The sequence below is a fragment of the Symphodus melops genome (assembly GCF_947650265.1).
Source record: "Symphodus melops genome assembly, chromosome: 22".
Taxonomy (NCBI): domain Eukaryota; kingdom Metazoa; phylum Chordata; class Actinopteri; order Labriformes; family Labridae; genus Symphodus; species Symphodus melops.
Window position 1 is genome coordinate 17,742,174 of NC_136712.1, and position 57,734 is coordinate 17,799,907.

At 42.8% G+C, this 57,734-nt stretch overlaps 3 protein-coding genes and 2 long non-coding RNA genes across 11 annotated transcripts; all 5 read right to left on the reverse strand.

Moving 5' to 3' along the window:
* Positions 1-421: 421 nt before the first annotated feature.
* Positions 422-11,937, reverse strand: csrp2 (cysteine and glycine-rich protein 2). Its single transcript, XM_079334664.1, has 6 exons — positions 11,811-11,937; positions 9,214-9,333; positions 6,775-6,943; positions 4,458-4,587; positions 2,164-2,257; positions 422-632 (listed from the first exon to the last, which is right to left on the reverse strand). Exons 2-6 carry the CDS (start codon positions 9,323-9,325, stop codon positions 556-558), a joined length of 582 nt encoding a protein of 193 aa, XP_079190790.1. The 5' UTR covers positions 9,326-9,333; positions 11,811-11,937; the 3' UTR covers positions 422-555.
* An 8,430-nt stretch (positions 11,938-20,367) lies between these two features.
* e2f7 (E2F transcription factor 7) lies at positions 20,368-28,762 on the reverse strand. The gene is made up of 13 exons (XM_079334653.1): positions 28,330-28,762; positions 27,650-27,749; positions 26,880-27,188; positions 26,304-26,463; positions 25,885-26,124; positions 25,021-25,176; positions 24,795-24,935; positions 24,541-24,696; positions 24,351-24,435; positions 23,115-23,433; positions 22,528-22,651; positions 22,038-22,369; positions 20,368-21,158 (listed from the first exon to the last, which is right to left on the reverse strand). The coding sequence occupies exons 2-13, from the start codon at positions 27,746-27,748 to the stop codon at positions 21,000-21,002; spliced, it is 2,280 nt and encodes a 759-aa protein (XP_079190779.1). The 5' UTR covers position 27,749; positions 28,330-28,762; the 3' UTR covers positions 20,368-20,999.
* A 6,449-nt stretch (positions 28,763-35,211) lies between these two features.
* LOC306817621 lies at positions 35,212-36,241 on the reverse strand. Its single transcript, XR_013778047.1, has 3 exons — positions 36,073-36,241; positions 35,766-36,003; positions 35,212-35,492 (listed from the first exon to the last, which is right to left on the reverse strand). It is a non-coding gene; the product is annotated as an uncharacterized lncRNA (long non-coding RNA).
* Positions 36,242-36,251: 10 nt separating this feature from the next.
* LOC306817617 (uncharacterized protein) lies at positions 36,252-46,297 on the reverse strand. Of its 7 annotated transcripts, XM_079334656.1 has the most exons (6): positions 45,652-46,295; positions 43,931-44,325; positions 43,048-43,825; positions 37,287-37,450; positions 36,983-37,169; positions 36,252-36,745 (listed from the first exon to the last, which is right to left on the reverse strand). In XM_079334656.1, exons 2-6 carry the CDS (start codon positions 44,282-44,284, stop codon positions 36,417-36,419), a joined length of 1,812 nt encoding a protein of 603 aa, XP_079190782.1. In that variant the 5' UTR covers positions 44,285-44,325; positions 45,652-46,295; the 3' UTR covers positions 36,252-36,416. The 7 variants fall into 7 exon arrangements, with proteins under 7 accessions (XP_079190782.1, XP_079190783.1, XP_079190781.1 ...); XM_079334657.1 differs by having other exon boundaries at positions 36,983-37,450; positions 43,165-43,825; positions 45,652-46,297; XM_079334655.1 differs by having other exon boundaries at positions 36,983-37,450; positions 43,111-43,825; positions 45,652-46,297.
* LOC306817620 lies at positions 41,535-42,722 on the reverse strand. The gene is made up of 3 exons (XR_013778046.1): positions 42,555-42,722; positions 42,245-42,482; positions 41,535-41,971 (listed from the first exon to the last, which is right to left on the reverse strand). It is a non-coding gene; the product is annotated as an uncharacterized lncRNA (long non-coding RNA).
* Positions 46,298-57,734: the final 11,437 nt, after the last annotated feature.

The window sequence follows — 57,734 nt, forward strand, 5'->3', positions numbered from 1 at the left end:
AAACACAAACACGGCGGCGCCTTTTTTTTTTGTTTTGGGAGGTCAACGGTTTTTACCTGGTTGTAGATACCATATCAGTACCCGTGACTAACTCCTTGTGTTGTAATAATGCCTTCAAGGTGATTGGACTAGGGTTTTTTTTTTGTGTTTTTACAGCAGATTTCAGCACTCAAAAGCTCAACCAGGACATGAACTCGAAGCTTTTTTCAGTCCTCACTAGTTCTTCCAGCAGCCCTTAAAAAGTCTCTGTTCTGTCTCCCCTCTCATAATAAAATCAAATAAAAAGGATAAAAAGCACATAATCATTTCCAGTGCCTCTCTGCCCACCTCCAGACATCACTGTTACTCCGCTTCAGATGTAAACATATGGGCATGGTTCAGTTTTAATGGCTTTAATAATAAAATACAGTCAAATGTGAACTTGTGTTTTCATCCTTTTATTTGTATCACAAACACCTATTAAAACATAAAGAAGGCAGAGAGAAAAGACAACACATGGAGAGGGTGAAGTTCACGGAGTAAAGAGAAAACGTCTGAAGGTGTGACGCTCGTCCATCACTGAGCGTGAACCAGAGCGCCGGCTCCTTGGCCGTAGCCGAATCCTTTGGGCCCGAAGTTCTTGGCGTAGCACGCTGCAAAGAAGAGAGAGAGAGAGGAAGAGTCCTTAACAAGCTGCACATCGAGTTGTAAAACTTGCACCCATACGTAACTGCTCTGGGTTTTTTTTTTCTTTAAGGTACTTAAGTGAACCGGACCGGACCGCTCGGACGACACAGACATCGAGTGAAAATGATTTAAAAAGCTGAAAAACATTTTACACGATGTTCCAGCACAGTTCTAAACACCTTCAAGTTGACTAATGAACCGTGATAGTAAACAGCTGTGTGTGTGTTTGCACGGTGTCCCAGCTCTCATGAGTGTTTATCTCACAGCAGCATGTTCAGCTGAACCAGCTCAGGTTGTGGTCAAACAACCAGGTGAAGAGTTTCTGAGCATTTGGCTCCTGGATGGTGTTCAAACCGAGAGGGGGGCCTGCGTGTGTGACACGTGATGCGTGAGATAAATCCACAGATTGATGACATCAGAGAGGACTCTGGGATGTTTGGATTTAGAGCTGCAGTGTAAAATTCCTCCTCATCAAACTCACAGTAAACAAGCAAAGCCTCCCGTCTTATCGTGCTCGACTCTTTCTACAGTGAGAGGGACAGTAAGCAGCTCTGTTAGCTTGACCAGGCCACTGACACCACACACCAATTATCTGCGACCTCGATGAGTACAACTGTGTGTGTGTGTTGAGTTTGAATAGGCTGTTACATAAGAGCAGCTCAGCTTGTGCTGATACGATCACACCAGCTGACCTCACTGCTCGAGACTCACAATACATGAATACGTTTGTGAGGAGCTGCTTACTCATTTTTAAGAGCAGGCGCCATCGCTGATGTCACAATTACTAACAGTGCAGACAGTCTCCGTGTGGACCTGACTGAATCATCACATAGTAAATCATGTGAATACATGTGAGTGTTTTAGATGGATGAGTCTGTGGTTAGCTTCACAGTAAAAGGATTCAAACACGGCTACTTGGTGTGTAGTTTGCATGTTTTTCCCCGTGAACCCCGGCTTCCTCCCTCAGTCCAAAGTCATGCTCGTTAAATTAGTTGGTGGCTCTAAATTGTCCGCAGGTGTGACTGTGGGTGTGGCTCTAACACGTCAGCCCTGTGATTGATCGATCCAGGGTGTGACCACGCCTCTCGCCCACTGACGTTACAAATTGAAGACCTGCTGATGCGTCACTCCAGCGTGGGCGTGGAGGTTGTTGCATGGCGTAATTTTAATTTTAATTACGGTGAAGAGTGAAGAGCATACTCTGATGAAGACTGGTCTGAATATTATGACATACGCAGGCTTATCGGGCGCACATGTACTTAAAGAAAAGCATGATCTTTGAGTCAGATTTAAAGGACTACAAGATAGCACAAACTTTATTTACATTCCCTGTCGACCACTTTTTGTGCTGATGTGTTTCACTGAGAGTGATGCAGCGTGATCTGATGACTGAAGCAGCTTTTATTCGACTTTGTATTATTCCCGTGTGTCTTTGAAATCTTGAAAGTTCTTTCAAGCTGTTGTCACCAAACACCGTTCATCTGTTCCTTCACTCACCTTTGCAGTAGATTTCTCCGTCTTTCTCGGTCTGAGTGGTCGACTCCAGGCTCTTGCCACATTTTGCACAGCGGAAGCAGTTCTTGTGCCACGGCTGGGAGAAGGAAGACAAATCCAAAGCAGTGAGTAGACGATGTTATTCCTCTATTTCTCTAAGACTGAAACAACTTTATACACGAGGCCGTCCGGTCCATGTTAACAGGACTCTGACAACAACACAGCCTGTGGGACTCGAGCTTCTTCTTTATGGAAGAGTAGACGGTCAGGTCTGAGTGAGATGTTTACATGTCGCACATTCATCCTTTGAACTGGTCCAAAGGGAAGAGAATATGTGATCTTTATGTTGTACAGCACGAAAACAAAACTCCTGTCAGGCACAAAAAAAAAAACAGATTTTGTGTTTATGTTTTATTTAAAGCTGATAATTACAGCTGGTTCATAAAACGTGCGGTGCATGTAAATCCTTTTAAGCAGCTCAGAATACCTCTTCATTAAAGGTTAATTACAGGTTGTGCTTCAGATTTCCTCCATTTAGGAAACACGTTAACAGCTCGTGACGTCACCGCTCATGCATGAATCCTCTGAAAGTCACTTCTCTGTCCAGGAAACAGAAACGTCTTTGCTCCTCTGCGGACCGGTCTTCACGCTGCGTTTTTATCCCCGCTGAACTAAACAGCCTGACCCTTTCTTTTTCATTGCGGAGTGAAAGCTTCATGACTTCATCTGCCGTAAATCTGCATGTCAACAACATCTGCCAGAGAGCGCAGTGTCCAGACGGCCTCACACGATTCGAGGCAGCTGTTGGGAAGCCAGCTTCACAACTGGATGGACCGGCTTCAGTCACATTGGGTTCTGTCATTAGGAGCGACCACACAGAAAAGAAAAAAAAACCCTCCTGCATGTGGTTCAGGACTGTTACGGACATGTGTGTTCAATCTGCTCCCACATGTTTCGCTCCTGTGGTTTGTGATGCACGCTGTGGTTCCGGGCAGTTTAAGGGACAAAATGAGTTTCATTTTTCTCAGGCATGTTCGAGCTGAAGCGGTTCACAAGGATGTTTTGGTAAAGCTGAAAACATACCCTGACTTTTTCAAATTTGGAGCCCGTCAGACTATTAAGACCCAACTACCACACCACCACCAGGACTCTGGGTTTGCACCAGCCGCCCCCGTTTCAAAAAGACCCTGATCCCCAAAATGCTCCTGAAGGCATCGCTGTTAGGTTAGACCTCGATCGTCAGCTTGACCCTTTATGAAGCAGTCCGTGACCATCACTTTGTGCACTACAGCCCACAACTCAACCATGGAAACACATTCCTTTGAATAAGAGTAATTCATTGGGTCTCTGCTCACATCCCGTGACCACGCTTCAGGATTGGGATAGAGATCAACTGCTACAGCTTCAGCTTTACTTTCCTTCTCAGCCACCTCCTCACCTCAAGTTTGGTATAAAAACCTGCATTGTTTTATCCTCATTTAAAAACACAACTTTGAGATGTTTGAACTTTCCTTCTGTTGAGGCTAAAACTCCATTGCTTACAAAAGGAGCATAAATTTGAGTCAAAGCAATCACAAAATACCTCGGACACTCTGAGCATCGTTTCTCTTCCAGCAAAATGACCCTGAATGCATTTGGCAGAAGCATGGAGCTGAACAGATTTGCACACTGCAGGCTCATTCATCAGATTATGTGATCACAAACTCATATCAGTCTCAGTTTTTGGTGCGTTCCTTTTAAAAAGGTCGGTAATAACTCTGTGCAGCCAACGCTACCCCTCTCAAACATGAAGTCTATCTGCAGAAGCACATTCTTTTAAGACCAGATTCCCAAACGCAGCCTATTTGTACACACTCTGTTAGTGTTGTCATGACAACAGATTGATTCTCACTCAAGCCCAACAGTCATCATTTTTGCAACTTGGCTCGACCGGTGAAAGCTAAATGGTCCACTTGGCTGCCGTCTGGTCAGATTGATGAGCTGTGTGTGTCTCCATTCTGCACGCAAAGCTTTTTGTCTCCTCCACAGACACCGCCTGACGCCCAGCCGCCGACATTGATCCACACGGATCTCCTAGTAAGACGCTGACGGGAGCCATCCTGCTCTAATACTTTATGTTGATCTTGTGGTAAGAAAAAAATGTGTCGTTTTGCATTTTAAGTGCAGAACTTGTTTTTTGTGCTGTGGTACAAAAAACAACCCTTGAATGCTTCCTTCATTGCTGGTGAACACCGGTCGTATCTTTTAGGAGTTAAACTGGAGGAAGCACAAACAATGGGAGGGCAGTCGACGCTCACCTTGCCCGCCCCCATGATCTTCTCCGCAGCGTAGACGGAGTCTCCACATCGGGCACACTTCTCCGAACCTCCAAACTTCTGGGCGTATTTGGACGGGTTGGGGTTGGTGGTCGGTTTGTGAGCGTGTGCCCTTCAGGAGGGGGGGAAATATATTTACATGTAAGTATAAGTCATAAAGAACAATCGTATCACCTCACTCCAATATGAATGTTGTATTAAACATGTTGGATGTTCACTTTTAAATGAAACAACAGCTGCTCTTTTGGATGTTTTTTCTGTACCTGACCCTCCTCTGCTCTTGTGCAAACATTCAATCAGTGAACCAGGAATGACCCGAAAAAACTGAGCTAATAAATAGCTCAGTGATGTTTCAGTCAAACATTAATTATAGACCATCCGGTGTTACAGCTTCATCAGTGATTACAACTTGTTTTCAAAAAGTCCAGAAATAAACCTCCATGTCCATGTCTCTGGCCTCTGTCCCCAGCCGGTGGTGGGAAAGTGAAGCGGGCACCCTGGGGCCCCTGGAGCCCTGCTTATCAGAGGGTGACTGGCAGCCCCAGTGGCCCCTGAATGAAGGTCTTTGTGGCGGACACAGAGAGGAGGGTAAGAGGGCTCCTGCTGCTTACATAATGATCTCTTTCATAACAGTCATCAGCTGATGTCTGGAGCACGAGTCAACATGCAGGGTGTGTGGCTCTTTGTCTTCATGTTTGTATTTGGAGCTTTTACATCCTGTATAAGACAGGTAGATATATATATATATATATATATATATATATATATATATATATATATATATATATATATATATATTATAAGGTCTATGCCAGGTAGAAGGCTCCACATGTTGGTATAATAAGCACAAATTGACTGTATCTTTTTGTCCCTGAGCCTTTATGAGTCTGTTGAGTGTTTTTGTAAACATTAGATATATGTTTATATATTTATTAGAGGTTTTTTTTAAGCATTGAATCAAATCACCTTAATTAATAACCATAAAGTCAAAAAGATGAATTTAGCTGAAATGGAGCTAAAGTTCAATTCAGCAGCAGCTTGGCTGACGGCAGAGGGGGAGTCAGTCACTCAGTCTGTGGGGACCTGGGTCGGGAACTGGAGTCTCAAGTCTTCAGATTGGTCTGGTAGCTGAAGGTGCCAGTTCACGTACTGAGCACTGCCGAGGTGCCCTTGAGCAAGGCACTGAACCCCCACCAGCCCCTCACTCTGACATCCCTCCATCAGTGCACGCGTGCGTGTCTCTTTAATCACTAAGTATGTTACTCATCAGTCTGTTTTGGTCTGGAGATGATTTATCTGTTTAAGAACCTCCTGACTAATTCATAAATATGTCTTAACCTAAAAACTTTCGGAGGACTCTCAGCTCTCAGCCCGACGCCCCGTGACGTCCTGCGTCAGCTGAATTAGGTTGATGCTCTCGGCGTGACTCGGCTCCTGTTAAAAACCTCGTAAACGAGGAACACTGGTTTGAGACTGGATGTGTTACATTTAAAGGCTGCTGTGCTGGTTTCTAGTGACACAGCAAAAAGAGCAAAGTGCAGAGAGTTTTTGAACAAGGATTGGAGGTCAAGGGTCAGGCTTTGTAATAATTGCATATGATCGTAAAGAACGCCGGCCCGAGTCCTGCTGGAGATCAACGATCCTTCGTTTGTTTGTCTTTGAAAAGAAGGAAGCAAAACGAAGTTCAGAGCGAAACGCAGCGAGGGGGGGGGGGATTAGTTTCCGAGTGTGCATGTGAGGTTGTCTGGGAGAGAAATGGTCCTGATCCGTTACACTCTCAGATCAGTACGCTCACCAAAACCCGCCCAGCTGGATTCGATCAAGCGGAGGACTGTTTACCAATATTCCCGTCAAGGTTGATTTCCGGTTGCCTCGTCTTAAAATTCAACAGCGTGCAGTTCTGGGAAAAGAAACCCAGGGAAGTGAGCCCATCTGCACATGCGATAAGCTATCATGAGACTACATGAAGTGTCTTTGTTCATGTGTTTTTGGAGCTTTTTCACTTGAACACAATGGCTGCATGCTGTTTGGGGACAAAGGCACAGTCAGCAGCCACGACGTATAAACATCCTCGCACAAACAGTGGACCTCTGAACCAACTGACCTCTTCAACCTCATGGAAACCACCCACAGAACAATCTTTCATTCAGACTATTCAACGCATTGTTTCATAGAGTCAATGTGTCGTCCTTTTCGCAGTCAGACGGAGAGCATGGTCTCTTTAAAACTTCAACACTGAACGCATTCTTCAGCAGCTAGCTTTGCATGTTGCCTGAAATAACCTCCAAGATAAGCTTACTGTTCATGTTTGATTCCCAGCCGCTCTCCTCGGTCCATGTTGAGCGTCCCCGCGCCCTGACCGTAGCCGTAGCCTTTGGGGCCGTACTTCTTCCCGTAGCATGACTTGCAGTAGATCTCCTCGTCGTGAATGGCCAGCGTGGTGCTGTCTAAGCCCTTCCTGCAAACCACTGAGGACACAAAAAGGAAGAGCTGATTATTAACGGTGCACCGTACCAAGACATCCCACAGAAGTCTTTGTGCTGAAGATGATGTGGGAGTATCTTCCTCTTGTTTCAGAAGAAATAAGACGATGGTGCAGCGTTTGCACGTGAACAAGAGAAGGCTTAGCTGTCATATCATTGGTGCAGATAATCCTCCACAACATGTTTTCGATGATACCTGCTCAGTCAATCCAAGGTTGAGTATCTGAAACCAGAAAAGTAACAGCTTCCTGTTTACCTGGGCAGTATACACACATTAGTGTCGGTCCCTGGCTGCAGGTTATTTCTCGTCTTGCAGGCTTCACATCATGATGACGTTTTTAAAAACAAACTTTTTCACTCCAGAAAGTCTTTTACATTTTAAAACCTCTTAGTAAATATTTATGAAAAAACCCATTGTTGACCTTGTTTTGTCTTGCTGGTTTCTTGTTTTGAACAGCACCATGTGGACGAGCGTCACCTGCTAATAAGTCTTTTTCTCTCAGGATGCAGCAGACGGATGTCTCGGCCAACGCAAAGGTACTGACACAGTCTGGCTTTGATTACACTCTGCTGCTTGTGTGTTTGGGTTGTCTGGAGCGTTATACTGTAAATGAAATGTCCCGTCGTTACACATCTTTAAAAACAAAGAGCAGCTCTTTCACTTCTGCTAAGACTCAACTCGGTTCTTCTTTTCGAGCTTTTGACACCAGAACTGGAGCTCGTTTCCAACAAGAATTCAACTTCAACAGAGTTCATGATTTAAACTCCGTCACTGTCCAGAAAGGTCGTCAATATATTTGATACTGGGATTATCGATTGATTCCCCTTTCATTAACAACAGTTCAATCTCTGTTCGTTGAATGATCGATAGTATTGACAGCTGAGATGTTTTGTTGATGCTGACCGCCTCGGCTCCTTGCAAACGAAGTCCTTTATCTCAATGGGACAAAGCGGGTTGAACAAGGGTTCGGTCATAAATGACCCGAAGCTGCCATCAGCTGAAGAGAGACTTCTATTGTTGTTGCCATGGTATCCAAACAGGAACTGATTTGATGTTGATTCAAAGTTTATAAATGTGGCATCAGGACAAGCTTGGTGTCCAGTTTCTACTTCTAAAAGAAAGAAGGCATTATCTGAGACAACAAAAGCATGACAGTGGATTAGGGCTGCACGCTGTCTGCGGGGATTAGTGGAATTCTTCACACTCTGGCCGACACGGCGTCACTGTTTGATACGGGTTTAAGATTTCACACAACTGGACTGTCTCCACTCGCGTTCCACCCCCTCTTCTAAAGTTAACAAAAAAAACCTTGCATGCTTGTTAAAAGATGAAGTTTCCCCGCCCGACGTGTTTAATCACCTTTTGTTGCAACCGTTTGCTTTCTCACTAAATGACTTCCACAACAGCTGGATCATTAATCCCCGTGCAAACACAGTTAATGTGGAAAGAGTCTTTTTGTGTCCGTGTGGCTTGTTGCTGCTTTTCATGCACATAAAAAGTCTTGAATGTCAAACGGAGAAAGTGGAGGAAAGGGCAGAGAAGAGTCAAGAACATGAAGGTCTTTGGCTCAACATCTCCTCAGTAGGAGTTTGAGACAAAGCTGCCTTTGAGTCGCTCAACTCGTCTGTTGTGTCTCTGATGGCTTCACTCTTCTCTTGATGAAACAGCTGAATGGAGAGCGCTGGTTTGATCCCCGTCTCTCTGCTTTGACATTTCAAGCATGGTTCAAGAGCAGGACGGGGCCGCCCAGCCCGTTCAAGAAACAAACAGAGAAATGTCAGCACACGCTCTCTTTGATTCATCTGAGCCCGTCAGTCTCCCTGCCGGTGCCAAAGACATGACGGCAAAAACAGACTTTTATCACATTATAAATACATAAACCATGTGCTGTTTGAAGTCATATCTGCTGTTGGCAGAGCGTTAACATAGAAAACATTTCAGACTCTTGAGAGGTAAAGACGGCCTTTCATTTGAGTCTTTTTATAACAAGCAGAAGAACTCTGTCCCTCGTGATTCAAATGTGCTCTATTTAAAAAGTTTGCATTTCACTTCACACAATCTTTTTCATTGTTTTTTTTCCAGTTCAGGCTAATAAAACGGCCCTTCTCATTTCCACAGGCTGAGTATAACTCCCTGTGATGTCGTAGAAGAGGCGAGATGCACGAAAGGGCTGGAAATACACACAAATAAACACACCAGCGTGCTCTTAAATGTGAGCTTTCTGCAGGCTTTTATGTGTTGCAGCTGTACTTACTGCAGAGGAAACAGCATTTGTGGAAAAACTTCCCGTCACACTGCACCTCCTCGGCGTGGTAAACCGTCCCCCGGCACGCCGTGCACTTGTTGCCTCCTCCCCAGTTTGGCATCGTGTCAGCTGAGAGGAGATGAAAAAAGGTGAGAGGATGTGAGTCACGGTTACTCGCTCTGTCCGTGTTTCTCATCACGACTGTGGAGACTTCACGCTCTCTCTTTTCTTTACCTTCTGGACTTGAGCTTGTTTCGTTCTTTTCTCGTCTTTTGACCACTCGAGGAGCATTTACAGGTCACACCTACACGTTTACACACGGATGGTAGAGGTCACTAATCACCTTCTTACACCCTTCATACGAAGAACAACTCGGGGTGAAGTGTCTTGCCCAAGGACACGTCGGACGTGTTGCTGCAGGAGCTGGGGATCGAACCCTCAACCTTCTGGTTGAGAGAGACGACAAATCTACCAACTCAGCCACAGCTGCAACATGTATAGAAAATATGTAAACATTAAAGAGTCAACTTCAGAAGTGCTAACGAGCAAGCGTTTGCCAACCTTTCCCTCCTGTCAGGCTCCACCCACTTTTCCAAACTCGATGACGCCTGCTAAGATTTATAATACAACCACAAAATGATGATGTCACCATGGTAATATCCACATCTTATTTATCTTTGGCAGCCATAGCACCTGATTACACCCTGCAATGATTAGAAAACATTATTGATCCTCGGCGGGGAAACTCCAGCTATGGAATAAATGCAGCGTTGACAGGTGTAATAACGGTGTTTTATGTATTCTTGTTTTCATACCTCTTCTGTAAACATTCAGAGAGTTCTTAATCTGCCTTTGGATTTCAGTTTATAATACTGCAGGTCGATTTGAAAACCACCGCTGCAGGCAACAACTGCAATCAAAAATACAAAGAAATGTACGACGCAAACTAGGTCTTCATGAACAACAGGGCACACTAATACCCGGAGGAATGTTTCAGGGCGCCATGCCTTCAAGGCTTTTGTTGTGCTGACGGGCTGTGGCTGCAGGATACACAAAAACAAACAGCAAAGTAGACGAGCGAGTGTGTCGTAAACACTGCTGTTAACACCAGAGCTCACGGGACGCTCAATTCCCTCCATGACTCACATGTGCATCTGCCTGTTATTACAGACGCTCAACAAGGAGGCGACAATGAGTTTCCAAAGGGGACAGAATTTAGAGACGTGCATTAGAAGGCCCTGTTATTGTGAAGGAATTGGAAGGTACACACAAAGAAAAAGAAACTATTAATCTTGTCAGTCAGTACGATCTCCTCCCAGCTGGATTACAGACTGGGAGAACAGGCCCGAGCAGGAGAGCGGATCAAAAGACCACAAACATTACCCTCCAATTTTCCCTCAGGGGGTTGGGTGTGATCAGAGGGCTGCTTGGTGTTGAAGTGTGCAGACTGCAGACCAACACGTCTGCTGTTGATAGAAATGTCTTGGGTTTGGCCTCTGTAGACCACCGCAGATCTATTTCAAGTTTAACTGACTTCAGTCAAGAGTTTTTTGGAGTTTTTTTTGTGCTGAAACTTAATATGTTTAATCCTGCAGAATCAAGTGAATCTGGAACAGCGTTGAGATCATTGTTGGACATTAAAATGTTCCACTGAACTGAACCAGGACTAATGCAGATTTTACTGATCTCTTCACAGATGGTGACTCATTGAACTTTTCTTAATGTGGAAACTCTGCAGTGGATTATATCAGATGAAATTAACTGATATGGTTCACCTTCTTTTTTTTTTTAACCTAAAGTCCATATTTTTCTTAATGTTTCTTCTAACTTTTCATCAAACCTTCTCAGAGCTGACAGTAAGTACTAACGATTACATTATTTCAGTATTTCAGGAAATAGATTGATTCCTTTTGCTGTATTTACATTGTTTGCTCTCACAATATTCAACATCAGCTCATGTCCTATCTGTCCTCTCTTTAAGAAGAAACAGTTAAATGTTCAAGTTGTTTTTTAGCATTAGGTGAACTTTGTTTGCTGTTTTCTTTTTTTAAATTTATCTAAATATCAAGTAAACATGTTTTCTTTAACTATCTTCCTAATTTGCATGTTTTTTTTCTAGTTGGAGTCTTTAAAGACATGTTACTTTGTGACCTGTCAGAAAGTATCATTGACGTTATTAATAAAACACAAAGCCTGCTGTTCCCTTTCTGAACACCTTTAGAAGGTTATATGTTCACTTCCTGTTTGACTTCACAAGCTTTCACTCAACCGACTTAATAAAACACTTTAATTAAACGTAATAAACCGTTTATACACAAATACGGAAACGTCTCATTAGCATGTTTGTGCGGTTAGTTATTTTTACTGAACTTAATGTATTATTTTTTTAACCTCATTTACTTTTACTAAACTGAATTTACTTTTTCTTTTTTTTTTTTTTTACTTATTTTACATTCCGTCACTTTTATTGAACCTAATGTTCTTCTCGGAGGACTTATCACAGACACTAACCTTATAAAAGTCATATTTTTCAGTGATGAAATCGATGTCTTGACAGTAAACCTTTTCGAACTAAAGTCGTGTGATATAATTAAAAAAAAAAGTACCTTCTTGTAGAGTTTTAAAAAGCAGGTAAAATATGTGGAAAAGTATCCAGACAAGTTTCCTTCAGCAGCTGCAGACTTCACTACACTGACTGAAATACCACAGACTGCACATATTTACTCTCAGTGAGAGGAGGAGGAGGAGGAGGAGGAGGAGTTTTTTGAGGGGCATGTAGTCAACACGTTGCTTTCAAGTGCACTCAGGAGAAAATGAACTGTTGCATTCACGTACACCGGCGTAAACGACAATGAATGAAAGAGTTAAATAATTTAAAGAAGATCATATAAAACAAAGAAAAAAAACGAACAGTATCCAAAAAGCTTAGTTATTAGGTCATATTATTCTTCCAACAAATGTTTAGATTTTTTTTTATTTGCCACCTGATGTAAATAACATCCCAGTGTATACCCATCCTATTATTCCACTAGTGTTACAAAATAAACCCGCCAAAAATGTATTTTTTAAAGTGATTTATATTCCTGTTACTTAAGCTTCTCATCCAAAGTACGTCAGAGAGGTCACATTATAAGGTGCCGTCTAACTCCAGAGAAATGACTATTATTATTATTACTATTATCATTACATTCACAGTTTGTGATCTTAAAAAAGTACACAAAACTTTTCTGTGACAGACTTTGACATTGTTTCCTGTTCAGTTGTCAAAGTTTGAGGAGTATTGAAGAATATTCAAATTTGTTCCCAAAGTGAAGATCAGATCAACTTCGAAAGTTGAAAAAAAAACCGGAATTATTTAAAGTAGTATAATGTTTCTGATTATTCCCAAATATATAGGCTACAAAAAAGTAGTAAAACCATATGAAGTGAGACGTTTGCTTGCATGAAAATGTGTAAAAAGTCCTCAAAATGTAAGTTTGCATGTGACGGCACCAACAGTGTCTGCTGCTCTTTACAAAGATGCACACACCTGTGTTATTCTGTTATAAAAGTCCACTCAGTGCTCAAGTCTGCACATAAAAACACCTTTTATTCTGCCTCTTTCATCTCTGACCCCCCTGTGCTAACATGAACCTTTTCTGAAGATACTGTTTAATCTATTTCTTCTGTTCATTGAAGGTCATGCCCTCCTTCTTGAATGATTAGGGCCAGTGGCTCTGACCCAAATATAATGGAAGTCTGTAAGTGGATTTGTCTGAGCACTCTGGTGAGCGAGTTTTTGGCAGACCACCTTAAATGACTCTGCTCCAAACTCAAGGTCACTTAAGGACACACTTTCTGGTGGATTCTGAGCTTCAATATATATCGCTGCAGGACCTGATGTGGAACAAACTTGCTGTGAAGTGTTGCAGCGAGCCTGGCATGTATACTTTAATGTGTTTTTTCAAATTTACTTGTATGTGGATTTTTGCTGGAAAAATGAAGCTCTCCTTCCTGTTGTTGTGATAACAGGAAGTGAGGTGGACACAGCGCACCAACTCCACTTATCCAACTTGGTTTATGATTTTCTTTCCTGGGGGCAACTCTGTTTGTACATGTGAATGTTACATATTGATAATATTATACTCTGGAAATATTGCTGAAACATGTAGCTCGTCTGCCCCCTGCTGGACAGAGTTTGTTATGACTGAAGGTTTGCGTTTGAAGCATTGGGGTCACCAATGTTTACAGCAGCAACAAAAACACAAAAATTGAGATTTTTTTAATGGAATTAGGACTCAACATCTGAAAAAACAATCACAGACCACATCCTGATAAGAACTCTGAACACATAGGCATGTCGGACATCTGGTTTTTTTTGCATCAAAATGAAAGACAACTTTATGTTGAAGTGCAATTACAGCTTTCTGTCGACTATAACTCACCAAAAGTATGGTAATGTGAGAATTCATATACAGCAATAATTTAGGATTACATTTGTCATATTTCTTTCCTGCTTTTATGCAAAATGTCGACTCCTTAATCCCCCAAATAGCAGCTTAAAATCCATGGTATGATAGAATGTATCGATGCTTTGACTCTAAATTTTAGCCTGTTTGAGGAGGCTCATGTTCAATTCAAGATTTCAATACAGTGCTGACCGAGCAGCTGATCTTTCCAACGACCCAGAGTCCATCTCTGGACCAGGGACCACGGCATCGAGGAGTGGAGAAGTATTTCTCCATGGACATGAAGATTCTCAGGAAGCTTCCCAACGTCCCACCACATCAAACCTGACAGAGCCAACGTCCTCGACACCGAGGAGAATTTGTGTTTGAATTTTAGTTGAATGTTTACTTCATCCAATGATCCTTCTGTTTGCCAGCCATCAAACTTGAGCTTTATAAATATCAGTTAAGTTTACTTTGATCCATGTAACAGAGAGCTCTGTAAGAACGTTTAATCCCCTTCATAGCTTCAAACTGCTGATCATTACAAAGCCTTCTATAGTGAAAATATGTCAGACCAGGATCCAAGTGGCTTAAAACATAAAGACTACTAGGAACACTTCTTCGGAGCCGTAAGTGTCGAGATGTTTTTCTTTACTTAATGATCTAATTTTGTGCAGACAGTGCTGTTCTGTGAAAGCATTTTTCATCCGTTTATTTTCCTCACAATGAATGGCTTCACATTTCGGGAGAGCACATTTATTAGAGAAAAGGAATCATTTGTTTAACGTAGCTGAAGACAAACGCATCGCTCATGTGAAAATGGGTTTGTTCCTTCCTCCATCAGACAATTAAGTGAACTGATTGTTAATCAGAAACAGCTGATTGTAGACAGCCACAGCCTGATTGCATGCAGCTGTGCAGCATCTAAACCCTCACTCATTTTGAACCTTTCCCCTGTCGTATCGCTCACCAAAAAGATCCAACACACCATGTTATACCTCTGCTGGGGGATAAAAAAAAGGGACAATAATGTGTTTGATATTAAACCGGTCGAGTTACAAAGACCCTTAATAACAGCACAATATCATGGCTGTAGGAGCGGTAATCTTTGGAAATGTCAGAGCTGTGGAGATCAGGCCCGGGTGCAGCGACAACTCGATGAGATCCAGACTGCTCGAACTTCAGCTGAGGTCAGTGTGGAGTAAATAAAAAAAAAAAGGGGGGGGGGCGACAATGGGAGACAAGGGAAATGAGGACTATCATTAAAAGTCACTTCCTGTAATTTGTAGTCTATTTGCTAAATCTCCACCAAAAGTTCTGAAATACAAATTGTAGTCGATGAGACAAATCTGAGTGTTTTGGGCCTTTTTTTTTTTGCACCTTTTATTGGATAGGAAAGCTGAAGAGAGACAGGAAATGTTATAAAGAGAGAGAGAGTGGAGGGATGACATGCAACAAAGGGCAGAGGTCGGATTCAAACCCAAGACTACAGCCTCCGTACCTCTAAGTCATCTGATGCCCGGAATAGCCACCTTCCAGTAGATGGCTGAGCCACAGGCACATCATATGAGGTTTCCTGAACAGTTAGTAAACACATAGGAAGTCTAGTTTTATTTTATTTAAGGTGATTACCTTTTATATAGTACGTGAGTTTTGCTATCCTGAAGGTTTAGACTTCTGTGATCTGTACATATTTATTGCTTTTGGACATTTAAAATTCAAATTACTTTCTTAGAAAGTTTTATAATTTGGGTGTCTTGGTCTTGTTGAATGTCTCACTCAGGTAATAAACACTGTAAGCCTCAACAGGGCTGTCAAAGTTGCAAAGCAGATGAAGAAAAAAGTGAAAACTTAAACCTGTCAGAGATGAGGACGAGGCATTTCTGCATTGAGGACAGTTGAGTGAGAGATGCAGCAGACTAATATAAAATAAAAAGAAGCATTAGAAGAAAAAAAAACCCCAATAGATATACGAGCTCTGTATTTTAACAGCAACGTTTGATAAACCTGGAAACACACCTGTGTTCAATCAGAATAAACCGAATCATCCAGAAAGAATTTCTTGGAGCAGAAACGGAGCTGTAATAAAGACAACAAAAACAAAACAACAACAAACAAACACGATTTAAGCAGGTAGCGCTGCATTTCCTGTTGACCTTATATGGACACAAAGGCTTGAGGTAAGGAAATTGTAAAAGCCAAATGGAATGAACGGAAATGAAAAGAGTGTTGCATTGAAATTAAATATTTGGCCATTTGAGGGCAAACAGAGTTGCTTTCTCTTATGAAACAAGCAGCGGTGATTCTGGAGTCTGTTGGGGCCAGTTCAACCATGCTAGAAATAATCTGACAAATTCAAGGTTTCTCAGGAATATTATGAGATTTAGCAGATCAACTACGTGAACACTGTCAGATTATGTCCTTTTAGGGACGTTTCCTACCGCATTTGGAAAATGTGCACATTTAGAGACACTGTTATGGTTGTACGTTTGTTAGCTCTTGAGGGCCCCCTACTGGCCTGTTGACAAACAGCACCTCCGGCAACAATACTGGGATTTACTGTAATTCCTCTGGAGAATGTGGACATCTAATAAATAACTTTTCAGTTATGAGTCTCTGAAATTTAAAGGGCTTTTAATAAGAACTTCCGATGTTTGTTTTTAACTGTTAAGGGAAAAAACATTTTCTTTGTGAACGCCAAAAAGGAGCATGTCCTTTTTTCATGGTCTTTAGAGACTTTGACCTTTAATTTGATCCTTTTGAACGACAGTTTCATGAATCTGAAACTAAAAAATGTTGTATTCGTCGATTTTAAATGTTCACATTTTGACAGGAATTGAGTATCCTCTTGGCCTTGGAGAAACATCACTAGACTTTAAAAATATGTATCGTTTAAATGACCCTTTCTCAGGTTGTTGTGCAAATAAACTACAGTAAGTCTTGGCTGAAGTTTGAGGCACAGTGTTACACTAGCAAAGTAAAGAAAAGTGGAGGCTGCAGGCTGAGTGAGAAGGGGGAGGAGCTCAGTGGTGCAGCAGGTCAGAGGTTAATGAGAGGGTGTCAGGTAGTGCCTTAAAGAAAACAAACGGGAGGATAGGCCATGCGCCCCATGTACAGTGGAGAGTCCTCGTCACAGCAGCAGTGGGTTCAAATCTGACCTTTTTCTGAATGTCATCCCCCACCTCAGTGATTCTCAAATCTTCGGGACTCACTCAGGACACACCTCCAACGCTGTGGAAAAACACAACCCCAATCTCTGATCGTCCTTCGCCCAATTCAGATTTACAGTATTTGCTGAAAACTTTTGCAGTTTGGCTCTCGGCCGTGACAGAACATGTCAGTGAAGCCAGAAACTGAACAAAACAAAGACGTTTAAAAAAGTGCCTCTCGCATAGCTGTCCTATCTCATGAAGGCAAAAAAGAAATGAAAACAATGTCAGGCAGCACAAACCACACGTTGCAGTAGAAAAAGCAGAGGCTAAAGGGTACATTTTAGTAGCAGTACTAGAAATAATCTGGGTGTTAGAAATACAAGTGAAGTTTTGTGTATTTGTTGTTCTGAACAGTGTCTGTTTTTTTTTTTTGCTGCAGCGTACACTTGGCTAAGCTATCTGTTTATAAAGCTAATTGTCCCATCTGCTGAGGTTTATTGTGCTAAATGCCTCGCAGGGACCAAACGCGTCTATTGGCAGCTCTCTCACTCAGTTTAGTGCGGATATAAAATATTTGATGTGCTTGGACAGATGGTGGTTGTGTGTTTTTAAAGTGTGTTTCAATCAGCCTATGTGACCCTGAGATCACAATTGATGAGTTCAATGTGTTTTTCCCTGATGGAGCTTCATTGGTTGTAATTATCAGTCCGACCTCTGTGTTAACTGTGTGTGTAATTTGAATTTTTAGCCACCTTCACCATTTGAGCTGCTACTACTTGGTAGCATCTCGTTTGAGTGATCATTTTGTTTTGTGTCCCTCAGTGTGCAGCGTATTGTGATACAGATGAAGAGTGTTATCTGATGCTTGGCTTACTTACAGCTGTTGGTCTATTTTGAATTGGGCTCTGAATTATTGGAGGTATCTGTGAATTTATAAACGAAAGACATCTGTGAATCTGTCGAGATTTGGTTTGCCATTTCAACTCATTCATTGTAGAATTCAAATATAAAGTATAAAGGACTTTCCCTCCCTAAAAATGAGAATTTCTGAAAATGTGGGTTAAAAAAGAACCAATAAAACATTTAGAAATTCCCTTTAGGTAACATATTCTGTAAAATCCTGTTCTCCATGTTCCTCTCACTCCAGTCTGTCTCCAAACCCCCCAATGATGAGAAAAGTCCATCCTCTCCGTCTTCTGCCTGCTCCACTTTTCAGAAAATATGTGCTCAAACAGGCCGTTTGGAGATATTCCCTTCATGACATCACAAAGGGCAGTAGCCCCTCCCCCAGGTGGGTGACACTCCCACGGTGAGGTGTTTGTTCTGCCCTCTGAGTCTGCCTTCTCACCGTAAACAATAGACTGGTGTAAGTGAGTTAGCATTTTAGCGCCGTGGTTCTAACCTCTAAAAGTCAATGGGGATTTTGAAAGTGTTTGTGTTTAGACGCGTGAAATAAGGTCTGTGGCTAACACAAGCTGAAGAGATGTTGACGTTTTGTTAGACGAGATAAACTACGTTAGCTAAGACCCCACTTATGACTTTTAAAGTTTTTACGCAAACTTTAAACGGTGGTTGCTAACGAGTAGCTAACTGAAACTACAGTGGTTGTCATGGAGACATTAAACGTCATCACGCCGGGAACTCTCTCCCTAATCCTCCTTACAGCCTCTAGTCATGTTTTTCAGTGCTCTTGCAAATATTAGGTTAATAAACAACTTATTAAGCTAACGTTTAGCTATCTTGTGCATAACGGTCGTGACGTCATTACAAACCGACCGCGGTGTAGTTCGCTATAGCATAACGTTAGCTTTTTACTTCTCTCGGCTGCATTAACTCTTCAGACTTCATATAAATGATGTTCATCTGTAAAGATTATCCGACTGAACAAAACAGCTACACATCAGAAACGCGTGTTTGACACAGAGAATATGTTCTGCAATGATCCAAAATCCAATGCAAAAATCCCAGAGACAAATTTTCGTAGGAACCACTGGCGCCATTTTGTCGGGTTGGCCTACACCCGAGCCCTTCCAGAGAGGGGGTGTGGTCAGACACAGCTCATTTACATATTTAAAGCTACAGACACAGAAACAGCCTGTTCTGAGACTTATTAAAGGATGTGACTTTGAAATAAAAGCTCACGCAAGACACAGCCGACAAGCATGAAGCATTTTTAATGAAAGTTTGTGACAGTCGTACAAAAGAGAATCAGTTTGTGGCTTTAACTACAGAGTGGACAGAGGTACAGTGAAAGAACGGCTCAGAGTGTTTGTGAAAAGTTCGACACGCCTACTAAAACTAGCAGCGCAAGAATCATTATTTAAAAAAACCCAGTAACATTGTGCAAGTGAAAAATATAAATGACTGTATGAATACAATGTACAAAATAATTACAGACATCAAACTGTACATGACGTGTCCACTGATCACAGTGGATTATCTGTGCACCCTTTGGTGTGACGTAGCTCCTGAATGATTCCCGTAAAAAAAAAAAAAAAAAAGCACCGTTTTTAGTCAAGAGGAAAGTTACAGGGGTCATGAGCAGGACTCTTCAACAAACCTCCAGACGTCGAACACTCTCCTCTCTCGGCAGGGTGCCTTTAAGCAAGGCACGTTGGCCTAACTGGACCAGCCATAACCTCGGTCTACATGCCCAATCCATGACTAATTAAAAGGGGAGTTCAGGATGTTTAATCACAGGGTATTACTTTGGGGGATGGAAAGAAAGTCCACGAGGAAACGGGCCGCCCCTCCAAGCAAATTCACCTGATCAGTGTGTCCTTCTGTAAGCCGCTGACAGGCTCAGACTGTTTCTTACAAGGTCGAGGAAACCTTACAGATACCTTACACTCCATGTTATAATAAGCAAACAAAAACAGACTTCTCGTCGACCTCTTCAAAGCCACCACACTCCACTGACACATGCACACATTTAACCTCACAGAACACAAAGGCGTGCTTATCGATCCTGTAATCTGATATTTATTTCAAGTTCTTTTGACTTTGTTCGAGTTCGTCCAGATCCAAACTAAATTTATCGTACGACACAATAAACGCACAAACGTTTAGACTGATTAATCACGACGGCGGTGGACTCTGGTGGCTTTAAGGAGAGAGGCGTCTCACTGCACTGCACTTTCCTGCGATTCAGTCAGAAAAGTTACAACAATAAAAACCAGCATGTTTACTCGACATGCGATCATCTGGTGCACTAGCTCCTGAGGATTACGTCGTAGCTAATGCAGCCCCTTTTTCTTCCTCACAAGCGAAGTGGAGCAACTCGTTCAGACTTTACGACCCCAAAATATGAAAAGAAAATCCGTTCATTTAGGGGTTAAAATAAAGATTCTCTCTTTAGGGATGAAAAAAAAAAAGATCCTTACAGTACAATGATACTTCAACAAAACGCACGTGCAGTCACAAATATTGAAGAACCTGAGAGCATCATCCCGTCACATCACCTCTGAATCGTTCACTCAGCTGCACAGGTGACGTCTGAGCCAATGAATGCGTCAAGAAAGTCCAGGAACTGTTTGTCCGTTGAGATACCACGATGGCTGTAAACATTAAGGCTTTAGTGATTATTATTTTTTTCCCCCCACTCCTCTCCGACTTCTAAAAGTTGAGAGGAAGCTGTGATCAGCAGCCAATAGATGTTCTATTATCCCTCAACAGTAACAAAAAGGGGGCAAAGTTAACACGATCACTTCAATATAAGACGCACGCTCGTCAAATACTTAGTGCTAAAAAACGGTTTAATTACAGTACCTGTAATCCACATATATTATCTAAATATAAATAGTGATGGGGGGGGGGGGTTAGGTAGCCTCTTCATGTTCGGGGAGGGGGGGTTAATTAAGGCTGATGTACAAAATAAAAAAGCAGAGCAGTGGCCGACTCCCACCACAGGAGGGCACTGTCACATTGGCAATACTGCTCCAGTCGTCGTCTCTGAAAATCGAGTGTCCCATAATTGAACCATGAGGCACTTTGAACTGTTAGCACGAAGAGCAAGAACACGGAGGACGCTTTCATCGACGAGTTCAGACGCTTGAAATGTGGTTTTAAAAACAGAGAGGTCTGAGTAAATCCTCCTCCTCCACTAAAAAAAAAAAAAGGAAAAAACATCCTGAAGTCATGACTCAGCAAACTCTCAGAGCACCGGTGGTTTTCGAAACCCTCTTCGTCACTTTGGGGATGAACACAGCTCGTCTTAACAGGTGGGAGGAGGGTGACCCACGTCCAGTCTCCTCTGAGCCGAGCCTCTTTTTCGAGCAGCTGGCACCGCGCTGACTACACTTCCCAGAGTTCCCGGGGTCTGGAAGAAAGCCTTGGAAGCAGACGGTGTGTTTTCCTTTGGAGTGTGAGGGGTCTGTGGAGGTTAGAAAGGAGAATATGTGTTAATGGAACAGATGCTTGACTTTTATTGGCGTCACACACCAAACACGATGTTACAATACAAACATCTCCTGAGAGAGATTTCCCTGCATCACGCTGCTTTGAAGCAACATTTTAAATTCAGGCCGTAAGGGCGTTTGGTTTTAACCGCGTGGAAAAGAAAGAGCTACTTAGTTACCATGGCAACATTAATGCTGCGTTAATTCAGCAGGTCGTCTAGAGACGACTCTGTCTGAGGAGCGACGCTGGCAGACGTCTGTTTGGCTTCACAGAAAAGAACCAGAATCCCTTTTCAACGACTGGGAGATGAATCAGCGTGAACCGCTGTGACGAAGGAAAGTGCCTGAATGAGTGAGGAGGAACCTCCAGCGGATCTGTCCTGTCTTAGCATCGATTCAGCATCCATTTAAAGGCCTCCTTCGACTGTACGCTTCATCAGCTGCTGCTGGTTTGAATTGTTCTTTATAAATAAATGGGACTTGACTTGGACTGGGTGGCACGTGACGAGTGCCTGACAGCATGATTTTAAATCGTCAGGACAAATTTGGTCGAGGTTAAAAACCTTAACAGATGCTAAAATAATTATGCAATCTGTTATTTTGATTATTTTATGAAACAAAAAAAGTCCTAAAACTTTATAGTAACGACGGATCTTCAGTCATATTTTGGACAAAAGCTGCTGCGAGGAAACGCAGACAAAGAGTTACACAAACTTGCTGTGCAATTTCTACAGTTTGTAGGAGTTTGTCCATCAAAAAGAAGACATGACCAAATATGGAGTTCCTAAGATTTCTAATCTTGGTGAACGTCTGGTATCTGTGCACGTGAGCTCCAGTATACAGATGATTCTCACCAGTGGTTCAGGTGTGTTGATGCTGATGGTCCCTGCAGCGGAGCCGTACACCCGGCTCTGCTCCGGAGTGGACGGTGTTGGAACCGACGACCTGCCAACGTCTGAAGCAGCCGCGAGGCCGAACGGCGCCGACCCAACCATGAAGTGCGCGGGCGACATGACGGCAGGGAGGCCCTGCTGCTGGAGACTGCCGGCAACCAGGGGGTAGTGGGGGAGGGCTGTGGAGGGCACCAGGATGTACGGGATAGGCAGGGTGGGAACCCCGCTGGGAGGGAGTGCCAGACCGGCTGATGATTGGCCAGCAGAGAGGAGGAAGTTGAAGCCGTTCAGACCTGGAGGAGACGGATCGAGAGAACATGAGTGAAAAATGTGTGAAGTTAAAATCTTCCATGGTCCACACCTCCAATCTGGACTTTGAACAGCAGAACTTTTCGGGTCCCTGTTCAGGACTTTTAGAAACTCGGCGGGTGTGAAAGCGAGGCGTATCTACCTGCATTGTTGGGCACGTAGAGGTAGTGTGCCGGCTGGGCCGCCTCGTTGACTGGCTGCTCTCTGCAGAGTCCTGCAGGGCCATCGGGAGAAGTCCTGGAGCTGGACTCGGCTCGTTCCCTCGACTGGGAAAATGAAACAAACGCAAAGAATAAAAAAACTTGAGTCCATCAAATGACACAAACTAATCAGTTAATATTTATCTATGTGATTAAGATGCTCAGCTCTCATTGCAGACTGTTTATAGCTTGTTGGCTGACGTGTCTGCACTGGACTCAATGTCTGCCATTTAAAGTTCTCGTGCTTACGCTGTTTTTAATCCACCTTTCTTAAAGACCATGAAATACGAGACTTGTTCAATTACAAAGATCATGTGGCCTGACTAATTGCCGAGGTTTTTCACTTCCTCTAATGTGCAAAAAATAAGTAAATTAAGTGTTTAATTAGAGGAGGACTGAGTGATCCTAAGCAGGCGGCGTGTTTTAATTTAAACGACTAACAGGATCTTTAGCAGCACATCAGCCGCACTGAAGCAGAAAACAAATGAATCATGATGATGTTGAATTCACAACGCGAGTCAAAGCTTACCTTGTCACATTCCTCTAACCCAGACGTTCCCTTCTTTCTTGACACCGCCTCCTCCTCTCCTTCCCCTCCCTCCCTCCTTCTCTTCCTCCTCTCCTCAGACTCCGAGCCAGGCGACCTCTGAACTTCGGGCCGCTCCGGCGTTCTGTACAGCATGACCACGGAGGGCTGGGACAGGCTGGGCAGGTAGGCCAAGCAGTGCGGGGGGGCGGAGTTTGTGAACAGGTGTTCTGGGTGGAGGGAGGGAGCCAGCAGAGTGTGGTGGCTGGAGGACGGAGGGAGAACGGAGGCGGGGGTCTGCTGAGCGGCACTCGGACGAATCCTGCAGAGACGCGTGAAACGAAAAGAGAAACTTGAGTTTGAACACACACACACACACACGTGTTGCTTTAGTGTGCCACTGATCAAACACGCTATGCTCCTACTGATATGCCGAGTTCTAAATCTGCCACTTCCTAACCATGAGACTCCATCTTTGATCCTGTGGGCCACCACTTCCTGTGATGCGTCATTACCCAGACAGCTTCACTTGTGTCTTTTCAACACACACACACACACACACACACACACACACACACACACACACACACACACACACACACACACACACACACACACCTGTGTCTTCCTTCTGAAAGCACTCAGACAGAGTTTGAGGTTTGTCTCTGTGGAGCCAAAGCACCGTCTGATACAGAACAGAAACTCAGCTCATGCTGCACGTAGCATGAAGCTAAACAACGCTGGAAAAGAGTCAAATATTATATGTGAGGAAAATCTTCTACCTGACGTCTTAAGCTAACGTGCTAACGAAACATGCGGATACAAAGTGTGTGTGTGGCTTCAGGCCTCGGCCACACGTAGGATGAATCTCTTCATTCATCCTACGTTGGACTGGATTTATACATGTATCTAGTTTTTGTATTTTTCACAGTTTTTGTGCCTTTTGACTTTATATTTCAGATTCTATTGTTTAGTGACTAACATCGAGCGTTTGATGTCCTGCTGCTGTAACGCCACAGCTCGCTGTGTTTTGGCCTTTTTACAAACATGCTGAAGATTTTCACAACCTCTGTTAAAGGAGTTTAAAAGTTACGTCACCAAACTGCTGCTGCTAACGCTGCACGTTATACAAGCTAACACAGTTCCTGTCGCACTGCGCTGACGAAATGAACCCAAATGAACCTTTTAACCGTGCGTTTCATCACGCCTCGGCGTGCGTGTGTGTGTGTGTGAACTCACTCTGTGCTGTTTTCAAAGTTCAGTCTGTGCACTGCGTTGCTGCTTGCAGTCTTTATGGAATAATCCACAGGCTGGTTTGACAGACCTGCAGAGAGAGAGAGAGAGAGAGCGAGAGCGAGCAAGGTTAAAAATGTCCCGTCCTGTGATAAGTTCATCTGGTGACATGGAGGAGGCTTTTGGTCGCTCTTACCCGTGTGTTCTCGACGTGGAGTGCTGGGCGCCGAGCTGACCTGCCGCTGGACGGCCACAGGGGTCGGTGTGATGTTGAATGAAGCGTGGCGGGACATCTTTAGGTTTATGATGTCCTCCCTCGTGATTGGCTGTGTGAGTCCAGGCAGACCGACAGCTGCCAGGTTCACAGAAGAGGATTAGGAGATGATTAGCATGAGATCAATAATTCCAACACGTTACGCGTTACGTCGTCATCACCTCACTGATTCTTACCGTTCCCAGAGTTTTGAAAGTCCACAGGGCCGAGCCACTTGAAGGCCGGCTTCCTGCCCCTCTCCTCTCGGACATGGACCTTCTTTATGAGGTTCAGGCTGGTCAGCACGTTGGCGATGTCGTACAGTCGCCGCACTTTAGCTGCAGACACAGAGAAGAGGTTGAGATGTGATAAAATCCTATTTTCAGAGCGGCACGTTGCCTTTATTCTGTGCTTTGTTCTTACTTTTATACTTGCTGTGACTCGACGAGTCCTGACTCTCCTCGATGAGGATCTTCGCCGCCGTGTCCAGAGTGACGGTCTGCGTTTTGGACACGAGGAACAGCATGACGAACTTCTGGCTCATGATGCGCAGAGATTTGTCTTTCCTGTTGGCTCCGGCTGCAGGGGAAGAGAAACGGTCACACCTTCACTTTATGTTGCATCAAATCGTGGCCGTCTTTTCAGTCAAATCAAATGAATCTAATTACTTCCTCGATCACGTCTTTCTTCAGTTAACATGTTTCCATAAGTTGCATCCTTTATGATGCATCTGTTGTCTCTTTTATAACCACAGAGTTTCATGTTACAGCCTTATTAAATAGCATTTAATACCTCTGAGTCGGACGTGTTTGTTGTTCTGTAGCTATTATTTAACGTGAAATCGCCCGAGGACTGAACCCTCATCCATCCACAACAATACCAGCAGACATTAACCAATTACTTCACAACAAAGGTGGTCTCTTTGTCCTGAGCGCCGTTATTATCCTGTCACACACACACACACACTCTGCTAATGAAACGGTGTGTGAGGTCGCCTCACCATAGAGACCACGCTTGTTTTCACTCCCGTGAGCTCGAGTCTGAAAGGAGACTTTGTTCGGCTGTCATTTTCATTTTGTGGCACCTTCAATAAATGTTTTCACATGTGCAGAATTCAAATGAAGGTCTTATCCTGCAGTAAACCTCGGCTGCTTTATCACAGCGATTTAAAACATGGAAAAACATGAACATGGAAAGCTGCTCGTAACACCAACGTTAGAATTTAAGAACTTGGATGTTTTTTTCTAGCAGCATCGCCAAAGTAGCATTTTTTTTTTTTTTGGTTACCATTTCCGGCGTCTCCTTCTGCTCCGTCATCCTCACATCCCTGTCCCGCCTCCCTGGCCGCCGTCGACAGCTCCATCTGGAGGTGGTATCCCTGCTGCCGGCCCCTCCGCTGCAGGTCCTCCAGCGTCGCCTCGAGCCGCTGTCGACCGTACCAGGTGTAGCTGTTCTTGGCTATCCGTCCCACGATCATGAGCGACTCCAGGACGTTGACGATGTCATAGATCCGCCGCCGCTCCACTCCTGCCCGCCGGGAGTGTGACGCATGACAAAATTAGCAATCTGAACTTGTAAAATATGCACTTACAAGTCTCAGTTACAGTCTGGACTCGTCAAACGCATCGCCATGAGGCCGCCTCTGTCGTTCGCTCCCTTCCTTGAGGGGTTATCGATAGCAGCACGGATAGAAAGCCGGCTCTTACCGAGACTGGTGGCCACCTCGTCCAGTGAGATCCAGATGGGGGTGTGTTGTGGAGGGTAATCAGGGTACAGGGCCAGAAACTTCTGGCACAGCAGACCCAGACTCTTCTGCTTCCTGCTCGGCTTTTTGTCTGCATCGTCCTCTTCCTCCGCGGCCTCAAACTGGATGTGCAAAAGAAGAGGACGCACGATCAGTTTGTGTGTATTTTACCTCTAATTCAGGGAATTGATCAGCAGCTGAAGGCCGTGTGGTGCTGCATGGCATCAGCACCCTGCACAGATACACTTCAAATTCTTCTCTAACATGCCTTCAAGGATGAGAAAATCTCAAAGTGTTGGACGCACCAAATAATCATATGTCCAAAGTGCACGCTCTTCCAGCTGCCATTTTTCATACCACAAGCCTTTACTCTTAGACGTAACTGTATTTTAATATTTCAGCTTTTAAAAACTAGAAGCGATCATCTAATTTGAAAATGAGACGCGTTTAATTTTCAAACTTTGGACAAAAAGAATGCCTTACTGGTGTTCCTGTTTAGTCCTTAGCCTCTCAGGAAAGTGCTAAAAATCTCACAAACCTGACAAGAGTCTTCAACCTCTGCATCCTCCACCACCGCCTCTGGACTCGCAGGCTGCTCCTTCTCGTTCTCTATGGGCCTGAACAGCACCTTCTTCATCTCCCTGTCCCGGATGTCCGGGCTCGCGGCGCTGATCAGCATCTTGAGGTTGGCCGTGGGCGTCCACGGCTCGGCCAGCGTGCCATGTTTGATGGGGGTGACGTGGGCCAGGTCGGGGGTGGCACCTTTTCGGATGACCAGGAAAGAAGAGGCCGGGGACTCTGCAGATTTCAGGGGCGTGGATCTCCTCCTGTCGCTGCAAATGTTTTCCTGCAACACAAACAGTAATTCAGTTGACTGAGGTCCCACCCACACTAGGCCCAGTTCACTCGCATGTCGGCCCTAGTGGACTAATATTGCCCCACCGTTATGGACAAATACAGCTCCAGGATTTCATCGGGGCCCTCACATAAACGATTCGATGTCAAGTGAGAAATCAAAACCTTTCAAACACATCCATGGATTTTGAACATGTCGAGGCATTTACTCGAGCGTTTCCCTTCACCGCAGATTCACCACCTTTCCAACTTTGTGAAATAAAATCGTGCTTTAAAGACCCGAAATACACTGTCTGATAAAACACTCTCCAACCTCATAACACACCACTTACTTACTCTGATCATCTCTCTCTCTCTGATCAACCTGATTCTGCAGCTCGCATGCTCTCTCTCTCTCTCTCTATCTCTGTTGCATCAGATCAAACCTGCCACACTGCTCAGACCACTCCTCACCTTTTGTTCACTTTGGCCACCATCCTCCTCCAGCTCCAGGGTGACGCTTCTTTTCCTGGGACTTGTGAGGTCTCTCAGTGCCAGACATTCAACTTCCATCTGGAGAAATAAAGGGGGAAAAACTGTAAAGTGAATGACTTTAATCACAAGTTAATAACATGACTTGTGTGTTGTGGGTTGAAAGGGGAGACACGTTGAGGATATTTAGGGCTGCTCCTCTTGCGGACAACTTTTGACGAGTGGTCAGCTGAATTTGGCGCAAAGCACATCAGCTAATAATTAGCTCCTCAGCGAGCTAACTCCTCAAAGTTCACGACGATGTTTCCCCTTTAAAGCACCAACACTGATCACGATCACACAAAACCTTCTGAGCCTGCAGCTGCTTAAAACCTTCAACTATCACTACATCATCACGTTATAACATGTTATAATCCTAATGGTAAGGTAAGAGGTGACGATACGTTATAAAGTCAGAAAAGGACCAATTCACTAAAATATGTCAATATTAACACAAAGGTGTGAAATAGTCTGAGTAAAAGAAGAGGGTTTATTACGGTTTAATTAAAGTAATAAAGGCTAATTTAGCTTTAATTAGCTACTTAGCTTCTAGCTCAGCTGACCAGCATACCATAACTCATCTAATAGGAGACACAGCAGACAGAAAACTTAATCATTTACCTTTTTTCCTGCTGTTTAATGAATGAATTAAAGATGAAGATGAGGCGTCGTGTCTTGACTTGTTTCTTCAGATCATAGCGGATAGTTTCCCTCTTTAAAATAAGCGGGTAGCCACTCTTTTAGCTTGTTTCCTCCACAGCTCTCCTCTCTCTGATACTCGGAGACACTCGTCAGTTCCCGGGGAGTCTTCACCCCGCTCAAGCTTGTTTTCTGGCGCTCTTGGGCATCTGGAGGACTCGGGCCAATCAGCGCACAGTGGATTATCAGCGTCATTCGGCGACAGCCAATCAGCCTTATCGCATTCGGGTGCGCGCCTCGGTTTACACCAATGCGGGGGTGTTTCTGACCACGCCCCCAAGACTAGTGTTGGCGGGGCAACGGGCGCGCTCTCTTCCACTTCTGATGGGGAGTTTTAAAAGTCAGAGGTCTCACTCTGCAACATTCCCCGGGCATAGAACGAAAAGATATTTAGAGTCAAACCTGTGAATTATAAAAAGGAGCAACTTAAAGATGAAACTACATGAGGTTTATCTTTTACAACTAACAAATTGCTACGCAGCAGTTACACATTAAAACGCTAAAATATTTGTGAAAAAGGCTAAACTACACGTATTGAGGCAGCATATTGCATAATGGTATTGAATACCAGGCTAACTTAAGAAATGGAACCTACTACATGTGTTAAAGTTCAAATATCCTATGCCAACTACAGCAGGTTATAAATACTAAAGTGCTTTTTCGTGCATGCTTTGTTTCTTTTGTTAAATGTTTTGCACCAAAATACCAACTCAAATTCATCGGACACAATACCACTTACTTTGTGCAAATATACTAAGCATTAAAAACAGATTATGATTCTAGTTATTAGATGTTTCCATTAACGTAGTTTCTTTCAGATTTTACTAAAACGTCCATTAGTATCTGTTAAGCAGGTTTAGCGTAGCATTCAATATGTAGATTTTATACTCCTTTTTAAACCGTCATACATTCCTTTTATTCTCATGTAAATACAAATCGTAACCGAGTGACACATCGTTACTGTAGACGATCTTTGACTTGAGCTGAAAAGTTTGGCTTCTTCTCCCGCAGTGACACCGGCAGCGTCAAATAGTAAAACCCCACTATTAATATCATTCACCTAGTCACCGTGGCTTTTGTCTTTGCTGCGGGAGGTAATGAGCTCTGCGGCTCAAGCAGACAGATGGGAATCACAGGTGGGGGGTTGGGGCCGGGGGGCGTCAGGACTGGCGCTAATATCACCTGGGGGACAGCGCGAAAAGTTGTGGGTGGGAACGAGTGCTGGCTTTTTTTTTTTTTTTTTTAACAGACAGGATCCCGCCCTGAATGCAAACAGGGTGACTGAGGACAAGCCCATTGCATAATAGTCTTCAATACACAGTCTGCCGCCAAATGCTGTTCAAATCTGAGCTTGTGAAGTGGAGGGCAGTGATTTCTATAAGAATAAACCTACGAAGAGGAATCTGAACATATCGGACAAAAACGACTTCTGGGCTTAATAGACCCAAGTAGCCCGTGTGTATATGAATTAAACTCAGCAGTTTTTTGGTGTGATAAATTATTTCTCCATTGGATGATTGAATAATATTTTTTTCATGGTCAGACATTTTTATAGTTTTATCACTTCAGACCAGACATCAAATGAAGTGATCAGAGATGGGGAAAATGTGGTAGGGGAGCACAAAAAAATAGAATTATAGGCTATAACTTTATATGCAATTTAATAATCGAATAATGAGGCACATTAATGGTTCCGTTTGACGAATAAGATGGGTCAGTGGTTCCCTAAACCATCTCACAACACCCCTGGGGGGTCGCGAGATTCTTTCCAAAAACCTTTAAAAATGGAAAAAGCTTTAAAATTGTATATTTTACCCATTAATTCGAAAATGTTTATTAAAATCTGATGGTGTTTGAGCGATTGTGTGGTGTTCTTTGCAGACAGTGTTTGGAGATGCCTAGTGTGTGTGTGGCTGTGCACAATGTCAAATATGTTAACCACCTCCGGGGAGAATGGAGGTCCCAAGTCTCTAGCATCGTATCTTAGGGGGCGCAGGCTGAAAAGTTTGGATGATGAAGTTGTATTGTGTTTATCCATTTTTCTCAATGTTCTATTGTTCAAATTCAGGACAGATCGTGTCGAAGTCTTGTCAGAAAACTCTGCTGATCCTAAGTCTGCATCTTCTGCGTTTGCTGCCTCTTTCTCTCTTCCTCTCCTTCGACATGTTTCTCTCTCTCTGCTCTTTTTTTAATTTCCCTTCTCAAGCTTTTAAAACCTGCTTCATGCACACTAGCAAGAAAATGGCTTTGAAACATTTAATTAGGCTAATTGCATTCTTCATCCGTGTGTCTGATAAACTGCAGGATCAAATCCCAACAGTGTTATCAACTTTCCTGCTCTCTTTTTACCCTCTGTGTTTTTCATAACTTTAGTGAGGGGCGTTGCAGAAGTAAACCCCATGCAGGCCCACATGCTTCCCGAGTACCATGTTGTAGCAGCTAGCGTAAGTAGCTGCTACAGCTGTTCAGAGTGCAGTTTAATAACAGCGTTGTTACGAAGCTCTGCATGCCGCCATTATTGAACGTTCATATTGTTCTGCAACGGCGTCATATTGGTGTTCCAGTCTGTGACTTCACATCGTTTGACAGCGTTGCAGAAGCTCGACCTGTAGAGAACAAGCAGGAGCTCCACATACACACTCACTCAGACATGCAGACACACACAGCGCTGCTCTCTCTCCTGCTGTCACTGCATATCCGGTCTTACAAATCCAGCAAAGCAGCTGTAACCCACGAAGGCGGTACAGAGGGGGGATCGCTTCATCCCTCCGTTACGCCTCTGAGACGTCCACATCAAAGGTGAAAGGTCACAGGGACATAAATATTGCACCATGAACGGGAAGCCTGAAAAGACCTTGATTAAAGTTTATGCATGCAGGGTTTACATTATCTTAGAGTAAAAAGGCAGATATTATTTTAAAAATATGGAATGCAAAATTAATAAGAGAGTCATGATTTTATTTTTAATGTGCATAAAGTACTGATCCCTGATTGGCTGAGAACCTTTCCTTCCTCACTTGGATGGGTCTGTCGTAGACAAAATAAAACTATCAGTTTCAGCACACATTCTTCATCTGATTAAACTTTGCTGCTCTTTGCTTTACCTGGAATAAATTACAAAAAGAGCTGAAACTTCTCTCGTTGGACGTTTTGAAGAGGAACTTAACTGACTTGGAAGCCGAGAGCAGTCGATGTTCTCTCTGATATATTTGTGGATGACCCTGACTAACGTTTTCTGTTCAGATTTGTTATTTGTGTCTTTTAATTGCCTAAAGATGTACTTTTGGATGCTTGGCTGCTCGTTGTCGGTCTGAAACTCTGTTACTTGTGTTGCTGCTTGTCTTGTCCAGGACACTCTCTTGTAAAAGAGATTTTTAATCTGAATGAGTTTGAGTCTGAATGGTAAAATAAATTGGAAGCTTATAGTTTCATTCTTGTTGTGATGCAGCAGAAGACCTTGTTTAAAAGATAAAGTATGCTTCAGTTTGCAGTTAAGAGACGAGTCATGCTATAAAGAGGGGAAAGGAGGTCAAAGGTGTTTTTTTTGTCTTCTAACGCAGCTATGTTGGCCTTGAGCAAACAGCAGCGGGGGGGGGGGGGGGGCAGTGAGTCAGGGACACAGGAAGTAAAGGGGGGGTTGGATGACTGATTTTGATTTGATTCAATGTGCAATGCATAGAGCAGTTCAATTAACTGTCACAGAAGCCTAAAAAAAATACCACATTTGAAAAGCTGGAATCAATGACATCTTTTCGCCTTAGCTTTAAAATCAAATGTCTCCTTAGTGGGTTAAGGACGGAGCTGTCCTGTCAGCTGGACTGCTTTGTGTTTGGCTCTGAGCCGGGCAGGTCCTGACTCGCCCTGATCAGGTCGTCAGGGAGTCAGCTGAAGCTGTTTGGGTCACAACAGGATAAAGTGACTCCCCTCCTCCTCCTGCAAACACACATCTCAAACGTTTGAATAAGCTGTTCATGAGATCTGATTGGCCGGCTGAAGCGTTGTGAGTCCTAAGATACCGTTCTGTCAAAAAAGACACGAGTAGTTTTGTTGATTAGTCAGTAAGCGCTGCACACATTTCAGCGTGATGTTTAAAGTACTAAGTTCATTTGTATAATTCCTGCTCAGCGTAACACAAACAGATATGTGCTCCTCTGCTTGCTCAGTACTGAATTCACCCGTGTTCTTCATGACTGTGAATGTGTTTAATCAGCATAAAGAGACAGTTCCCACTCTTCAAATGAGACATTGTACAAGTTTAAATCTCTATTGACACCAAAAATGAAACTTAAGTACAATGTGAGCTCTTGGATATTGAAATGATTTTGCTTTTTTTGTTCTTTAAAGTATTTAATGGACAAAAGTGGGGGAAATAACTCAGGATGAACTTATATTACGTTTGTGCGGTTCTGTAAACTCACCTTTGAGGTGTCACAGGGCGGCTGTGGTAGAGTTGGTCATCTCTTACCTGGAAGGTCGAGGGTTCGATCTCCAGCTCCTGCAGCCACATGTCCGATGTGTCCTTGGGCAAAACATTTAACCCCAAGTAGATCCGTCTGCTTTGTTGGAGGTGCGTAAGTGTGTATGAATGAGATTAGTTACTTCTGATGGTCACTATACACAGCAGCCTCGACCATCACTGTGTGAATGTGTGTAAACCTGTGGTGCGAAAGAGCTTTGAGTTGAGCTTGCAACTTAATCTTAGTTTTAAGATGTTTTTTTTTTTTTAACAATTACTCATTTCATTTTTAACGGTGCAATCATTGTTTTCCTCCCCTCCTCTCTGTAAACTCTTCTTGTTTCTGTTGGTAGGTAAAACAATAATTTCTCTAAAATCTCATTCATACATTGAGCTTGGAGGTCAAGGGGTGACGTTAAAGACATTAAAGAGTATGTTGGGTCAGAGTGTAACAAAACTCACAAAGGCCAACAGCTGTTACTGGTCTTTGTAATGTACCTTTATGAATGCAGTTCAGATGCATCTTTCCTTTCAAAGTGAGATAGAGAAATCAGACAGTCACTTCTGTATACATATATGAAAGAGAGGATTTGTCTTTAATGACATTTGTCTGCTCGTCCTGTTTTATGGTACGATGGTTTGTATCCTGTGCTGCCCTCATCAAGGGTCAAATATGTCAGCACTTTGGAAATGTACAAAAACAAACAGCAGAGTTAAAAAATGTAAATGATTATAACCGGGGAATTGGGTATATTTAGAAAACCTTTTTCTATTTGGATGGAAACAGAAGGATGGTTAGAGGCTGCTTTACTGAAAGATGAAATACATCACATCATATATCACGTCGTCACATGTTGGTGGTGTAGAAGTAAAATACCCCTGTTTATATCAGAGAGGTCTTCATAATATTCCGTCTACAGTTTGCATAAGAAGGACGTCGCTTCATATCTTCATTTGTTGTTTGGATTCGACCAGCACTACGATCACCTATCAGTTTGGTGTAACTGCACGTGGCGTCGGCCGTCCAGCTGCTTGTTAGGCTTCACATGTATGATGTGTGGATAATGGAGAGAGCTGAGAGCTCGGTGATTTCAGCCCCACGCTGCAGTGAAATGGATCATGAGCTCGGGGTCCCGTTCCTCAACACATTTACTCAGCAGGGTCTCCACGCTGAATACCAAACACCAGCGGCTCCTGCAAGGTGCTCGGGCTCTGTTTGTTTAATATTATGTGTGTGAAATTTTACCTGAGAAGATATCAAAGAGAATGCATCTTCTGCCACTGCATGTCTTGCACTTTACTAAATGTGGACATGATTTGATATGATAAGCGAGACATACAAACAATGTTTAGTTTAAAAAATAGCTTGGTGATACGAAGGGAGAAATGCTCGATATGTTGTGGCCAGAGGGTCCAACAGTGATTTATGCAGGAGGGGCTTGTCATACTTTGGCCTCTTCATTGCACCTGATGTCACATTTCTTGATTTACTTGTGTTTTGGAAATGGACAGATTGATCCCTGAAGTTTAATAGTTACTCAACAGATGAGGGAGGACTGAGATTTATATTCAGATCAGTTTTAAACTGCGTCTTTGGAAATCTCTCCCAGCACTGATAGGTCTTGAAACAACCTTTACAACCTGTTTCCATCGTCAGCTCCTTCAGTTTTCCCTCGCTGAAATCCAGCGGAGCTTTCCACAGCTCTTTACAAGCACCCATCAGGACTTGAAGCGCGTTACCCTTTCTGTATGTTGCTGTGAAACGGCTCTTGGCTACATGCCCATAAGAGGAACTTGTTATATCCTTTCACTACTTGCTCTATAGTTTTTGTGAAGGCTGAAATCCGTGAGAGCAGGTGATCTTCTTCAATGTGCAGCACGGAGCAGGAACGTAACGCTCTATCACACGTATGAACAGCAGCTGAAATAGAAGAGCTCCCACTGAGGACAGCCTGACTTTTCATGTTCAGAAGTGGAAACAAACGCCAACAGGTGTCTTTGTCCTTCATGTCTGCATGTCTCTCCCTGTCACAGCCACAAAGGTGCATGACTTTAAAGGCATCATACTACACACCAGATGTGAGGATATTGTCAATAAACACAGAATCCTCGCTGCTGCTGCGTGTCAGTGAAGTTAATTTATCAAGTTGTAAGACTCATGAATCAAAAGAAAACAAATACTGAGTGTTATCTTTGAGAGAATTAAACAGATTTATTTGGTTTAAATGTTCAGTTGCGGACCGTGTGTGTGTGTGTGTGTGTGTGTGTGTGTGTGTGTGTGTGTGTGTGTGTGTGTGTGTGTGTGTGTGTGTGTGTGTGTGTGTGTGTGTGTGTGTGTGTGTGTGTGTGTGTGTGTGTGTGTGTGTGTGTGTGTGTGTGTGTGTGTGTGTGTGTGTGTGTGTGTGTGTGTGTGTGTGTGTGTGGCATGTCTTTAAAAGAACAGTGGCGTCCAAATGTTACCAACGCTGGTATTTCATCATACTTATACATTGATGTTATATCGTCAAAGTGTAGGTACAGTATTTACGTTTGGATTTTTAGTTGTGTCCCAGGAAGTGACGGCTGGGTGCTGTGCTCTTCTAGTCCACTTCCTCCCTCAGGAGTCACACGCCAAAGACTCGCGTCGAGTCCCTGAGAAAAAAACGAGAAAAAAACAAATTGTGAATATTTTTGAAAGACGTTATCATGATGTAACACATTTCTAAAAAACATGCAGTCACTACATGAAAAATATCTAAATATACACTATCCCTCTTAAATGACTCATCTGCTCACAGTGACTTTGTTCTTTATATTGACACAATAAGTAAATTTCGAATGACTGCTGGGAGCAGCTACATGTTCTCTCTAACACGTAGAAACAAGTGTTAAACACGACCACAGTCTAAGTGAGGCTTTACTTACTTGTTGTTTGATGAAAAGTCGCCCATCGTGCTCCAGTTTGTCCTGCGGTCGGCCGTCCTTCTCATCTGGTGGGCAGGAGGAGCTTCTTTACCTGTTGTCATGGAAACCGCTCGACGCACTGCAAGGAGAGGATAAGGAGGACGTGTCCCGGAAAAAGGCTGGACTGCCGCTGTGCCTCGTGTGGTCCGCATCCACTCTTAAGACGTCGCAGGAATGTTTGCGACATAAAAAGGAGTCCCTGAGGAATAAAGCATGAGTCGTGAATATTTTTGAACACGTTGGCTTAAAAACTTTTGACTATTCATACTTTTTCTCGTTGGTGTCGAATACGCAGCACGTCTCTGGATGAAGCGTCTCCGGCGGGTGTCGTCCTCTGCTGTCAATCTCGTCTTCTCTTCTTCGAACTAGACTCGTCTAGTCTCTAGAGGAAACATAAAAAGGCTTGAAGAAGCTTTATTAGTGTTTTCATAACCACACGTCTTTTAGGGAACCAATGTCACACTGACATAACTTAGAATAAATATTTGGACAGGATGACCATAGGGCTTCCTCTGTCACGAAGCGATAACTTTCTTGCAAATTCTTTACAGAAGAGTCAAGTCATGGATTCACTTCCTCTTTGACATTTGTGTTTATGTCCTCTTACTTACCTTACTTACCTGCACCTGGTAAGTCTTCATCCTCATCGTCCGAGAGAAGCAGACTTACCTCATCCTCATCTTCGTCGTCAGAGAGGAGTGGAAGGGTGATGTCATCGTCACTTGCCTCGTCATCCTCACTGTCAGAGAAGAGCAGGGAGATCAACTCACCTTCACTTACCTCGTCGTCCTCATCGTCAGACAAGAGCAGGGAGATCAACTCACCTTCACTTACCTCATCGTCATCATCGTCCTCATCGTCAGAGAAGAGCAGGGAGATCAACTCACCTTCACTTACCTCGTTGTCCTCATCGTCAGAGAAGAGCAGGGAGATCAACTCACCTTCACTTACCTCGTTGTCATCATCATCGTCAGAAAGAAGCTGGTAGAAGGACTCAAGTTCTCTTACCTTATCATCGTAGTCCTCATCGTCAGAGAAGAGCGGGGAGATCAACTCACCTTCACTTACCTCGTCGTCGTCGTCCTCATCGTCAGAAAGGAGCTGGTAGAAAGCCTCAAGTTCTCTTACCTTATCATCGTAGTCCTCATCGTCAGAGAAGAGCGGGGAGATCAACTCACCTTCACTTACCTCGTCGTCCTCATCGTCATCAGAAAGGAGCTGGTAGAAGGACTCAAGTTCTCTTACCTTATCATCGTAGTCCTCATCGTCAGAGAAGAGCGGGGAGATCAACTCACCTTCACTTACCTCGTCGTCGTCGTCCTCATCGTCAGAAAGGAGCTGGTAGAAAGCCTCAAGTTCTCTTACCTTATCATCGTAGTCCTCATCGTCGGAGAAGAGCGGGGAGATCAACTCACCTTCACTTACCTCGTCGTCCTCATCGTCATCAGAAAGGAGCTGGTAGAAGGACTCAAGTTCTCTTACCTTATCATCGTAGTCCTCATCGTCAGAGAAGAGCGGGGAGATCAACTCACCTTCACTTACCTCGTCTTCCTCATCGTCAGAAAGGAGCTGGTAGAAGGACTCAAGTTCTCTTACCTTATCATCGTAGTCCTCATCGTCAGAGAAGAGCGGGGAGATCAACTCACCTTCACTTACCTCGTCGTCAGAAAGGAGCTGGTAGAAGGACTCAAGTTCTCTTACCTTAACTCCCTCGTCCTCAAGGGTGACGACGGGGAGGTTGTCGCCGAGGGCTCGGATCTGCTCCAGGAGATCCATGGCACGTCTAGGGAGGTCGTCTGCGTCTTGAGGAGAGCGTCCTACGTTGAAAATAAAGAACATGCAAATGTTTAATTTACTGTAAATATATACAAGCACATACTAACTCAAATGTTTAATTCACTGTTAATATATACAAGCACATACGAACTCTCCACAATTTCATGTTTAGATAAAAAATGCTGAATCTTTAAGATCATTTTCCCTCATCTCTGCTCACGTCTGGAAAATAAGCACGACTTTATGGTTTTCCATCTAGACTTTTAACTGGATAACCGAGGTTATATGAGGTCATCCAATAAACTATACATGCACATTGGTAAAAGGCTCAGACATTGCTGCTGTGCATAAAAAAACCAGTGTGCATAAATAAGTGCATAATATATCAGCTATAACTGACTGTTTCAGTTATCTGCTGTCCTGCATATTTTTCACAATGCCTATGCTTACAACATGTTTCTTCAGGATACAAAATAAATCCACAGAGCATTTTGATTTCCACTCTGAGATTGTCAATGAATGACAGTAGCCTATCTGATAACTAGCTTTAGCCTCTTTTGACTGCATCAAAAAGCTATCCAGATGGTAAGCATGCTTAATGAGCTGGCCTGCTCATTTTCAAGAAATTACTTTTCTCATATAATTCCATAAATTCAGACTTATAAACGTAGGTGAATTGCACAGTTGTGATAAAAATGGATGTATTAGCACAGAGCCGCTTCAATGGTTATATTTAGTGAAGAATGTGTCCTTTATTTTCTCATGTTATATCATAGTTTCAAATAATTCGACATCCTGTAGTCCTTACAGGTGTATATTATTCGTTCTCACTAATTACAGTACATACAGACATCTCAAATAGATAAATAAATGAATAAATGGTGTCATTTGGCTAACCGGAAGCTGTTCTGCTTTGTTTACATTTTGAACGTTCTGCGTCTACTGACGTCATTCCTCAGAAGCATTTCACCGTCTCCATGGTGATAAAAATAGACATATTTTGTAATTGTTCGAAAAAGTGTCCAGTCGCCATTTTAAAGCAAACTTTCGACGACGAATTTCCCCTAAATTTAAATTAAAATGTTTTTCATATCACCAAGACACTGTTAAAACATTCTCCACATTTTCCCGGGATATTTAATAGAGCTAAGAAATTGAAAACTCATGATAATCTTCCGTATAAGAGTAGTAATATCCGGAAAAGTCCGTGTATTACTTTTAAATTTCTTTCTCAGTACGGTTTACAATCTTTTAAACTTAAACTTCATACAATATGTTAATACTCTACTGGTAAGCACATGTAAAGGCTTAAAATACACGTTTGTTTTTTTTACAATATTAATTGAATATTAAAGTGCATACCTCTGCAGTAGATGTCAGAAAGGTAGCTAGCTCCGGTCAGCAGGTGCTGTGGTCAGCAGGTGATCCTCAAGTGCGCCGCTTTTTTCTCCAGATGTTTTCTTCAAGTGATAAAAATCCAATTATCGACTTGTCCGAAGAAATTACGGAGAAAGTAAAGTTTGTTCTCAAGATGTGTTAGCTTCCGCCAAAAAAAAACTTTTGCTCTGGGTCAACTCGTGTAAATCTCTGTCAATCTCAAATGCAAAAGGGAAGAGCACGTTGATTGGCAGGGTTTATATAGGGGTACCTTGGTCTACGTCAGTACGTTCCAATTACGGACGTACGTGCGTACGTACGTGCTTGTGCGTGCAGGCATAATATTATTATGTATTAAACAATCCAGTTTTGGGCCCTTGATGAGCTGAAAGATGCTCAATATAGGATGAAATGAAGGTCAGTGTCCTTGTCTGACAGATTTCTCTACAAGTTACATTTCAGTAGCCTATGTCTTATATAATATTAAATATTAATTCCTGCAGCTTTATTTCTCATGTTAAAGACATTATTTTCAAGTCTTTGAATACATTTCTGGGCCACACAGGTTCAATATCTTCAATAAATATGTATGTGGGTAAATCGTGATGACAGAAAGTGAGTTAATAAAGAAGCCTAAGAATAAAGGAAGATCACACTTTATTGATTATCTTGTGTGTGGGCATATGTATGTACTTTTTCACAGTTTGGCCTCAGTCTCTGAGATAGATATAGCATGATGTATGGCTCGTGTATAAAATGCCTCTGCAGCACAGGTGTACAGAGTGGTCTCCAAGGCCTTGTACATCATCTCATGGCGTGGGCACCTCCACGTCATCTTCTCTCCCTCAGGAAAGTGACTTCCTCTTAGTCTTTGTTGCTGGAGGTTCCTGCGTCCTTCGCCCATCGTTCCTGAATCCAGGCTGTCAAGGACATATAACCTCAATCTGCAACTCCAGTGCAGAGAAGCAACAACTCGTGCTTCTTTTAGAGGCATATATCTACATACAGCTGCAGCGCAACATGTCTCATAACTCACGCAATTAAAATGCAGGACAAGATCTTTTGAGCAATTACGAGTTTGCAACTGATGCCTGCCAGACAGTTGGTAAAATATGTGGCTGTTCACAAATGCACAGGATGCCTTTCCTCGGTCTGGTAGAGAAACAGATACTGAGTGTTATCTTTGAGAGAATTAAACAGATTTATTTGGTTTAAATCTTTAGTTGGGGACCAAGAGTTTGTTTGTTTGTTTGTGTGTGTGTGTGTGTGTGTGTGTGTGTGTGTGTGTGTGTGTGTGTGTGTGTGTGTGTGTGTGTGTGTGTGTGTGTGTGTGTGTGTGTGTGTGTGTGTGTGTGTGTGTGTGTGTGTGTGTGTGTGTGTGTGTGTGTGTGTGTGTGTGTGTGTGTGTGTGTGTGTGTGTGTGTGTGTGTGTGTGTGTGTGTGTGTGTGTGTGTGTGTGTAGCATGTCTCTAAAACAGTGGCGTCCAAATGTTACCAAAGCTGGTATTTCATCATACTTATATATTGATGTTATATTGTATAGCGGCTCCTGCAAGGTGCTCGGGCTCTGTTTGTTTAATATTATGTGTGTGAAATTTTACCTGAGAAGATATCAAAGAGAATGCATCTTCTGCCACTGCATGTCTTGCACTTTACTAAATGTGGACATGATTTGATTTGATAAGCGAGACATACAAACAATGTTTAGTTTAAAAAATAGCTTGGTGATACGAAGGGAGAAATGCTCGATATGTTGTGGCCAGAGGGTCCAACAGTGATTTATGCAGGAGGGGCTTGTCATACTTTGGCCTCTTCATTGCACCTGATGTCACATTTCTTGATTTACTTGTGTTTTGGAAATGGACAGATTGATCCCTGAAGTTTAATAGTTACTCAACAGATGAGGGAGGACTGAGATTTATATTCAGATCAGTTTTAAACTGCGTCTTTGGAAATCTCTCCCAGCACTGATAGGTCTTGAAACAACCTTTACAACCTGTTTCCATCGTCAGCTCCTTCAGTTTTCCCTCGCTGAAATCCAGCGGAGCTTTCCACAGCTCTTTACAAGCACCCATGACCTCTTTCAAACGGTAAGCGTTATATCAAATATCAGGACTTGAAGCTCGTTACCCTTTCTGTATGTTGCTGTGAAACGGCTCTTGGCTACATGCCCATAAGAGGAACTTGTTATATCCTTTCACTACTTGCTCTATAGTTTTTGTGAAGGCTGAAATCCGTGAGAGCAGGTGATCTTCTTCAATGTGCAGCACGGAGCAGGAACGTAACGCTCTATCACACGTATGAACAGCAGCTGAAATAGAAGAGCTCCCACTGAGGACAGCCTGACTTTTCATGTTCAGAAGTGGAAACAAACGCCAACAGGTGTCTTTGTCCTTCATGTCTGCATGTCTCTCCCTGTCACAGCCACAAAGGTGCATGACTTTAAAGGCATCATACTACACACCAGATGTGAGGATATTGTCAATAAACACAGAATCCTCGCTGCTGCTGCGTGTCAGTGAAGTTAATTTATCAAGTTGTAAGACTCATGAATCAAAAGAAAACAAATACTGAGTGTTATCTTTGAGAGAATTAAACAGATTTATTTGGTTTAAATGTTCAGTTGCGGACCAAGATTTTGTGTGTGTGTGTGTGTGTGTGTGTGTGTGTGTGTGTGTGTGTGTGTGTGTGTGTGTGTGTGTGTGTGTGTGTGTGTGTGTGTGTGTGTGTGTGTGTGTGTGTGTGTGTGTGTGTGTGTGTGTGTGTGTGTGTGTGTGTGTGTGTGTGTGTGTGTGTGTGTGTGTGTGTGTGTCTCTAAAAGAACAGTGGCGTACAAATGTTACCAACGCTGGTATTTCATCATACTTATACATTGATGTTATATCGTCTCAGTGTAGGTACAGTATTTACGTTTGGATTTTTAGTTGTGTCCCAGGAAGTGACGGCCGGGTGCTGTGCTCTTCTAGTCCACTTCCTCCCTCAGGAGTCACACGCCAAAGACTCGCGTCGAGTCCCTGAGAAAAAAACGAGAAAAAAACAAATTGTGAATATTTTTGAAAGACGTTATCATGATGTAACACATTTCTAAAAAACATGCAGTCACTACATGAAAAATATCTAAATATACACTATCCCTCTTAAATGACTCATCTGCTCACAGTGACTTTGTTCTTTATATTGACACAATAAGTAAATTTCGAATGACTGCTGGGAGCAGCTACATGTTCTCTCTAACACGTAGAAACAAGTGTTAAACACGACCACAGTCTAAGTGAGGCTTTACTTACTTGTTGTTTGATGAAAAGTCGCCCATCGTGCTCCAGTTTGTCCTGCGGTCGGCCGTCCTTCTCATCTGGTGGGCAGGAGGAGCTTCTTTACCTGTTGTCATGGAAACCGCTCGACGCACTGCAAGGAGAGGATAAGGAGGACGTGTCCCGGAAAAAGGCTGGACTGCCGCTGTGCCTCGTGTGGTCCGCATCCACTCTTAAGACGTCACAGGATTGTTTGCGACATAAAAAGGAGTCCCTGAGGAATAAAACATGAGTCGTGAATATTTTTGAACACGTTGGCTTAAAAACTTTTGACTCTTATTCGTACTTTTTCTCGTTGGTGTCGAATACGCAGCACGTCTCTGGATGAAGCGTCTCTGGCGGGTGTCGTCCTCTGCTGTCAATCTCGTCTTCTCTTCTTCGAACTAGACTCGTCTAATCTCTAGAGGAAACATAAAAAGGCTTGAAGAAGCTTTATTAGTGTTTTCATAACCACACGTCTTTTAGGGAACCAATGTCACACTGACATAACTTAGAATAAATATTTGGACAGGATGACCATAGGGCTTCCTCTGTCACGAAGCGATAACTTTCTTGCAAGTTCTTTACAGAAGAGTCAAGTCATGGATTCACTTCCTCTTTGACATTTGTGTTTATGTCCTCTCACTTACCTTACTTACCTGCACCTGGTAAGTCTTCATCCTCATCGTCCGAGAGAAGCAGACTTACCTCATCTTCGTCATCAGAGAGGAGTGGAAGGGTGATATCATCCTCACTTACCTCGTCCTCATCGTCAGAGAAGAGCAGGGAGATCAACTCACCTTCACTTACCTCGTCGTCCTCATCGTCCTCATCGTCAGAGAAGAGCAGGGAGATCAACTCACCTTCACTTACCTCGTCGTCCTCATCGTCAGAGAAGAGCAGGGAGATCAACTCACCTTCACTTACCTCGTCGTCATCATCGTCCTCATCGTCAGAGAAGAGTGCGGAGATCAACTCACCTTCACTTACCTCGTCGTCATCATCGTCAGAGAAGAGTGCGGAGATCAACTCACCTTCACTTACCTCGTCGTCATCATCGTCAGAGAAGAGTGCGGAGATCAACTCACCTTCACTTACCTCGTCGTCATCATCATCGTCAGAAAGGAGCTGGTAGAAGGACTCAAGTTCTCTTACCTTATCATCGTAGTCCTCATCATCGGAGAAGAGCGGGGAGATCAACTCACCTTCACTTACCTCGTCGTCGTCGTCCTCATCGTCAGAAAGGAGCTGGTAGAAAGCCTCAAGTTCTCTTACCTTATCATCGTAGTCCTCATCGTCGGAGAAGAGCGGGGAGATCAACTCACCTTCACTTACCTCGTCGTCATCATCGTCATCAGAAAGGAGCTGGTAGAAAGCCTCAAGTTCTCTTACCTTATCATCGTAGTCCTCATCGTCAGAGAAGAGCGGGGAGATCAACTCACCTTCACTTACCTCGTCGTCATCATCGTCATCAGAAAGGAGCTGGTAGAAGGACTCAAGTTCTCTTACCTTATCATCGTAGTCCTCATCGTCAGAGAAGAGCGGGGAGATCAACTCACCTTCACTTACCTCGTCTTCCTCATCGTCAGAAAGGAGCTGGTAGAAGGACTCAAGTTCTCTTACCTTATCATCGTAGTCCTCATCGTCAGAGAAGAGCGGGGAGATCAACTCACCTTCACTTACCTCGTCGTCATCATCGTCATCAGAAAGGAGCTGGTAGAAAGCCTCAAGTTCTCTTACCTTATCATCGTAGTCCTCATCGTCAGAGAAGAGTGGGGAGATCAACTCACCTTCACTTACCTCGTCGTCCTCATCGTCATCAGAAAGGAGCTGGTAGAAGGACTCAAGTTCTCTTACCTTATCATCGTAGTCCTCATCGTCAGAGAAGAGCGGGGAGATCAACTCACCTTCACTTACCTCGTCGTCAGAAAGGAGCTGGTAGAAGGACTCAAGTTCTCTTACCTTAACTCCCTCGTCCTCAAGGGTGACGACGGGGAGGTTGTCGCCGAGGGCTCGGATCTGCTCCAGGAGATCCATGGCACGTCTAGGGAGGTCGTCTGCGTCTTGAGGAGAGCGTCCTACGTTGAAAATAAAGAACATGCAAATGTTTAAGTTACTGTAAATATATACAAGCACATACTAACTCAAATGTTTAATTTACTGTAAATATATACAAGCACATACTAACTCTCCACAATTTCATGTTTAGATAAAAAATGCTGAATCTTTAAGATCATTTTCCCTCATCTCTGCTCACGTCTGGAAAATAAGCACGACTTTATGGTTTTCCATCTAGACTTTTAACTGGATAACCGAGGTTATATGAGGTCATCCAATAAACTATACATGCACATTGGTAAAAGGCTCAGACATTGCTGCTGTGCATAAAAAAACCAGTGTGCATAAATAAGTGCATAATATATCAGCTATAACTGACTGTCTCAGTTATCTGCTGTCCTGCATATTTTTCACAATGCCTATGCTTACAACATGTTTCTTTAGGATACAAAATAAATCCACAGAGCATTTTGATTTCCACTCTGAGATTGTCAATGAATGACAGTAGCCTATCTGATAACTAGCTTTAGCCTCTTTTGACTGCATCAAAAAGCTATCCAGATGGTAAGCATGCTTAATGAGATGGCCTGCTCATTTTCAAGAAATTACTTTTCTCATATAATTCCATAAATTCAGACTTATAAATGTAGGTGAATTGCACAGTTGTGATAAAAATGGATGTATTAGCACAGAGCCGCTTCAATGGTTATATTTAGTGAAGAATGTGTCCTTTATTTTCTCATGTTATATCATAGTTTCAAATAATTCGACATCCTGTAGTCCTTACAGGTGTATATTATTCGTTCTCACTAATTACAGTACATACAGACATCTCAAATAGATAAATAAATGAATAAATGGTGTCATTTGGCTAACCGGAAGCTGTTCTGCTTTGTTTACATTTTGAACGTTCTGCGTCTACTGACGTCAGCACTCAGGATCATTTCACCGTCTCCATGGTGATAAAAATAGACATATTTTGTAATTGTTCGAAAAAGTGTCCAGTCGCCATTTTAAAGCAAACTTTCGACGACGAATTTCCCCTAAATTTAAATTAAAATGTTTTTCATATCACCAAGACACTGTTAAAACATTCTCCACATTTTCCCGGGATATTTAATAGAGCTAAGAAATTGAAAACTCATGATAATCTTCCGTATAAGAGTAGTAATATCCGGAAAAGTCCGTGTATTACTTTTAAATTTCTTTCTCAGTACGGTTTACAATCTTTTAAACTTAAACTTCATACAATATGTTAATACTCTACTGGTAAGCACATGTAAAGGCTTAAAATACACGTTTGTTTTTGTTTTTTTACAATATTAATTGAATATTAAAGTGCATACCTCTGCAGTAGATGTCAGAAAGGTAGCTAGCTCCGGTCAGCAGGTGCTGTGGTCAGCAGGTGATCCTCAAGTGCGCTGCTTTTTTCTCCAGATGTTTTCTTCAAGTGATAAAAATCCAATTATCGACTTGTCCGAAGAAATTACGGAGAAAGTAAAGTTTGTTCTCAAGATGTGTTAGCTTCCGCCAAAAAAAACTTTTGCTCTGGGTCAACTCGTGTAAATCTCTGTCAATCTCAAATGCAAAAGGGAAGAGCACGTTGATTGGCAGGGTTTATATAGGGGTACCTTGGTCTACGTCAGCACGTTCCAATTACGGACGTACGTACGTACGTGCTTGTGCGTGCAGGCATAATATTATTATGTATTAAACAATCCAGTTTTGGGCCCTTGATGAGCTGAAAGATGCTCAGTATAGGATGAAATGAAGGTCGGCGTGCTTGTCTGACAGATTTCTCTACAAGTTACATTTCAGTAGCCTATGTCTTATATAATATGAAATATTAATTTCTGCAGCTTTATTTCTCATGTTAAAGACATTATTTTCGAGTCTTTGAATACATTTCTGGGCCACACAGGTTCAATATCTTCAATAAATATGTATGTGGGTAAATCGTGATGACAGAAAGTGAGTTAATAAAGAAGCCTAAGAATAAAGGAAGATCACACTTTATTGATTATCTTATGTGTGTGGGCATATGTATGTACTTTTTCACCTGTTTGGCCTCAGTCTCTGAGATAGATGTAGCATGATGTATGGCTCGTGTATAAAATGCCTCTGCAGCACAGGTGGTCTCCAAGGCCTTGTACATCATCTCATGGCGTGGGCACCTCCACGTCATCTTCTCTCCCTCAGGAAAGTGACTTCCTCTTAGTCTTTGTTGTTGCTGGAGGTTCCTGCGTCCTTCGCCCATCGTTCCTGAATCCAGGCTGTCAAGGACACGAGATATAACCTCAATCTGCAACTCCAGTGCAGAGAAGCAACAACTCGTGCTTCTTTTAGAGGCATATATCTACATACAGCTGCAGCGCAATATGTCTCATAACTCACGCAATTAAAATGCAGGACGAGATCTTTTGAGCAATTACGAGTTTGCAACTGATGCCTCATACCTGTCAGACAGTTGGTAAAATATGTGGCTGTTCACAAATGCACAGGATGCCTTTCCTGGGTTTGGTAGAGAAACAGGAGGAGAGCAATGACTTCTAGAGACAGAGGACAGGTGGAGATTAATCACAACTCCTAAATTTGTTGGCCCATTTGGAAAAAAATGCACATTTAACGACCTCTATCCTCAGTTATTGCAATTTCATATGATACATCTGAAAACGGGATTTATTTTGATGTCGAGCTCACAGCTGCAGTTCTACTCTAAAAAGTTACGTAATTAATGAAGGTTGCTATTTATTATTGATTTACCACAGAGGTTATAAAGAGAATACATACACACAGTGGAGACACGACAGTCTGTATTTCTCACATCTGAATGGCACAGATGAGAAGACACTGCGTAATGTTGTGCAATGAGCTATCTCTGTGAGTTTAACATCATGAAAAATCAATCCATGCCTCCCTCATGCCTACAAAGTGGAGGCTTTCTCTTCAATCTGAGCGGAGTAGTGATTATTAGGGTGGCTGTGGCTCAGCGGTAGAGTTGGTTTCCGGTTGAGAGTTTGATTCCCAGCTCCTGCTGCCACTTTAGGATGTGTACTTGGGCAACACACGCTTAACCCCAAGTTTCTCCCTCTGCTTCATCTGCGGAGTGTGAATGTGAATATTGGGATGAGTTCACACCGACGGACACTTTGCGTAGCAGCCTCTGCCATCAGTGTGTGAATGAGTAGGTTTGACCTGTGGTGTAAAAGATCTCTGAGTAGAAAACACTAAGACTAGAAAAGCACAATACAAGCATGAGTCCATTTAACACGTCACATTTTGGAGATTGCCAGAAAGCTCATGGCTGGATTGATCAGACAAGTTTCCTTCCAGTAAATCTTTTTATACTCCATCATTTTCTTGTCTAGTCCGCTCTTGTGACACTTACATTCTCAGTCAGTAATAGAGGCTTAACATTTACCCCAGCATGAAATAAACTATGCAGCTATTATTACTTAATACCTCCAAAATGTTCCAAAGTTTTTTGAAACAAAGACTGATCAAATAAAACGACTGGAAGGAGACTGATCTTGAGTAATGAATTTTTTGCAGCTGAGGTTTCAGCAGATGTCCTTTTTTCAGTGACGTGATTCAGTCTTAGCTCCAGAGGACATCGTTTCGTTCAATTAAACCCTAAACAAATGTCAGTCTGATGCGTCTGTACTATAGCCTAAATGAATGACATACTTAAAAACACATCTTTGAATCTTTGGATTTGCATTGAATTGTCAGGATATACATATGGTAATTCACAATGCAAATATCAATCATCTTTGGTTTGTTATTTTACTCTGTGACCCCGGTGTTACAGGTTTAAACAACCTTCAAGAGCAAATTCAAGAGAAGAAGAGTTTTCACTTCCTCTTTGTCCTGTTTTTGATGCATGAATTTCAAGTTTTCAGAATTGTGTGCAGACATCTTTTTGTGTGTGTGCATAAAATCATGGGAAACTATCAGGACCCCTGTGACTGCTGCCAGCACCTTCACAAGCTTTTCCATAGGGACACTTAGTGGGTTTGGGTGAAACACCACCCTCTAGTGTTTGGCCGAGCAGCTGCACTCCAATGTTCTGAATTGTGTCGTCTGCTGCTTTTATCATCCTGGGCTGAGTTTTTTTTTTGTGAAACTGTAAATATTAGTGGATGAAGCCCGAGTGACGTCACCCCTCTGTTGGTGCAGGGGCCTCTGGAGGCTCATCATTTTAAAATGTGATCAGCGTTATTGACATACATTGAAGTGTGTAAGTCAGGGTTGGAGATGGCTACTTCCCAATAGAGAGCCCTGTAATCTTGATGTTTGTCTGAATACTGAATGAGTGAGGCTCATCGTTGCATTTTGAGGGCTGGTGTTAGTAGGTGAACAAAGTGTGCTCCGTGATGACGCATGTGTTGTGTTATCTTGCTGTACTGTCAGCAAACTTTCCTGCTGCACAAATAAATCTGGCGCCACCAATGTGAGAGTCATTACCATCTCGTCATTTGATGCATTTAGAAAAACGTCGCCAGAAGCGAGGTTGCTCACAGACGACACATCACGAAGTATGAGTCATCACACAAACTGAGTATTGATTCAAAATCACCGTGTTTATATGTGAGAGCTTTTCTCCATCATACTCCCTCCTCAGTTTGTACGAATATAACGCTGCTCCATGTTTTCATCTGGTGCTTTGATCTGATTTGATTTGAAAATATCAGTTCTGGTATATTGTGGCGTCGGCCGTCCAGCTGCTTGTTAGGCTTCACATGTATGATGTGTGGATAATGGAGAGAGCTGAGAGCTCGGTGATTTCAGCCCCACGCTGCAGTGAAATGGATCATCAGCCCGGGGTCCCGTTCCTCAACACATTTACTCAGCAGGGTCTCCACGCTGAATACCAAACACCAGCGGCTCCTGCAAGGTGCTCGGGCTCTGCATGGATGGGTTTTATATTTTATTCACCTCCGATTAATGTGTATTGTAGACATGTTTCTGACTTGGTTTCCATCTGAGTTTGTTTATGAATTTATGCTCCTTAGAGGAAGAGTTCATTGCTGCTCACATGAAGTTTTTTTTTGGTCAGATGTACATATTTTGAAGAATCACATTAACATTTGGTAAAACCTTCCTCTGAAATGTGTTTAGACTTACTTGGATTTTGTCTCAGTAAGAAAAAGTGTAAACTGGCACAGTCCCAGCTTTTGTTTTGGTTTTCTGTTTTACTTCTAGTTTGTTTTTTCTTATTCCATGTGTCGTGCGCACCATGTACAGAGGCTGTAGTCCTCGTGGCTGCAGATGTGGGTTCAGGTCTGACCGCGACCCTTGGCTGCATGTCCCCACTTTATCCTCCCAATATTGTCTTATCTAATGAAGACAAAAAGGCAGAGAAGATTACTGTAAAATGAAAAAGGTTGAACCATGGAGTACCAAAGTGTGTGTGGGTGTGAGAGAGAGAGCAGACTCTCTCTTCGTGATAATGTTTTATAATGCAAGGCAGATCAGAAATATTCATCCAGAGCTGTTCACCTCTGGCAAAAATGGTCTTACTTTCATCTTGTGTTGTTGCTACAGCAGAGAAGAGAAACACGTATGTACACGAGCACGGCAGAGAAGTGAAAGACCCTCTGACGAGGTTAATTGAAAAATGCCACGACTTCAGAGTTGAATAAAAGCGTTAATAAGTGCTGTAGCTGAGTGCTTCTCTTTCATGTTGGCTCTGCTCTACCTGTGATCAACATCAACCTGCACTCAGTGCTGACTCCACATCAAATCTGAGGCACACTTCAATTAAACAGACTGAACTTGAAATATAGTGGTACAGATGTTAACTGAAGCAGAAACTTAACCACAGGAGCAGACGCAGAAATCAAAACCTCTAAAAAAAAAAAAATCAAATAAAATCATAAAAGACGTCTGGTGTGATTAAACAGATTAGAAGATTCTCCTTTTGCGTTTAGAGGTTTGATTAAAAGACCTATAAATAAAACGAGTTTCTAATATTTATTGGAGGTTTAGTCGGCAGCACATCAGCAGCTGTTGAGGCATGAAATGTTTTCTTCTGAGGCCGGCTCCATGCTGCGTGAGGGTTGGATATTTGCAACAAAAAGCAGAATGGACCCTGACATCTCACAACAACTTGAATATCTGCAATTTAATTCTGTGATATTGTTTTTCCAGACATTTTGAAAACACTCACCCAATTTATCATTAGACTTCTTTATTGTTCAGGAAGAGGCTGCTTTAGAAGATGAATGTTAAAATTGAAGCAGTAGAAACTAAGGTATTCTGATCCTACGTTTCCCAGAATGCAAGTCAACTGGACCTTAAAGCCCTGTTTCCACACAGCGGTCTGATGTGGATCAGTACGGTCTGATGGTCGCTTTGGTTAAAGCCTGGTCCCATTCGCGTTTCCACAGCCAACCGTGCCATATTTGGTAGGCAGTGTGCCGCGTCAGCTACGTTATAGCATCACATGATAGCAGCTAATCGCTAACAGCTAACTCTGTCATTGGCATGTGGCTCTTTATAACAAAACTCAATCACGCTTTGTTTCAAAGAAAGCTGCGTGCCGCGAGGAGAAATACAGATCAACACAACAACCGACTGTGTGTTTAAACACGGCGGGGTTTTGTTTGCCGCTGTCACACAGGAAGTGACTATTCTTTCAACCAATCAACAGACTGCAGTGTTAAGCTCCACCTTTTAGGGTCGGATCGATATTCTTGGCACCTCAACGGAAGGGTCCCAAAAAGTAGGATGGTACGGATCGGTTATTTGGGAATCTTTCCCAGCTTTCGTCTATGGAAACAATGCAAAATGTGCCGTACCGAGACGAACCAAACTGAACCGCTTGGTGGAAACGGGGCTTTAGGCTCTCTCTGCTCTGGTTTTAACGTCCAGGATGAATTTTGCAGACAGGATTTTGTTGTGCATAAGCATCCAAACTAAAGCAATCTGTCATAGATATCCAAAAGAGACGACTTCAAGCTGTCACGTAATGTATTCAGTCATAACTGGAGGGCATGAAAGCAAAACTGGAGCCGTGACGCTGGAAGGTAATTGTGTTTGTGTTTGTGTGTAGACGAGAGGAGAGAGGAGTGACAGTATCAGGAGGATTATTAAATCTTCTTATCATCTCTCCTCTGGCTGTATCGATCCTGAAGATGAGCACCAACACGAGGACGGAGGGAGGAGCGGCTGTGATGAAATTACTCTCAGAATTTTAATGAAAGAGTGGATGTTGTGTGTTGGCGGAGAGGTGCTGGTTAGGGTTTAGGATGAGGATTAGGAAGAAGGAAATAAGAAGACAATCAGATTTGGGACCAAAGAGGAAGATGAAGAAGAGTGTTAGACTGCATGGCAGTACTGTATGGAGTATGTACAGCAATGCTGAACTGTACAGATATTAGTTGATCTGTTTATTTAGTGAATAATCAGCTGAAGTTAACAACATTAACCGGTATTCTGAGAAAACAACAAAGACAGAATTTCAATTCATGTTCTTAAAGGCAGGGTCGGTCATTTCCTCTAGAAAGCCTTTTAAAGATTTTGGTTGAAAGTGATTTTAGGTCCTGATGGAAATGAAATAACTCAGGTGCTCTGTAAAAGGAAGGAAGAAAATCTGTATCAGTTTGTAAAAACTTCGACCAATCTCTGCCATGAGGTACCAATCTGATGAACTAATCACACGCCTCCCTGTCTCCCTGCTCGCTCTCCACCCCTGACATGCACGAGCCCACACTCAAAGCATGAGCCCAGGTCCACTTCTGGACCGATGACACTTGTGCATGTAAGTGAGGGGGCGTGGCTTTAGAGGGAGCACAGAGGGGAGGGGGTGGGAGAGTCTTGTCACGTAGGGCACTCAGCATTTCACAATAAAAGCATCAGGTGCAGAGACGAGCATTTTTACTATTCAAGAAGGCAGTACTGTATGTTGTTGCACACATTGTCCGCCCTCCATCTCACCGTATAAGCCTCTGTCTCACTATCTGCTCTTCCGCCCCTGCACCCGTTAATTGAGCGTTCTAGCAAAGTGGTGCAATAACGCAGGATGCCACCAAGGGGTGCTCTCTTGCACCCTTAATGCACCCCTTCCTCAAACTTAAAACTATTACTTCTCGAGATCCAATTTAGTTTTATTATTTCATTCATTAGAGCACTAAAAGGAGCCCGTAATAACAAGAAAACAATAACTAAACAACAAAACACCCAACAAGAAAGCAACTCACTGATCAGACATCCAACCAACAACAAAACCTCAAGAGTAAAAAAAACAACCTCAACAAAAAATCCGACCAACACCAGAACCTAAATGTTAATAGAATTCAGGCAACATGATAACTCTGCCGACCTGCACACATCTTGTTGTCGCATACAAAGTTAGCTGACATGCTGCTGTCGAGCTCAGACCTTTAAAAGCCTGAGGGGAGGTGTAAAGTCGTTAGATCGGCCCTGGGTCGCATCGTGGTGGTGTCGACGCAGAGTTTTGGCCCTATAGTTGCATTCCTTTCCGATTTGACTCCTACGATTGCATTTGCATGAGCTCTGTGCCTCCAGGTGACCTGAGCAAACTCTATAGGTGCTCCAAAGCAGGCGAGAGTCTGTGATTTATCTGAGGGAGAGCTGAGGAGATAACACCTTGCAGAAGCAGTTTGGGAGCAGTCTATTAAATGATAATGGGGAAAGTAGATTTAGGAGCCTAACAGCGATTGCTCCAGTTTGTCTGCTGCATTTAAATGATCACAGGAAACATGAAGTCGCCTGAGTTATACTGGCCTACAGCTGAGGAGATCTCACAAAGAAAAGGGAGATCATGCCGAATGAACTACTCCCCTTAAGGAAGGCATGTACCTGAGATGTTAAACATCCTAAACTCGTGTTACACCTAACGCTCCTCTTTGCTGAAAAACTTCACTTCTCAAATGTGTTTGGGGCTGTTTACCCTTGAGGTTGAACCAATTAAACATGAACTGAAACGTTTGTTCATGCAGTCTAAAGTTTTTTAAAATTTAAAATTCAGCAGGCAAAACTTCACACACATCAGCTCGACGACAGGCATGTGGTCCAGGAGGAGCTGACTCCACCTCCAGCTGCCTCCAGGCTCCACCAAAATAGTCTTATTTACATGTTCGCTGGGAAGTGTACATTAACCCTTTAACGTTCTGGTCGACCATATGGTAGAGCACATTTTGAATCACTATATCTTACTGAAAAACATGTTTTACTTAATTCCACCTGTTTCAGCCATCTCTACCAGTTGTTGAGGTACGTTATACTAAAAAGGTCCACTAGATGTCACTGCGTTTTGAAATAGCATGCAGAGGAAGTTAGCCTCCTCACAGGAAGTTAGCTAGAGCAAAACCACTCCTGACATGAGGCCTCTTTTTGCCATAATTTTCAAATGTATGCTCATGTTTTCTGACACATTATCATGCCTGAGGAGTTACTGAACAGAACTGTGTAACTTGAATGATAAAAAGAAAGACGAAAAAGGGTCAAATAATTTTTGCAAAACGTGCTCGACCAAACGGTTCATTTGGCGCTTTATGGTAAAGGTAGTGAAGCTAAGCAAATGTAATTAAAATGGACTATTTGCTAAAAATAATAAAACTTCTGATCATTAATTGATGTTCATATGATACATTTTGATATAATATCATTATATATGATGAAATGACTTTAGAAAGTTGTCTAAAAACATGCTTGACCAAATGGTTCAGTTGTCTTTTAGTTGTAAGACGGTACATTAAAATTTTTTGTAAAATAAAAATAATTTACAATTTCTGTGAAATTAAAACACTATTACTGTTGATTTAATGTGATTTCATCATGAAATATATCAGTATGGTATTTCACTTTCATTTTTGCAAATAGTAGATGGATGCGAAAACATTTTATGGTGCTAGGCCGCGCACCTTTCTGGCCCTTATACCAGAAAATCCTCAAGACTCTGATGCTGATCTAAGTGATGATGATGATGACTGTACAGAGGATCCTGATTATCAGCCCACACAAGTAGAAGAGACTGGGGATTCTTCTTTTGACTCTCTGGATGAGGAGGAAGTTGCTTCAACAAGCACACCTACCAAACCAACGCCCCATAAGAAGAGAAGAGGGAAAAATGTCCTCAAAACCATTTCCTTGGAAGAGATAAAGGACAGCCCTGACCCTAGTTCTGGATGTCTGGGTGTCAAGTGCATTGGCACTGCTTCCTTGATGACAGACAAAGAACTGATGAAGAAAGGTCGTGGAGCTTTTGATTACCGGTCAGCTGAAGGGGTGAAATGGTCTGACAACAAATGTGTCAACCTTCTCAGCAATGCATGTGGGATCAAGCCTCTTTCAACTGTCAAATGGTGGAGCAAGGAGGCCCATGCAAAGATCTCCATCCCATGCCCATCATTCATTCTTGCCTAGAATGAGCATATGGGAGGCATTGATCTTTCTGACATGCTGGTGCACTTGTACAAGACTCCAGCCAAGTCAAGGCGATGGTACATTCCTCTGTTTGGTTACATCCTTGACCTGTGCATCTCAAATTCCAGGCTGGTCTACAAGAGGGACTGTGGCCTACTGAAAGAGAAGCTGATCCCTCTCAAAAGGTTTCGACTGGCAGTTGTGCACAGTTTGAAGCAAGTCAACAAGCCTGCATCCAAAGTTGGCCGACCATCTACCTCCTCCCCACCACACGAGCCATCTCAGAAGAAACGCTACTGCCCAAGACCCTCACAATCACAACCAGATGTGCGGTATGACAACTGTGGGCATTTGCCACTTCACTGTGACAAGCGGGGACGGTGCAACCTCTGTCCAGGTGGAAGTGCCAGAAATCCATGGTTTTCCTGTGTTTGAATGCAAACCAGCAATGCTTCGTAGCATACCACCAGAAATGAATGGATCCAAAAACATTTGTGCAGTTGCACCACCAGATAGCTGAGCAATTTTGATTTATTTCTACTGTTGTCTACAGTTTATTTTATTTTTTCTACATTTTCTGTATTTGTCAATGTATTTTGATACATTGGCTGTTTTAAGTTATTCAATTTTGAAAGTATGTTATAATTTTCAGTTGTATATGTAGTCATGTTCATAGAAAGAGTCATCTATGCATAGAAATATCTTTTATTTCAGTTAAATGCATAAAAATCTATGCAGATTATTGAAAATGCACGTTTACCATGAAGCGACATCTCAACCGTTTGGTAGAGGTCAATATTTCAAAAACTATGGGGTCTGTTCAAAAAAATTTTTTTAATTGTTGTTATTAGTGCCCCAAGGAAATAGAAAATATAAAGAAAAAATTTTTTCATTGCTTTTTTCTTGGTGAGGACTTTAAAGGGTTAAGAAGGCACATTTGTGTACTTCTGAGTGTGAGCCACAGAGCATCACCCTGATATGCTGCTGCTTGAGGATATGATAATTTATGTTAAGCGATAGAATTTAGCAGCTCTTTCTTGCTGTATCTAGTATTTGGAGAGCTGTGATGGTCATGTAAAGTCCGACCAGTAAAGCACACGCAAAATCTTGCTCAAACCTTCACACAACACCTTTTGAAGATGCTGGATTTTGTTTGAATTAAGCCAAAGTGCACACCTCATGTTTGTGTGTAACTCCGCCCTGCCCATGTTCAAACACAGAGATATTTACATCCACTACTCAGACGGAGGATATAAAGTTTTAGGCTGAAACACTGTTTGTAGCTGCAACTTTCAAAGCCTCTTGTCCAGATCTCTGGTCTAAGATCTAATATTAAGTTAGCTGCTGATCTTCATATTTTTTGTGCATGCAAAATTTAGACTGACTGCTGAGAATCTCTTTGACTGCATGAAATTGTTTCGAAACAACTTACCGTCTTCATGGTGTAAGTTGAGTTTTCACCACAAGGAATACCGATCTACAATTCATAGCTTTCATGTGACGTCACACATTTGTGCAAAACTAGCGGACAAGAAAGCACTAAGGGCAAGTCATCCATCTCAGTTACCTCCTCTGTGTTTTAACCACTTTTATTTATTTGTTTTTTTAAGTAAAAGACATTTTTTGTTCAGATCGATGCACTACTTGACGGGGAGAGAACCGCTTCCATAGAACTGAATCTGAGAAAGAAAACCCAGAGAGGAGGAGAGTGTGGATTATTTGCTGTCCCAGGCGAAGGTCTCAGTGTGAGCTAATTAGCACTCACCGATGTCGTTTTGAAGAGATGTTAACGAGTGCTTGCTGCAGCTGTACTGAGTGTTCAAGCCTCTGGGGTCACATGACTGAAAGCTATGAATCTTCTTAGTAAAAAAGAGAAAACATTTCTTTAATAGTGCACGTGATGTAAACTTATTGTGACCCAATACACTTAACTTTATGACACGGTTAGACACAGCAAACGAAGGTCAAACACTGGGCATGTTTTTTGCACAGTTTGACCTCTGTCCTGTTAAAGGTGACCTACAACATCAGAGAGCATGTGGTGCTCTCAGTATTATGGCTGTCACGGCTTCGGAGGCTGCATAGGTTTGGTCCCAGAGGCTTTTTGGAGCATCAGGTTCGTCACAGACCTCCATCAGCATTAATCCCCAAGGACACTGTAATCCTCCGGGTCTGAAAAGTGCCGGAGCTGCCTTCAACCTTCAACCGTCAGTCTCTGAGCGAGCTGTCAAAGGAGCTCGTGTGACTTACAGCCAGTTTAATTTATAGACACGCAGGCCAAGCTGGTGGAGTTTTGTAAGCCGGTTATAATTTCTACCGTTCAATCTTCTAAAGTTTTATTTGAATGTTTTCTGTTTGTTAAATAGCTCCTTGGGGTGCTCTGTGGCTCTTATCAATAAAAAGTCAATGAGCAAACAAACTGAACTGCAACACACAAAGAGAGAAGAACAAAAGAAAAAGCAAGGACAAAAGCATTCAACCAACAGTAGACTTCATTAACATGCAGGACAGCATCCTGCAGGATTTATGGCTTTACATCGGAGCCTCATACCTGCTCAGCAGTCTGTAAAAAGTGCAGCAGTTTACCAATAAACTCAATGTAACTCTGCCTCGTGCTGCTGGGGAGAAGGGGGGAAAACAACACTCATTTATAGAGCTAATAAACGTGACAGAAATAAATCAGAAGAAGAAAGTTTTTCTTTTTGAAGATGTGGCATTATCATGAGTTTCTTCACTAAACTCATCACGTTCTGATCTGATATGTGTGCAAACAACACGAGAATGCAAAGACATGTAAACTCTGACACTCTTTCTCGTCCAATAATTAAACAGCTCAGTCAGCTTTCACTTTTAATGTAAGTTAATTTTGTGACAAACATTGTTTTTAACACTTAAATTAGCTAATTAATCTGTCAGCTGTTTATTTATTGAGTGTTTCACCACCTGGAGCCTTTCAGCTCCATGTTACATATCATTACATCTCATAGGGTTACATTGCGCTGCTTTGCATTGTGATAAGTGAAAGTTGAGTTGCCTT

Bases quoted from the DNA above. Each gene is read 5' to 3' on its own strand.
- e2f7 (XM_079334653.1), bottom strand. From the start codon at position 27,748: ATGGAAGTTGAATGTCTGGCACTGAGAGACCTCACAAGTCCCAGGAAA. The intron at 24,697-24,794 runs GTAAGAATCAGT...TGAACCTGGCAG, and splicing joins CTTTCAAAACTCTGGGAACG to CTGTCGGTCTGCCTGGACTC. The intron at 24,436-24,540 runs GTAAGAGCGACC...CTCTCTCTGCAG, and splicing joins TCCACGTCGAGAACACACGG to GTCTGTCAAACCAGCCTGTG.
- LOC306817617 (XM_079334654.1), bottom strand. From the start codon at position 44,284: ATGGATCTCCTGGAGCAGATCCGAGCCCTCGGCGACAACCTCCCCGTC. The intron at 37,451-43,047 runs GTGAGTTGATCT...AGGTAAGTGAAG, and splicing joins GGACGACGAGGTAAGTGAAG to GTGAGTTGATCTCCCCGCTC. The intron at 36,746-36,982 runs GTGAGTTGATCT...AGGTAAGTGAAG, and splicing joins GGACGACGAGGTAAGTGAAG to GTGAGTTGATCTCCCTGCTC.
- csrp2 (XM_079334664.1), bottom strand. From the start codon at position 9,325: ATGCCAAACTGGGGAGGAGGCAACAAGTGCACGGCGTGCCGGGGGACG. The intron at 6,944-9,213 runs GTAAGTACAGCT...TTGTGTCCTCAG, and splicing joins CAAATGCTGTTTCCTCTGCA to TGGTTTGCAGGAAGGGCTTA. The intron at 4,588-6,774 runs GTAAGCTTATCT...CCCCTCCTGAAG, and splicing joins CTGGGAATCAAACATGAACA to GGCACACGCTCACAAACCGA.